This window comes from Canis aureus, chromosome 16, assembly GCF_053574225.1.
Source record: "Canis aureus isolate CA01 chromosome 16, VMU_Caureus_v.1.0, whole genome shotgun sequence".
In the NCBI taxonomy this organism is placed as follows: domain Eukaryota; kingdom Metazoa; phylum Chordata; class Mammalia; order Carnivora; family Canidae; genus Canis; species Canis aureus.
The window spans coordinates 40,093,030-40,151,946 of record NC_135626.1 but is presented as its reverse complement, the minus strand read 5'-3'; the positions used below and the strand labels follow the sequence as shown (position 1 = coordinate 40,151,946).

General features: G+C 49.7%; 2 protein-coding genes and 1 long non-coding RNA gene across 6 annotated transcripts; 1 reads left to right on the top strand and 2 right to left on the bottom strand.

Moving 5' to 3' along the window:
- Positions 1-3,437: 3,437 nt before the first annotated feature.
- On the bottom strand, positions 3,438-6,111 carry GAST (gastrin). The gene is made up of 3 exons (XM_077850477.1): positions 5,741-6,111; positions 3,743-3,958; positions 3,438-3,623 (listed from the first exon to the last, which is right to left on the bottom strand). Exons 2-3 carry the CDS (start codon positions 3,951-3,953, stop codon positions 3,520-3,522), a joined length of 315 nt encoding a protein of 104 aa, XP_077706603.1. The 5' UTR covers positions 3,954-3,958; positions 5,741-6,111; the 3' UTR covers positions 3,438-3,519.
- Positions 6,112-20,884: 14,773 nt separating this feature from the next.
- Positions 20,885-23,637, bottom strand: EIF1 (eukaryotic translation initiation factor 1). Its single transcript, XM_077853189.1, has 4 exons — positions 23,451-23,637; positions 22,565-22,728; positions 22,318-22,419; positions 20,885-21,749 (listed from the first exon to the last, which is right to left on the bottom strand). The coding sequence occupies exons 1-4, from the start codon at positions 23,479-23,481 to the stop codon at positions 21,705-21,707; spliced, it is 342 nt and encodes a 113-aa protein (XP_077709315.1). The 5' UTR covers positions 23,482-23,637; the 3' UTR covers positions 20,885-21,704.
- A 17,077-nt stretch (positions 23,638-40,714) lies between these two features.
- On the top strand, positions 40,715-48,701 carry LOC144286592 (uncharacterized). Of its 4 annotated transcripts, none has more exons than XR_013354603.1 (5): positions 40,715-40,933; positions 44,438-44,653; positions 44,818-46,418; positions 47,007-47,092; positions 47,212-48,701. It is a non-coding gene; the product is annotated as an uncharacterized LOC144286592 (long non-coding RNA). The 4 variants fall into 4 exon arrangements; XR_013354601.1 differs by having other exon boundaries at positions 47,193-48,701; XR_013354602.1 differs by having other exon boundaries at positions 44,818-47,092.
- The last annotated feature ends 10,216 nt before the right edge of the window (positions 48,702-58,917 follow it).

The window sequence follows — 58,917 nt, the reverse complement described above, 5'->3', positions numbered from 1 at the left end:
GTGCCTCCTTCTCCAGTGTACACGGGTAAATGGCAACTTCTGAGAATTGTTGCAGATTTGTAAACCAGGCAATGGATCTTGATTTTTCATTTTGGCAGTTGACATCAGCCTTAGGCTCATCTGCTCTTGATCCATGCTCCTTGTATAGGGCAGACCGTGCCCTTCTTGGCCACCCATATATCTCAAGTTTAGAAACACCATGGTCTGTCAGCTGCCGCTGCAAATCCTGTGGGTTAAGGCCTGCTACTGACTATGTCCACTTTACTTCTAATGGTTAAGTGCTGCCACCTGGTCCCCTCTGTCTTGCAATCCTGTCATCCCCACCGACACTAAGTAGCCCAGGTCCATAGTAGCATCTCCTACATCAACCCTGGCCTGCAGCGGATAGCCACTGCTGAGCTTCTCAACAGCTTTTGTGTCCTCACTAACACATTCTTTATGTCCTCTGGGAAAGGACTATTCTTTGGGCCCTTGCAGGGACTGTAATCATGTGGTGGACGCTCTTGTCTTAAATGACAATTCATTCTAACATGCCTACCCACCTTTTGACTCTTTCCTCAATACTCTGCTGGGGCAATTTGAGGGGTTCACTTCACTTGCTATAGGCCACTGCTTTGTCCAAGCTTCAGGGAGTCATTTCCAGCAAGGCATTAGGACTGGCTCTGGGTGTCCTTGCCAGGACCTGAAACTCTAAGTTAATGGGAGACTGTCCTCCTCTCCCGTATCCACAAACTCTCCCTATCCAGTCACTCTGCCATTCTCCAGCCAGCCTCCTTGGTCTGCCAGCCTCAAAAATCCCCTACTGTGTGTACTCTCCTGGTTCTTGCTGTGACACATTATCCAGCTTACTCAGATCTTGCAGTATTTTGGGTGAATAATACCTTTTCCCACATGTTTGGGACAGTGCTTCCGCACATCCTAAGACCTGACCCTAGCTTCTGGTGTGGAAGCCCTGAAGGGAGGCAGGGGTAGATCTTGAGAAGCATCAGTTTGCAAGGCATCTGCCTCAAGGAGGCCTTGGCATGATCTCCAAGGAAGGGGAGGCTGCTCCCCTCTGGCAAGGTGGAGGCACTTCTTCCAGCCCAGAAGGTTCCTGGAAACCTAGGAGTTCAAAATTCTTCAGGGCATCTCAAATGACCCATGCAACGTGTCATGGCCCCCTGTCTTTCTTTCTTTCTTTCTTTCTTTCTTTCTTTCTTTCTTTCTTTCTTTCTTTCTTTCTTTCGTTAGCAGTTTATTTTTATTTTTTTAAGTATTTATTTATTTATTTATTCATGAGAGACAGAGACACAGAGAGAGGCAGAGACATAGGCAGAGGGAGAAGCAGACTCCATGCAGGGATCCTGATGTGGGATTTGATTCTGGGCCTCCAGGATCAAGCCCTGGGCCGAAGGCAGGTGCTAAACCGCTGAACCATCCAGGGATCCCCGGTCCCCTGACTTTCATTCTAGGGCTTTGACAGGGAGACTTGCTAGGGTTCCAGCTTATCAGCTTTCTTTGTTATCTGACCTCCTACATTCAGATCTTGGGTTTGAGTTAATGGTTGGCTGACCTGAGGTTAACATTTTCTTCCTTCAGAGATTCTCTGATATTAGTGGTAGCCAACAGATGACACAACCATTATCATCATTGCTCTTCTGTCTCAAATGCTGAAGCAATTGGCTATGCCAGTGCACTTCTATGACTTGTACTCCATCCTGATGCACCAGCGATGAGAATCTTAGTAATAGTGTTGCCACAACATTCCAGGGGTTATCACACCCTGCTTAATACCAGCAAAGGAGTCTGGTTAGTGAAAGATCAAATTCCAGAATCCCAACATGAGAATGTTGCTTTCTACAACTCTTCTAGGACCAACTGTTCTCAGAAGAGTCCCCTGCCCAGACGCAGATTTGGAAATAAGGATTTGGTGCAAGTAGTTTATTTGGGTGGTGATCCTAAGAAACACCAGTGGGACCGTGAGCATGTGAGACAGGAAAGGGAGGCCAGTCAACAAAGGATGGCCTTGAGCAGGTTCCTGAAGTGGGTAAGTGGGGCTCAGTCCTGTGGGGGCATTCTGGGAGATAGAGCTGAATACACCTCAGAGTTATTCTACCCAAGGGGTGAGGGAGCTGGGGTATTGATCCTTCCACTCTCATCTGTCACTGACTTGGAGCTGCTTCTGGAGGCACTAACTCTGTGGCATTTCCAGCCTGCCTTGCACTCAGAAAGTCCTCAGAGGAACCGTGGAACATGCTTGCGGAAGGATGCTGCTGACAGGCAGAGAACAATGAGGGAATATGGGTGAAACATCAACAGTGCTGGGACGCCTGGATGGCTCAGTTGGTTAAGCATCTGCCTTTGGCTCAGATCATGATTCCAGGGTCCTGTGATCGAGTTCTGCCTCGGGCTCCCTGCTCAGTGGAGAGTCTGCTTCTCCCTCTCTCCCTCCTCTCTGCTTGTGATTGCTCTCTCTCTCTCTCTCTCTCTCAAATAAATAAAATCTAAAAGAACAAAACCAAACCAACCCAACCACCAAACAAACAAACAAACAAAAAACCCATGAACAGTGCTTGTGCCAGCCACTCACCCACTCGTCTGACAAATATTTATTTGTCCTGCTGTATTTGGAACTGAGGATACAGCAGGGGAGAGGGACACATGGTCCTCACCCCTATAGAGCTTCCCTTCTAACTGAGGAGGCGGCCAATAAACTAGCAAACGAGAGAATGACAATGTGAAATGTCCTCTAGAGACCAATGTCAGAGACTATGGGGCCATCAGAGAATACCGGGGGCTGTGTATGAAGTGGGAGGAGCAGAACAGGCGGGTCTCTCTGGAATAGACATTTCAGCCAGGCCCTCAGAGGGCTGGCCATGTTTGTGCCTGGGAAAAGCCTTCCGAGCCTAGGGAATAGCAAGGACAAATGCTCTGAGCAGGACTGAGCGCATTTGTGTAAGAGAAAGGGAGAGAGGAGGAACATGGCACCTGCCCTGAGGACAACAGGGCTGGGCTTAGGGCTCTGGCAAGTTTAGGTTTTATTCTAAATGCAACAGGAAGCATTGGAGGGTTAAAACCTGGGGTGGCACAATTTGATTTATCTTTTAGAAAGCTGACTCTGGGGCACCTGGGTGGCTCAGTCCATTAAGCATCTGCCTTTGGCTAAGGTCATGATCCCAGAGTCTTGGAATAGAGTCCGGCCTCGGTCTCCCTGCTCAGCGGGGAGTCTGCGTCTCTCTCTCCCTCTACCCCTCCCCACTGCTCCCCCCCCAAATAAATAAATAAGTAAAATATTAAAAAGTGAAAAGGAAAGCTGACTCTGGTTGCGACCCCATCACCATTTTTCACCTGTGTGACTAGATTTGTGGTCAGTGTTAGGCTGGCTAGGAGGAAAGTGCTCAGTCTCAACCCTGGCCCCACCAACTCCCCTCTCCTGCCCCACACTTGACACAAGGTGATCCATTGGAAGCTAGTTTATTTTGATTGGTTTTTCATGGGGCTGGGCGGGGCTGGGAGATAGCTGGACTTTGAAGCTCTGTCCTAGGGACGTTGGTCCCCTTCCTCAGCACTGCGGCGGCCGAAGTCCATCCATCCGTATGCTGCTTCTTCTTCTTCCATCCACGGTCCCTGCTTCTTGGACAGGTCTGAGGGTCAGAGGAGGAAGAGGATGTGAGGATACGGGAAGGATGGTTAGCTGCCAAACCAAGGCCAGGGCCAACCCTGGCTGGGTGAGGCAAACAGAGGCGGCTGTCCTGGTTCCTACCTGCCACCAGCTGTGGGGGACCCTGGAGCCCTAGCTGCCTTCGGTGGTGAGAGGCTGGGCCCAGTTGGTCCAGCCCATGTGGCTCCAGACCCCTATTTGCTCCTGGACCCGAGGGTGCATCTTGCAGCCGGGAGCGGGGCTTCCAAGAAGCTTCAGAGAAGGTGGCCAGAGCCAGTGCCAAGATCAGTACATACACACACAGTCGCTGCATCTTGTCTGCAAAGGAAAGAGGGGCAGAGCTGAAAGCCGGGCCGTACGGGGCACCCCTGTCCATCCAGGGGCCTGGACCAGATGGACTCTGCTGGCACGTATGCCGCTGTGTGGGGTTGTGGACTGTTCCTCATTTTGCTTCTCCAGTTCCTGCCAGGCACTCCTACTCCCAGGCCTGGCCCCTTCCCTCCTCACCTACCTTAATTACAGCAGCAGCTTCTCTCAGAGGAATTTACAACCTGGAGCAACTTCTGCAAAATTCAAGGCCATGTGAGTGGCTCTGTAGATATTTACGTTTGTAGTTTAAAGTGAGCTTTTATTTATTTTTGTTTTTTAAAAAAGATTTTATTTATTTGACAGAGAGAAAGAGCGAGAGCACACAAGCAGGGGGAACAGGAGAGGGAGAAGCAGGCTCCCTACTGAACAGAGAGCCCGATGTGGGACTTGATTCAGGACCCCTGGATCATGACCTAAGCTGAAGGCAGACACTTAACTGACTGAGCCACACAGGTGCCCCTGAAGTGAGCTTTTAAACAGTAACACCAGGGGATCCCTGGGTGGTGCAGCGGTTTGGCGCCTGCCTTTGGCCCAGGGCGCGATCCTGGAGACCCGGGATCGAATCCCACATCAGGCTCCCAGTGCATGGAACCTGCTTCTCCCTCTGTCTGTGTCTCTGCCTCTCTCTCTCTCTCTCTCTCTCTCTGTGACTATCATAAATAAATAAAAAAAAAAAAACAGTAACACCAAAGTGCACATTACAGACTGCAGGGTATCTCTTTGGAGGCCACCAGCATATTCACTATCTGGTCGGGTCACACCGTTTCTGTGCCGCCCGAGGAGGGAAACTTAGCTTGCCAATTTTGCTTAACTGAGGAATATCTTGCGATTATAATCAAGCAGTTAAAAATGAAGCTGTTGCCATTTGCACCTGTGTGTCAGGGTGACCTGAGTTTGGGGAAGCCATAATACAGAGATAAACTGGGTATTCAAATGACTCTAAAATTCCATTCTCTGCATTTGTGTTCTTTCATCCTCATTATATGGATGGGCTTTATCAGAAGCAAAATATAAAAATGTTACCTTCCAGGAACACACTTATATGAATAAAATACTATTTTTATCTGTTTTTCACAGTGAGGTTCTCTGTTAGATTTCCTTTGGGTTCTTGATGCTAAAGATACACGATTGAACGGTCAGTGATCTAGGCCACACAGGCCCATTCTAGCCACATGTATTGTCCAATGTGGTAGCTACTGGCCCCATGTGGCTCTTTACATGTAAATTAATTAATATTAAAATTTTCTCCCCCAGGAGAGCCACCTTTCCAGTGCACCTGTGGCTGGTGGCTACCATGGTGCAGATACAGATCCCCTCCTCATGGAAAGTTATTTCAGACAGTGCTGGTCTAAGAAAGAGCTTGAGATGGGATCCAGAAGCCCTGGGTTCTAGTTCCAATCCTGCCAAATAATTTGTGTGACTTTGGACAAGTCACATCTCCTTCAGGGCCTCAGATTTTTCACCCGAGAGATGAGAGAATAGCCTTTGTCCTTCTCACCTTGCAGACCTGGGGTGAGCGTGAAGTAGGAGGGTTGAAGCATCAGGTCAGCTCAAAGGAAAAGGGTTAGGAATGCCAGGGTGGGTTCTAGAGCTGAGACCTAGTATGGCCTCGAGCTAAGAGAAGGGTGGCAGCCCTGGAGACACGGAGGCGTGAGCCTGGTACCTTGATGCAGGGAGTCGTCCCATCAACCCTCTTCCCCGCCTTTATAATCCCCTCCTGGGTTCTCTCACCTGCAGAGCTGGGAGGTGGGCGATGCTGTAGCTGGCCTGGTGCCTTTCCGTTCTCTGCTCTGCTGGGTGCTCCAGCGCTGCCTTATAAAGCTCTCAGGGCCCCTCCCAGACCCCCATGAGGCCAGCCTCCGCTATAGCAAGACAAAAGGGGGTGGGCACAGGTACGTCACCCCTGCCCTACCCCATCATTCAGTCAGTCATCCACATGTGGGAAGGGAAGGGAGTTGACCTTCATGGCAGTGAGGAGTAGGTGCAGGGTTGGAGCAGTTCTTCAGCTGGACATGAGGGCAGGCAGGACCCCAGGGGCTCCCTGGGATCAGGAACAGTGCCCCCCACCCAGTCGTTGGGGTCAGAGTCCTGGGACACATCAGTCCTCTGACTCTGTCCCATTGGAGGGCAGGTGAGGCAGATGCACCGAGTGACCTTGGATTCAGAGGAAGCATATTTCATCATACATTGATGTTTGAAGAGCAGGGAGTGTGTGGTTGTGGAGTGCTGTATTGATCCCCTGTCCCTTCTGCTGGGCTCTGCAAACAGTGCGTGAGGTAGTTATCAGGGGCAATGGGGCATGGGCTGATGGCCCCATTTTCTCTGCCCGGGGCTGCAGCTGGTTGCCTCTTCACCACCCTTGCCTGGAAATCCCTGAACACTCCCCACTCCTTGTGCCTTAGTGCTGGCTGGGTTTGGCTTGCAGCTCCCCTCCATCACAGGTCTGCCCTTTACCCCCAGCCTCTTGCAACCCCCCTACTCAGGGCTGATTCCTTCAGGTGGCTGTACTTGGAGGCTCCCTCCTTTGGTTTTCAAGGGAGATAGCAATCTGAATAACTCACTCACCACTTTTCAATATAAAAATACATCTTAGGGGCACCTGGGTGGCTCAGTGGTTGAGCATCTGCCTTTGGCTCAGGTCGTGATCCTGTGGTCCTGGGATTGAGTCCTGAATTAGGCTCCCCAGAGGGATCCGGCTTCTCCCTCTGCCTATGTCTCTGCCTCTCTCTGTGTTTTCTCATGAATAGATAAATAAAATCCTTTAAAAAATGTGTCTTAAAGTGGTTAGCAAAGAGACTAAAGGGTTTGCCCAAGATGTGCCAGAGCACCAGACAGTAAGCTTGTTGACTTCTTTGATAAATTGCCACCTTGGCCTGGTTTGGACAGATGTAACTAGTTCTAGGCTGCTTTTGATTTTTCCATGGTTGGCATTAGAGATTTTGCTCTTGTTCATGTGTCATCAGGGCCCCTCCTTGTCTGGGGGAGTTCTGATGCCCCTTGGGTCTGGATAAAGGGCAGTGGTACCCATGCTCACAGCCAGCCTTGCTGAGAATTAACAGGTGATGAAGCAGGCTGTGAGGTGTCCATGGCAACCAGCAGCCGAAAGTTCTGGTGAATAACCACTCTAATCCAGAGCAGGGCTCCGTGACTCAGCAGATGGAATTAAGTGAAAACGACAAAACCAGTACAGGCATTGGTGATAATGAATTGAATCCAGAATCCTAGAGATGGAAAGGCCTTTGAGGGGGCTTGGGAGATGGTGGCGTGGGGAGCAGTTCTGTTCACATGCTGGAGGAATAGAGAGGTTCGTGTTACCATGGTGATGAGAAATTAGAAGCTTTCTGCAGAGCCTTAGATGCATCAGAACCCACGATTTCTGCTGTGGAGGGGCTTATGCACAACCCCCGCATTGCCCCAGCTATTCTCAGGCTGGTCACACCAGGGCTGGTGATGATAGCAGCAAACAGAAGTGGGTATTCACTCAACAGATGATGGTGGAGCACCCCCTGACTATGGGCACTGGTGGGCTCACAGGGAGGGCTCCCCTCAGAGTGGAGAGATGGCACTTGTCCCAGGTTGCTCAACATCACAAAACTACATATTCTGCTCACAGGGGAACCTTGTCCCATGGGAAAAGAAAGGATTTCCAGGCCCCTGCCCTTTTCCAGATGTTGTGCTGTGGGCAGATCTCTCCCCCTCTCCAAGCTATGTTCTTCTCCAAGAAATGAGGAAAAGAACTTGGGTAGGGGGAGTCTCGTGAAGGTGATGTACATAAAGCACTGTGCACAGTGCCCAGAACATCTTCAGGGCCTAATTTATTTGCACCTTTAGCTCTATCCTCTTCAGACCTCAGTTAGCCTCACCTATGAAATGGGAATCATTCATTCCTACCTCATAGGGCTACTGTGAAGGGAAAATGTGACAAGGTCTGGGCACACGCTTTGCACGTATCAGAGAGCTTCTCCTTTCCCCAGGCTTAAAGAGGGTGATTCCCTAAAAAAGCATCATCTGTGCATCTAAGATTTTCCCTCCTGCCTGGCTGTGACTCAGAGGGACACTTGTCTTGGGTTGCCACTGAAAGACTTGGCAGGTATGGAATCTATGGAGGCTGGGCCTCTCTGACGTCAGAGGATTTTGGAATTGGTGAGGCCAGGATAGACTCCCGGTTCCAACACCTAGACTACCTGGGTGACCAGAAAATCCAGTTGCTGAGTCTACCAAATTGAAGACCAGATCCCAGACGCTGGGGCCAGCCCCCTCCCTCTCTCTGAGGACCCTGCCCTTGTTCTCACAATAGTGACAATGCTGTGTGCCAGGCTCTTTGCATGAGAAATCCAGTTGCGCTTCGCCATGGTCCTTGGACATAAGTACTAGTGTGTCCCTATTGCACAGATGAAGAAACTGAGGCTGGCACAGGTGAACAATCCCTGTCCTGAATTTACAGGACCAAGGATAAGGAGACCTGGAGCTGAAATCCTGGTTCCGGAATCTTTCTTCTCTCAGGAGGGGCATGGTGGGCGTAATAATGGTTCCCCCTAAAGATGTCTATACCCCAGTTCCTGGGACCTGTGAATATATGAGGTTACATGGTAAAAGGGATTTTGCAGATCTAAGTGTAGACTTTAAAGTAAGGAGTTTATCCTGGATTATGTGAGTGGGCCCTAAAAATTTAGTCAGATGAGCCCTTAAAATATTCTTTGGCTGGAATGTTCTTTTGTTAAAGGTGGAAGTGATGTGGCTGAAGGATGAATCAGAGATTTGAAGAATGAGGAGGATTCCACCTGCCTTTGCTGGGATGAAGGTGGGAGAGACAGGGCACTAGGTTGAGGAGTGCAGGTGGTCTTCAGGAACAGAGAGAGGCCCCCAGTGGAGGCCCAGGACCACAAAGAACTGAATTCAGCCAACAATCTGGATGAGCGTGGAAGCGGGTTCATTCCCAGAGCCTTCAGAAAGGAGCACAGCCCTGGTGATACTGCATTTCGGCCCGGGGAGCCACGCTGTACCTGGGACTCCTGCCCTATAGAACTGGCAGAGAATGAATTGGTGTTGTCTTAAGCTTCTAAAGTTTGTGGGAGTTTATTATGGCTGGAACAGAACACAAATACGAGGGGTTCCAGCCTCATTAAGGTTTCTGTCGGTAAGAACTGGTTCTGCGCAAATTGGCACGTGATTTTTTTTTTTTTCCCCAAATACAAGTGAGGAAGATGTTCGTTAAAGTATTGGGCCAGTCATCGATTCCATTTTCCTTCCAGTTAGTGAGCACCTGCTGTAAGCCAGGGGCAGGATGAGGCCCCAGGGATAAGAGGTGAATATGATTGGCCCTTTCATGGGTTGGTGGCATTTAGAGTCCAGGGGAAGGGGGCATCGAAAAATAGACATAGTAACAACAGTGGAGAGGACTTTCCTTGGGGAGGGAGACTCCCAGGGGCATTCTGCACGCCTGATCACACTCCCACCTGCCAGCGCCGGCCCTGGCAAGCAGCAGTACTGGAGAGTTGCAACCACTGTCACCGGCAGCCGAGCCTCCTTATTGGTATTGATGGTGGACAAGGGAGAGGCTAGGATGCTGCCTGCGGAGGGTGGAGGTGCTGGGACAAACAGTGACACCTGGGAGGTGTTCCAGTCAGCATGGACATCGTGGTCCCTCCCGGGGCGAGGGCTGCGGAGGAGGAAGTGGGTTCACAACTTACGGCTGTACCGGCTCTCCCAGGGTGGTCAGGACCAAGAGGACAGTCTGCAGGCTGCTCTCAGGCTGAGAGGCTGCCTAGCAGAGAGCACCCCCATGTTCCAGCCTCAGCCTCCTCTCCCTGGCCTCCTCCTCTCCCTGGCCCCCCTCGCCCCTTCTCATCTCATCTCACAGGCCCACCTGTGCCTTTGGAGTGATGACTCTCAACCCGCATCTCACCTTAGGATCCCCTGCAGAGCTCTAAACCCACCTCTATGCCCTGGGCACTAATCAGAAGTCTTCTCAAGTCAGAAGCAGGGCAGGGTGAGACCCAGGGGGGAGCTGGAGTCTGTGTGTAGGACTGGAGTGTGTACGTGGAAGGCCAGGAAGGAGGCTTTGCACCTGTGCTGAATCCCAGATTTGGCACTTCCTAGCTGTGATCTAAGGCAAGTCATAGACTTAGGATTCACCCCGGGCTCCCCTGGGAGGGCCACGGGGAGGGATAAATGAGACACCTGCAACATTCCCTTGGTCTCTGATGCATGGTAAGTTCTCCGTAAGGGTCGTTAATAATACCAGTGATAATTGGTATTTTCAGCATCACAGCCTTCCTTACCTGCACCTCATCTGCTGCTGCATCCTGCTGACTTCCAGAATATTCTACCTCCCTTTCGATTATTTTCCTCTTCACTCTTCCCTGCAGTACTCCCTAGAGCCTTTCCTCACAGGTTAATGCTGCCTCCTCCATGCAGGCCTCGGGTCTACCTACCTTCTGCTTCCCACGGCTGGCCTGCCATGGCTCACAGCCTGGCTTCTCCCCAGGATTGTTTTGCCGCCCATATCTTAACAGTAACCCCTTCTGTGGTTGCATAAGTGCTGACAGGGCCTATTATCTCACTTAACAATCAAAATCAAGCCCAGAACCCTGTTTGCAGACTGTCAAAACTTGTTGAGGACACACTTAGGATTGCACATCCCATTATACATAAATTTTATTTAAAAAAACTGTAACAAAGTTGAATTCTAGTTAATGGAAAAATCTAGAGTTAAGTGTATTGTACATTTACTTTGAAATACACAAAAATTAAGTAAATAATCAAGTAAATAAAATAAAAAAAATAAGATGGATAGACTGATGATAATAAAATTATAGAATCTAGGTGGTGGGCATTTGAGTCTTCACTTTATGTATTTATGTATTTATTTGACACAGAGAGAGAGCACAAGTAGAGGGAGTGAGAGGCAGAGGGACAGGGAGAAGCAGGCTCCCCATTGAGCAGGGACAAATCCCCCCACACACACACTTGGGGCTCAGTCCCAGGACTGAGCCATCCAGGTGCCCTGAGTCTTCACTTTAAAATTCAACTTTTCTGTGTATTTGAACATTTGTATAATAAAATATTAGAAATTATTTTGTTTAGCACTACAGTGGCTTGAAGATGGGGAAAGGATCCTGAAAGCACCAATGTGAGAGTCTTTACTCAGGTGCATTTTAGAGTTGAGGGTTGGCCAGGTGAAGCTGCTTGCCCACGCCTGACAGGTGAGGGAATGGAGCTGTGCGCCTGGCAGGTCTCTGGACTCCATGTGCTGCTGCCTCTCTTGGGCCACAGCTTCTGTCCCACCCTCTCCAGAAGCCCAGTTCCTGCTGAACCTGCCTTAGCTGTGACTGTCAGTTGTTCCCCCTGCCTTGGTTCTCACAACCCACCTACCCCTCCTGGTCTCATTTTCCTCCCTCAGAAGCCTGGCCCCACAGGTTTTTTGTTTTGTTTTTAATATCATGTATGGGCCATGCACTTAGGTCACATCCCTGTCCTGTTTCAGAACCTGCCAGGCAGGCTTGTCCCCAGTCTCCATCCCTTCCTTAGCTCCTGCCTCCACATCACAGCAAACAGGAAAGTTCCTAAAAGTGGCCAGTTGATTCAATTGCAAATTAATATTCTGCAGCTGGATGGTTGCCTGGCAACCTTGAGAGTCAGGTTCCCATCACTCCCAAGGCCATCTGACTTCAGCCCCCTTCTCCCTGCCCTGACCACAGTTGTCTGAGGCTGCCTCCTGCTCTTTTCTCCTTTCCTGTATCACTGGAGAGTGTGCCCTGGCAAGCTCAGCCCCTCAACCATGGCTCTTCATCCTAGACCCTCCTGTCTGCTCTGAGACCTAATGCCTTCGCTTTACATTCATTCATTCATTCATTCATTCACTCATTTATATCTAAGTGCCCACTTTGTGTCAGGTACTGTGCTGACCCTGGGAACACAATGTTGATCAGGACAGTCTTTGTTCCTTTTCTCTTGGGGAGAGACAGTGCGATGATGAGCTTAGGGTACCATGGATGGTTGGGGGAGGGAGGCAGTACGTGGGGAAGGCTTCTCTTTCACCCCAGTTCTTGCAGTTCTCTTAAATGCAAGCTTTCCAGTGTCTATAACACATTTTCACCTCCCGCTTCCCCTAATAATGGTGATTAAAATTTAGAGAGTCCTTCTAGGGCCAGGCCTTAATGCTAAGCACTTTACAGGTGTATGTCTTTTTTTAGATTTTATTTATTTATTTGAGACAGAAAGAGAAAAAGTGCAGGGGGCAGGGAGAGGACTAGGGGGAGAGAGAGAAGCAAACTCTCTGATGAGCAGGGAGCCCAACTCAGGGCTCTATCTCAAGATCCTGAGGTCAAGACCAGAATTAAAGGCAGATGCTTAACCGACAGGGCCACCCAGGCCCCCGGGCATTATGTCTTGGAGTCCTCACCACAACCCCACAAGGAAGGTAATGCTATTGCCACTAGTTTAGTTGAGGAAATTGGTGAAGCAATGAAGCAGTTCACCATGAGCTTTGAGCATCCCTGAGTCTTCTTGCTGAGTATGCCAAAAGGGTAAGGTCACAGTCACTCTTTACTCGGACCGTTTCTCAGGGTTGTGTTTGCAGGGAGTGACCTTGAGGGATGAGGTCATGTCTCCCTCAGGGACACAGAGCAGCCTTGCTTACTACTTCCTACAGAAGCAGTAGAGTCCCAGGCTCCATGTTCTTGGCTGCCTCCCAACTATGGCCCGTGTAGACTCTGTGTGGGTCCCCAAGGAACTTGAGGGGATTGATGCAAAGTATACTGCTATCTGGGTTGCGAGTAATAAAGTTATTTATCTCTGATCCAGGGGTCTTGTGTCTTCTGCTCACATTGGTGAAAGAGTAATAGGATAGTTTATCCGCTTGTGAATAGGGTAAAGTCGGATCCCAGACTCAACTCAGTGACTAGCCCAGGACACAGAGTCCATCAGACAGATAGTTGAGGCTAGAACCTAGACAGTCGGATTCTGTAAGCATTAAATAAAAGCCTTTCCTTGCTGCTTTCCTGCTTCCTTTACAATGAGTCTTCTGTTCCCTGTGTTCTGTAACCTGTTGAGCCAGTGAGTGGGGTTAGTTGGAATAGCAGACTTGGGCCAGGGAAATGGGGGAGGTTCTGGTAGCTGATTTTACCTGTAACCTTACTTGGCTATTGTGAAGAGCTGTTTCAGGGAAGGGAGAAGGGGTGGTGCATTTCTTTAGGCCTTATTACTGAAGTTCTTTCTGCTTTTATAAACCCACCTAATTCCAAACTCTCCCTGGCAGAGGGCAAGGACATTTCTATTCACCAACCCAAAGTGATACTTCCATGTAGTAAGGGCAAAATCCCTGTTCATAATTTGCCCACCCAGCCAGCTTTGACATGACACAATTAAAAAAATATATAAGGGGCACCGGGGTGGCTCAGGTGGTTAAGCATCTGCCTTCAGTTCTGGTTGTGATGGGCCCCCCCACCCCACATTGGCAGGCTCCCTGCTCAGCAGGGGTCTGCTTGTCTCCCTGCCCGTTCCCCTGCTCATTCTCTGTCTCACTCTTAAATGAATAAATAAAATCTTAAAAAAATACACATATAAGATCTATTTGTTGAGATACAGTGTACATATCACACCATTCACTTTTTTTTCCCCACACCTTCACTCTTTTAAAGTACTCAAGCCAGTGGCTTTCAGCACATCCACAAAGGCACAACCACGACCTTTATCTAGTTTCAGAATATTTTCATCCCCCAAAAGGAAAAACCCCAAATCCATTTGCAGTCACTCCTCATTCCTCCTCTCCCCCATCCCTCCCACCCCTCACCCCAAGGAAGGACTAGGAAATGAGAAAGAGGTTTGCGAGTAAGAGTAACTGCCCGGAGAGCTGGTAACACAGAGATCACATTAAGAGAAACTCCTTCCTCATTGACTGTTTGAAATTTAAAGCTGCTCTCTCAAATAGCACGCAAAAAGGAAACCAAAAACCACAGAGTACAAGAACATCACAGCCGCGACAATTCTTTTTCTTTTTTTAAGATTTTATTTCTTTATTCATGACACGCACACACACACACACACACACACACAGAGAGAGAGAGAGAGAGAGAGAGAGAAGCAAAGACACAGGCAGTGGGAGAAGCAGGCTCCATGCAGGGAGCCTGATGTGGGACTCGATCCCGGGACTCCAGGACCACGCCCTGGGCCAAAGGAAGGCGCTAAACCACTGAGCCACCAAGGGATCCCCTCTTTTGTCTTTTTTTAAAAGATTTTATTTCTTTATTCATGAGAAACACACAGAGAGAGGCAGAGACACAGGCAGAGAGAGAAGCAGGCTCCATGCAGGGAGCCCGATGTGGGACTCTATCCTGGGTCTCCAGGGTCATGACCTGAGCTGAAAATGCTCAATCACTGAGCCACCCAGGCATCCCTACAGCCATGAGAATTCTGAGATGGGAGAATATGGTCAAAATCAAACAAAGATAGATTGTAGACTTGTCCAGGTCGTCTCTGTCACAGGCTGAGTGTGGCCCCTTGTGCAAGCACGGCTGAAGTAATTTAGGTGTTTGCACACTGGTTGGGTTGGCATCTGACTCCCCGGCTAGAGCAGAGACTCCTGGAGAAAGGTGTGCTTTGACTTGGTCGTTGCTGAACCCGCACACCTGTCAGTGCCTGTACCGAGTCCTCCATAAATGTGAATGAATGAGTGAACACAGCAAAGAGTTGGCAGTGGGCTCTGGGCTGGAAAGAGAAGTTGAGGCTGGAATCAGGGTGTTTGGATCATGCACATTAAGGCATAATCAGTCATGACCCAGGATGAGGCCACCAGGGGAGAGACACCGGAGGCCGAGACTGTCTTAATCCCTTTGGAACTCCTACATTTGGAGAGTGGAGGACTGGAAGGTCTGAGTAGGTGGAGAGGGTGCCTCGCAGGAGACCTTATCAGAGAAGCAAAGAGGGCTGGTGTACAGTGCCCAATGCTGCAGGAAACAATTGTAGGAGACGAGGAGATTCAAGGCCCTGTCCGTCTTCCCCTACTGGGCTGTCATGTCTATATGGGCAGGGATCCCTGTTTAGTGCTATATCCCCAGAGCCTCAAAGGGTGGCTGGCACATTTGAAATGCCAAATAAATGTTTACTGAATGAATGAATGGCTAACGCTATGAGAAGTTTAAAATTAGCAGGGTTATCTTCTGTAACATCATGATTTGCTCTCCTTGCCTTACATTTCTACTTGGTAGAGCAGGAGGGAAAGGATGAATTAAATCAGTGGTTCTCAAGAGGGGGATGTAGTTCTGCCTCCCAGGGGCATTTGATGATGTCTGGAGATAATTTTGGTTGTTGGCCGTGTGTGGGAAGGAGTGTCATCATCAAGTAGTGGGTGGAGGTCCGCCATGCTGCTAAACATCCTGTGATACACAGGTCAGCCCCTTCCTCCCCAAAATAATGATCTGGGCCCAAATATTAATAGCGCTGAGTTAAATGAAGCCCCAGGTTACACGAACCCCCTGGGAATTGTCATGAGCCTGTGGAGCTCTTTGTGAACCTGTCCACATGAACGTCTTCTGTTCTGCCTCTAGTAGCAAAGCAACTGACCTCTGCCTCAGCAAGTCTTGGCTTTTTTTGGACTCAAATTCTTTTCCCTGTCATATCAATAATCTAGAGGACCAAGCTGGGAACTTTAGATCTTTTTCATCATATGCCAGGTAGCTGCCCAGCATTTTAAGTAAAAAATAATTTGAGGTTGGTAAATTACAATAGGTTCCTTTAAAGTCCAATTTATAATCTATAATAATTGTACCATTCAAAGACAACTTTAGACTTTCCCCACTATAAAAGTGACAAAACACTATTTAGATTTAATTAGAAGAAAAAGCAGGGCAGCCCCCGTGGCGCAGTGGTTTAGCGCCGCCTGAAGTCCAGGGCGTGATCCTGGAGACCCGGGATCGAGTCCCATGTCGGGCTCCCTGCATGGAGCCTGCTTCTCCCTCTGCCTGTGTCTCTGCCTCACTCTCTGTGTGTCTCTATGAAAAAAAAAAAAAATCTTAGAAGAAAAAGCATGACTTCAAACAAATTAAAAAAGGATATTGCATTGTGTTTGGTTCTGAGAACAAATGTAAATTAAAATGCAGGTTTCAAGAAGGTAGTGAAGCAGACATCGGAGGGCCCCTTCAAGGGCATCCTGGGCTACACTGAGGACCAGCTTGTCTCCTGAGACTTCAACAGTGACACTCACTCTTTCACCTTTGACGTCGGGGCTGGCATTGCCCTCAATGACCGCTTCGTCAAGTTCATTTCCTGGTATGACAATGAATTCAGCTACAGCAACTGGGTAGTGGACCTCATGGTCCACATGGCCTCCAAGGAGTAAGAGCCTCCTGGACCACCAGCTCCAGCAAGAACAAGAGGAAGAGAGAGGCCCTTAGCTGCTGGGGAGTCCCTGCCCCAACTTAATCCCCCAACATACTGAGAATCTACTGACCTCCAATTTACATCCCAGACCCCGAGGAAGGGGAGGGGCTTGGGGACCCCTACCTTGTTATGTACCATCAATAAAGTATACTGTACCCGCCCACAAAATATAAAAAAAATAAAATGCAGATTTCATTATGTACTTTAAAAAATCTAATGTTCAGTGGGATCCTTATATTTGTTACAGCTTTTGTATTATTCTTCCTATCGGGCGATAGAAGAGTTTCAGGCCACTCACAGCCAAGCAAACTGCAAATGGCACTTGAGAGATGGAGGCTGTCTTCAGTTCCAGTGAAAGAGAAGTCAAATTAGATCTAGCCATCACTGTATTTTCTCCTTCAGGGTTGTTTTTAACATCCTGGAGACCTCTTAATCAGATGGATGGGCCCTGAATGTCTGGTGGGCTTCGATGGGGGTGAATGATCATTATCTCTCATGGGCCACCCCCAGTGGTTCTATCCTGAGGCCCTGGGGGCTAAGCTTGGTACTACTGAAGGGTTCCCCAGTTGATCCCCATGACAGCCAGGTTTCTGCACCTCTTAGTGTAATGAAATCAGGCCATATTCAGCTCAAAACTGTTGCTTTCCACACTTTGACTGTTATTGTGTATTTTAAATGCACATCTAAAATGATAATGGAGGGATGCCTGGGTGGCTCAGCAGCTTGGTGCCTGCCTTTGGCCCGAGGCGTAATCCTGGGGTCCCGGGATCGAGTCCGGGATCGGGCTCCCTTCGTGAAGCCTGCTTCTTTTTCCCTCTGTCTCTCTCTCTTTCTGTGTCTCTCATGAATAAATAAATAAAATCTTAAAAAAAAAAGACCATAATAGATAATGTACTTATAAAAATTAAAAAGCCATGGGATGCCTGGCTGGCTCAGTGGGTGGAGTATGTGACTCTTGATCTCGGGGTTGTGAGTTCAAGTCCCATGTTGGGTGTAGAGATTACTTAGAAATAATGTGTTAAAAAACAAAAGTCATAATGTTACTTTTTTTTTTTTAACCAGCTTGCAGACCACAGTAGGAAGTCTGCTAATCTTAAGGTTCAAACTGGTGCTTCTTAAGCTTTGTTAAATGCAGATTGTTAAAATGAGGATGGATGGGTTCAGGAGGTCTGAGGTAGGGCTTGAAATTCTGTCCATCTGATGAGCTCCCAGGGGATGCTGAGCAGCGTGAGTCTGTAGTTCTGTTTCCAGGGTGGACCAGGGAACCTAGGTGGTAGGTCACATCTCTCTGTATTGACTTTGTCCTTGGGCTTGTTTTCTACGGTTCCACAGAAATGGAGAATCAATGACTTGACACACACGGAATGACGGTCGTGTTTATGCTCCATGTTAACATTTTCAACCTCTGTGTTCCCTGGGCTTCCTGTTTTTGGCCAATTGTCCATTCTGGGTATAAATTGACCATAAAGGACTAAGATTAAAGACCATTTAAACTGTGCAACGGCCCAGGCTGCTGAGGCTGGGTGGTGGCTGTCGGAAGTGGCTGGGGAGTGAGTGAGTCATAGACGGGCATCTGAGGCTACGGAGTCCGCTTGCTGCGTGTGTGCCTTCTGCCCAACACACATTCGGTTTTGGAGCTGTTTAGAAATATCTTTAAATAGTTATTAATTTGCCAAGTGGCTATTGGAATAAGCACATTGCTGCTTGCAATGCTGTGCCTGGAAAAACTTTGTTAATCCTGGGTCTTTGTAAGCCTGGGGAGGAAACCACAGACCCGTGATTCTTAGCAGGTTTGGGTAGTGGGCTCTTTTAAGAATCTGATAAAAGCTGTGGACAGTCTTGCATGAAAATGCCCACGTGCACTTTATGCACAAAATCCCAGAGGTTGATTTCTCAGATGCTGGTAACCAAGTTCTGATCCTTGGGCCCCCTCTTTTCAAACCATCATATCATTTTTAAAGATTTTATTTATTAATAAGAGACACAGAGAAACAGGCAGAGACACAGGCAGAAAAAGAAGCAGGCTTCCTGCAGGGAGCCAGATACAGGACTTAATCCCAGGACCCCAGAATCACAACCTGAGCCAAACGCACATGCTCAACCACGGAGCCACCCAGGCATCCCTCAAACCATCTTAAATACTTCTGATTGCTTTCCCTGTAGCTCAGCTCTGGTAATGCTCTCCTCCTGCTGTTTCCTCAACAGCTCCCCATAAGCCACAGCAGTGTTTCCCTAGTGTGGTTTGTGGCCCCCCCATAAGAATTGGTTGATGCCAATTGGAAAGGCAGGTTCTTGAGCCCCACATCAGAACCTCTGGATCGTCTCTGGTTCTAGAGGCCAGACCATTTCCTGGAGCCTCATGGGCCAGGCATTCTACCTCAGAGGCTTTGTTGTACTTCTTATCAAGTGAATAAAATGCACCCACAGGCCAAACAGACATTTTCTGTAGTATTTTGGAAAGATATATACATTTTACATATCTGAGTTTTGTTAAAAACAATACTGGTCTTGGGGCGCCCAGGTGGCTCAGTTCATTAAGCATCTCTTTTTGTTTTTTTAATTTTCATTTATTTATGATAGGTACACAGTGAGAGAGAGAGGCAAAAACACAGGCAGAGGGAGAAGCAGGCTCCATGCACCGGGAGCCTGACGTGGGATTCGATCCCGGATCTCCAGGATCGCGCCCTGGGCCAAAGGCAGGCGCCAAACCACTGCGCCATCCAGGGATCCCAAGCATCTGACTCTTGATCTCAGGTCAGGACTTGAGCTCAGGGTTTTGAGTTCAAGTCTCCCATTGGGCTCCATGCTGGGCATGGAGCCTACTAAAGAATTATTATTCTAGGGGGAGCCTGGGTGGCTCAGCAGATTAAGGCTACCTTCAGCCCAGGTCCTGATCCTGGAGACCCAGGATTGAGTCCCACATCAGGCTCCCTGCATGGAGCCTGCTTCTCCCTCTGCCTCTCTCTCTCATGAATAAATAAAATCTTAAAAAAAATTATTCTTAGAACACCTGGGTGGCTCAGTGGTTGAGCGTCTGCCTTCAGCTCAGGGCATGATCTTGGGGTCTGGGGATCAAGTCCCACATTGGGCTTCTCGCAGGGAGCCTGCTTCTTCCTCTATGTCTTTGCCTGCCTGTCTCTCATGAACAAATCTTTTTTTTTTTTTTTTTTTTTTTTTTTTTTTTTAATTTTTATTTATTTATGAGATAGTCACAGAGAGAGAGAGAGAGAGAGAGAGAGGCGGAGACATAGGCAGAGGGAGAAGCAGGCTCCATGTACCGGGAGCCCGATGTGGGATTCGATCCCGGGTCTCCAGGATCGCGCCCTGGGCCAAAGGCAGGCGCCAAACCGCTGCGCCACCCGGGGATCCCTTTTTTTTTTTTTTTTTTTTTTTTTTTAAATGAACAAATCTTTAAAAAAATTTTCTCTAGAAATTTTTATTACACTCACATATAGAATTATACTGCAGTGATATCCAGTGTTACCTCTTGCAGTGTTAAACACTCATTTTGAGTTTTGTGGTCAAACTTCAGAGATGATCAGTTTCTTACATTATCTAGACATTTTTGTAGGCCCTTGAGAAGCACGTGGGATTGTTCAGCTACCACCCAGTGGAGCTATCTCTTGGGTGGGGCCCAGCATCTGAATTTATTTTTTTCAGAATCTGAATTTTTAATGAACTTCCCAAGAACAGTGCATTTTATGAATATGAATTAGGAGGATTTAAGATAGTCCAAGTGAAGAAATGGCCAAACTCCACACTATCTGCTAATTCTGATAGAATGGGTACATCCTGAAAAACTAGACTAGTCAGGGAGTTCTTGATTTCAAAGTCTCGTGTGAACAATAAACTGTGTTTTGACACTTATGCCACACGGGGGGGAAGCACCCAGGCTGGTAAACAAGGAAGTGGGTCAATTCCCTGACTAGTTGGTAGCATGTTCCCAAATATACCAAGTTTCTTGTCCTGTTCCTAGGTAAACTTGGAGTAGGCTTTAAAGCAGTGTTGGGGGATTCCCGTGCAGTTTTAGCTGACCAGTATTCATCTTGCTAACACAATTTTTTTTTGGAGATTTTATTTCAGAGATAGAGCATGATCTACATGCTAGGGAAATTTTGATTAATGGCGCCAGGAACAGACTTCCACATACTGTCTTTTGTCAAGGGATGGCCTCGACATTTAAGCTTTAAATGTCACTAAAGTTCGTTAGACTATTAACACTTTAGTCACTAAAGTTCGTTATACTAGATCTCCATACCTATTTCCTGGAAAAGGCCCTTTTGTATGCTTCCTGGGGATCTGAGGATTAGATCAAGTCCCACATCACATCTGTCCCTTTATTAGAGCCTTAAGGCAAGAGCCTGTCACTGAGGGGACTTGAGGGTTTCCAACCAAACTGCTCTTATCAGCTCACAAATATACTATCCACTGCCCATTTCTGTGGTTCCTTCATACATGCGAGACTGATTATACATAAAATACAATCTGCAAGTCAGGTGTTTCTGAAAACAAGTTTTATTTAAATAAGGGTTTAAATACATTACATAACATTAAAACTGAAGGAAGAAATAAACCAAAAACCAGTCTGTTACTTCACATGGCATTGGGCAGCTGTTGCTATTAAGTTGCAAGCTCTACAGCTAGCTACATGACGGATACATCAGTTTTAAGTTTGTTCCCTTGTCAAAAGTTTAACTCAGAAGATTGGCCTCACATTCTGGTGTTTGGACATCAATTAGCTAGGATATGTCTGGTCAAAAAGACCTTGGTGGCAAGTCAGATGTCCTATCACACCTCACTATAGGGAAGGTGGCCACTCTAAGCTCTGCCCACCGGGTCCGTTGGAGACACCAGGGATCTTTCTTTGACTACCAATGACTCCCTGTAGCAGCACAGCTGCTGGTGCTGTCTTACCCCATCCTGGCCTCTCAGCTTCACCGTGGGCTGTTCAGGTGACATTCTCTTAGGGTGGGGAACTCTGAAGAGGGAGAACCGAGGAGCTTCTGGCCAGACATAGCCGTCTGTGATCTTGGGGCTCTGGGCTGGACCGAAACATCACGTGACTGCTTGGTTTCAGGCGGGACACTGCCAGGCGCCTATTGCTTGACCTCTGTTTAAATGAGGGACTTCAAGACTAGACAGCATGGCTCTTTTCAGTTTATTGCATGAAGGAGTTACACTAGTCCAAGTTAAAAGCAGACCCCAAATGGTTACATTATACAAGCTGTGAGGTTTTTAAACTTGTGACAAGGGACAGAAGGGAAATTCTACTCATTGCAAGGAAATCCTCACTTAAGCTTCAGTGAGCCAAAAGCACTTAAAACCCATGAACCTTCAGCTGGTCGTCCTTAGCCAGTCCAATCTGCAAAGAGAAAAAGAACAAAGTTATAATAGGGATGTAAAGAGAGCTCAAGTCCCCATGTCTCATGGCAGCAACTTCGTTGGCTTGCTTCTACACCGAGCAAGGCAAGTCCAACAGCCAAGACACATTTCAATCACTATGAGCACAGTGGTTCTTAACTCAGGCTATGCACTTAGGGATCAATGACAGAATAGGATTTTAGCACTTGGGACAGCCAGCCACATGTCCTGTTTTATTTAGTATCTATGTGCAATTTTAAATCGCATCTTTAAAGCAGATGCATGCACAGGGCACTGGCTGGCTCAGTTGGTAGAGCATGCAAATCTTCATCTTGGGGTTGTTGAGTTTGAACCCCACACCTTGCAATTAAGTAGAGATCACTTAAAAAAAAAAATTAAAAGTCTCAGGAAAAAAGATCAATGTAAAGTTTTTTAAGGCAGACAGTTTGTTTTGCTTAGCCTTACAAAACAAGCCTCCATGTCTCCAGAAAAGCTTGAAAGGACTAGGCAGGATCTGACAGTAGCCAGGCCAGACACACACATAGATTATTAAAAGTGACTCAACTCACCTCTACCAGGAACTGGCATATGTTCTTGCGCTGGTCACCCTGTAGCTGAATTACTTCTCCATATTCTGGATGCTCAATTACAGTACCATTGCAGGCAAATTTCTGCAAGCACCAACAAAGCAAACAAATTAGGCCAAGCAACAGCCCCAGTGCACTAATAATCCCAAATGAGAAGCATTAGAAGTTAGCACCCCCGATTCCAGCAGGTTAAATGTAATTTTCTCCTACAATCTCATTTAAGGCCTACCTTCTTAAACGCCTTCACTAGTTTCTTTTTATCGTAATCATCAGCGATCCCTTGGACAGTAGTAAGGGTCTTCCTGCCGTTTCTCTGTTGAATTCTTATATGGATATAATCCTCAGTGCCAGCAGGAAGCAGATCATCACCCTTACTTGCATCAGCAAAGGGGTCTGGGAAGAAAGATCAAGCTCGGTTACGGGTACTGGGGCTCCGGCGCCACTGCCCGCCCCAACTCCTCCATGGATCTTCCAGCGTGCGCGGAAACAAATACTGAAACCGTCAGGGCTTAGCTCAACGTCAGATCTGTCCTTGCTGGCTGTCCACGAACGGGTCAGTCCGGGACGGCAAGCTTCCCCAGCGCCCGGGAAAGCCTGGGCCTCCTGCCCCAGGTCCGCCCTCGGAAAGCGATCACGTGCTGGGGGAGCCTGGGCTGGCAGGCAGCGCCCCACCCGGCTGATGCAACAGGCCGGAACCCGAGCTCCAAGGCGGGGCCAAGCTTCCCACCCCATTGGCAAGAGCGTTTGTCACTTAGGGCTGGCGCCGCCTCTCACTCCCGGCTCCGCGACAACGGCGGTGACGTAACGGACGTGACGCACGGCTGGCGGGAGGGGGCGGGTGTGGCCCAAGGCGGCCCGGGAGCCATTAGTAAATGCGCCACCCGAGACGCCAGGCCCGCCCAAGGGCTGCCTCCCTGGCCCGCTCCTTCCGGTCGCGCTTTAAGGGCCGATCCCGGGGCCCGCCCCGCTTCGTGCGAGTCCGGGTACCTGCCCCCTCCACCTAAGTTCACGGAAGCCGGGGACACCTGGCAGGTTCCCGGGCCCCGTCTCCGGGTCCAGGGCACTTCGCCGCCCCACCCAGGCCTTTCTCCCCGCGGGACCCTTCCGCAGCTCACCGAAAGAGTGGAGGTTCTGGATAGCGGACATACGATACGATTCCTTTTCCTCGGTGGAAACGGCCTGCGGAAGGCGGCGGCGGGAGAAGGCGGGCGGGGGGGACGGAGCGTCGGGAAGCGAGGGGGCTCGAGGGGGAGGCTGCTGAGTCCTCGGCGGCGGCTCAGTGACTGGGGCGGAGGGGCGGCGCCAGTATTCACTTATATAGCCGCCCCTGTGACGCCAGCGCGCTGCCCTCACGTCCCGGCCCCACCCCCGACGTCGTGGCCCACGCGCCCCGGCGCCGCCGTTTCCGATTGGTCCGGGGGCGGGGACGCGGGACGGCGCTTGCGCAGGAGCTCTGGGCTGCGGGAGGACGTCCTCTCGATTCTGGGAGAGGTGGAAGGGGGAGGGAAGGGCTGGTCGGCCTAGGCGCCTGCGCAGTGCGGGAGGAGGGTGTTAGGGTCGCGCAGGGAGCCGGCGGAGCTTCAGGGAGCTCCTCGCGTCGTGTGTTCTCCGGCGCGTTTCACCTCCGTAACCCTGTGGCAGCCCCACCTGCTTGGAAGAGAGCGTTTTCGTGGAATAGATCGGCACTTCTTCAATGGGATTTAGATGCTGAACCTCCTAAACGTGACAAATTCCCACTATCTCATACCCGGTTACCTGCTCCTCTTTATGGATTTAGGGCAGCGCTTTTATTTAATCGACACAATAATATGATCTAAACCTTAACATCATTATTTAATTTACTATTAGATGAATCTAATCTTTTTTTTTTTTAAAGACTTTATTTATTCACGAGAGAGGCAGAGAGGCAGAGACCTAGGCAGGGGGAGAAGGAGGCTCCTCGCAGGGAGCCCAATGCGGGACTGGATCTCGGGACCCCAGGACCACGCCCTGAGCCGAAGGCAGCCGCTCGACGGCTGAGCCGCCCAGGCACCCCTAGATAAATCTAATCTAAAAATAGATTCATCTACTTTAAATATATCATTTATATAATCTGAGAAATGCCCAGCTCCTTAGCATGGATTCAAGGGACAGCCAGGCTGGTTCTGGGGTCCAAGAAGAATTCAGGCACCTGAACAGTGTCTATGTGTCCTCCAAATCGTGTGGGGTAGAGCCTTCCCACAGTCAACCTTACTTGCTCTTTCAGTATGTAAATTGAAATGTTCTCAGTTGTGGGGGTGAATTGAGTGGATTTAGACTCCAAAGGCCTCCAGGGACCAGGCAGGTAAGATAAAGGAGTGCAGACAGCCAAGTGTGATGCAACGCGGTGTGGAGGGGGCCAGGGTGAGAACTAGAGGCGGTGGCAGCCACTCACCTCCAGCCCATTGTGCTAGATCTTTTTTCCAGACAACTTGGACATTCGGATTTTTATGTAAAAGCTCTTGATTTTTGAATATTGCCAGTAAATTGAAATTTTGGAAAACACCATGCAAGGCAAACAAAAGTGTGGATTGGCCCCATGGACTGCCTGATTATGTCCCTTGGCAGTCAGGGTCACTGGCCTCCTGGAATCTAGTGGGAGAGACAGATAATAAACAAATCTGGCAGATTGTGATAGGGGCCAAGAAGAATAAACAGGGCAATGTGAGACCCAGCTGCCCGAGAATGGGAAAGAGCCCATTGTGGGGCAGAGTTGAGAGCCTACCAGATGAGGAACTCTAATGGAAGGAAAAGCTAGGTGTACTTGATAGTTTGTTTTGATTGCATCTTTGATAACTAAACTTTTGATTAACAATTTGGTTTCCGGGATCCCTGGGTGGCGCAGCGGTTTGGCGCCTGCCTTTGGCCCAGGGCGCATGATCCTGGAGACCCGGTATCGAATCCCATGTCGGGCTCCCAGTGCATGGAGCCTGCTTCTCCCTCTGCCTCTCTCTCTCTGTGTGACTATCATAAAACAAACAAACAAACAAACAAACAAAAAACAATTTGGTTTCCGGGCCGCCTGGGTGGCTCAGTGGGTGAGCGTCTACCTTTGCCTCAGGGTGTGATCCTGGATTCCCGGGTTGGGGATCAAGTTCCTCATCCGGTTCCCTGCATGGAGCCTGCTTCTCCTCCCTCTGCCTGTGTCTCTGCCTCTCGTTTTGTGTCTCTCATGAATAAATCTTTACAAAACAAAAACAATTTGGTTTCCTTGATACCAGGAAGGAGGGACCCATAACTAGAAGTCATGGGCATCTCAATCCGACATCTATCCCAACCTGTACTCCACCTGGGAACCTCTACCCTCATAGAGGTGGCTGTGCTTGAGAACGGTTTGAGGAGAGAGAGTGTGAGTGCGTCAGAGCTAGCCTTTCCAGTATGCACACATATTTTGTTATGCAAAATTTTAAATTAGCGATGTGGTCTAGCTTATCAATCTTTCCTTTTAGGAAAAGATTCTTTCTGCGCAATTTTAAAGAAATGCTTTCTCTGCTTTGAGTTTATAAAGATACTCTTATTGTTGTTATTGTTTGTTTCAATAGCTTTAATTTTGGGATGCCTGGGTGGCTCAGTGGTTGAGCATCTGCCTTTGGCTCAGGGCGTGATCCTGGAGTCCTGGGATCAAGTCCCACATCAGGCTCGAGCAAGGAGTCTGCTTCTCCCTCTGCCTATGTCTCTGCCTTTTCTCTGTGTCTCTCATGAGTAAATAAATAAAATCTTTTTAAAAAAGCTTTATTTTTATTAGTTGTTATTATTTTTTAAGATTTTATTTATTTATTTGACAGCACAGGAAGGCAGAGTGGCAGGCAGAGAGAAAAGGAGAAGTAGTCTCCCTGCTGAGCAGAGAGCCCAATGTAGGGCTCGATCCCAGGACCCCAGGATCATGACCTGAGCTGAAGGCAGCTGCTTAACTGACTGAGCCACCTAAGCGCCCCATTATTATTATTTTTAAAATATTTTATTTTTTTATTTGAGACAGAGTGAGCATATGCAGAGAGAGGCAGAGGGGGATGGAGAAAGAATCTGAAGCAGATTCCACACTGAGTGTGGAGTTTGATGCAGGGTTCGATCCCATGACCCTGAGATCTTGACCTGAGCAAAAACCAAGAGGCAGTGGCTTAACTGATTAAGCCACCCAGATACCCCTATTTTATTATTTAGAGAGAGAGAGAGAGAACAAGTGGGGGAGGGTACAGAGGGAGAGAGAATCTTCAACAGGCTCTATCCCCAGTGTGGGGCTTGATCTCAAGACTCTGAGATCATGACCTGAACCAAAATCAAGAGTCAGACACTTAACCAGTCGAGCCACCAAGGCAAACACACTGTTGTTTGCTTTGAAAGCTTTAAAGCTTTACTGTTACCTTCTTTAAAAAAATTGTTTTTAAAGATTTATAATTTATTTACTTGAGAGAGAGGGAGAATGTGAGAGAGAGAGAGCATGAAGGTGCGGAGGCACACACAGAGAGGGAGGAGCAGACTCCCTGCTAAGTGGGAGCCCGACAATGTGGGGCTCAATCCAGGGATCATGACTTGAGCCAAAGGCAGACCCTTAATCAACAGAGCCACCCAGGGGCCCCTGCTTTTACCTTTTACATCTTTAAGCCACCTGGAATTTATTTGTGTGTATGCTGTGAAACAGGGATCTAATGGATAGCCACTTTATTGAAGTGTATGTGTACACCATGTATTTATTGAAGAATGTATAAGCCGTGGTTCTAGTTGTGTGTGGGTTTGTTTTGGAGTCTCTATTCCGTTGCACTGGTTTGTTTATCCCAAAGCCACACACCCTTAACCCAAAGTCTCATTGTCTAATAGGATGAACCCCTCCATTTTGTTCTTCTTCAAAATGATCTTGGCTCTTGGTCCTAGCTCCTCTGTGGGCCTTGTGGCCTATTACCACATTCCACACATCCCAGTTCTATGAAGCATCCTGAATTTTCCCATCTCAGGGTGTTTGTACCAAGGCTCTCCCTTTGCTTGGAATGTTCTTCTGTCTTTTGTGTGATGTCTCCCACTCATCTGTCAGGACTCAGCTGAGATTATCAGTTCTTTTGAGAAGGTTGTGTTTGGAGCCCATTCTGTGCCCCCAGCTCCTCTATTTTGGCATTTATCACATTTCATTTGTCTTGCCTGTTCCTTGAACTGGCTACATAATTTGCTGCACCCGGTACAAAATCAAAACATGTGTCCCTTTGTTCAAAAATGGTTAAGAATTTCCAGACAGGGACAGCGGACTATTAAACCAAACACATGGTGCTTCCAAGCATGAGGCCCCACGTGACTGTGCAGGTTGCATGCCCTTGAATCTGGCTCTGCCCCTTCCCTTATTTGTCTCCTGCTGGGCTGTGAGCTCAAAGAGCAGGGTGCACGCCTATCCTCTATAGTGTACGTGCGATTCCTGGCACACAGTGGGTGCCCAATACTTGTTGAATGAGCACATGGACATACACTGCAGGTGCTCAGTTACATGGAATGTCTGATCCCTGACTTCAGGCTGTCACCTCTGCTACTGTATTAGAGAGTCCTGGGGTGGAGGATTGAGGAAAATAATTATTTTGAGAGGTCCGACTCTGGGCTCCAAGGGAAGCTTCTAGATCTGGCCTCCTGGCTCAGGGCAGGGAGGATAGCCCTAGGTAAGCCACATCCCCCAGCTTCTCTTGCAGGGACCCAGCACCCACTGCCAGACCTGACCTCAGTGCCCTGTAAACAGTTATCACCACAAACACACATAGGCTTTGCCGTGGGCAGGATGCAGTTCAGAGGGCAGGCCTGGAGCCAGCAGTCAGGGTGGCAGGAGACCTAGTTCTTTTTTTTTTTTTTTTTTTTTTGAGAACTCAGGGTGTGTTTTTTTGAGAAGGCTGTGTTTGGAGCCCATTCTGTGCCCCCACCTCCTCTATGTGTGTGTGTGTGTGTGTGTGTGTGTGTGTGTGTGTGTCTGCAAGAGTCCACAGTCCAGGTTGGAGGTTGTCCCAGCCCCAGGAGCTTGTGGAATGATGATGGGGGCAGGGCAAATTTGTCTGAAAGTGACATCTGTGTCTACTGTTAACATTGGCTTATTTGTGATTGTGCCCCCACTTCTGAGGTCCTGGCCTGGCAGCCAGGGGCTGGCTGCAGCACGTAGGCTCTGGAGTACCTGAACCTAAGTATCACGGCCACCTCTTCCTGCCAGGAGGACTCAGTCTTCATCCTTTTATCTGTACAAAGGGAGCATGATGTCTTTTTCTTGCCCTCTCTCTCTCTTTTTAAAAGATATATTTATTTATTTGAGAGAGAGAATAGAGACAGAGAGAGGGAGAAAGAAGGAGTGGGACTAGTGACAGAAGGAGAAGCAGGGGGCCCTCAGGACCCTGGGATCATGACCTGAGCTGAAGGCAGATGCCTAACCAACTGAGCCACCCAAGTGCCCCTCTTACCCTCTCGTTTGAGAGGATTTTATTTTTATTTATTATTATTATTTTTAATAATAAATTTATTTTTTATTGGTGTTCAATTTGCCAACATACAGAATAACACCCAGTGCTCATCCCATCAAGTGCCCCCCTCAGTGCCCGCCACCCAGTCACCCCCACCCCCTTTTGAGAGGATTTTAAGAGGAGAATAGAATATCTGTGATGGAATAAAAATGTAGGGTTATTAAGTCACTGCAAAGTTTATGCCAGGTTCCCGGAGGTGAAAGGGGAGAGAGAGAGAGAGCCCCTGAGAGCATCAGGAGACAGGAACAAATCTCTCAGAATGGGGATGGGATAGAGGTGGGTGCTTCTACATGGTGATCTCCATAGGCCGTGTGGCAAGGGCATGGCTGTGTGGGACCCCACCCCCCAAGACCCTCAGCCTCAAGAATTCCCCATGGCCCCAAACTTGGCATGGAAACAGCAGAATCTCCTGTCAGGAATGAGTCATATCCTCTGGGGAAATAGGTGTCTTCTTGATAACTAGGGCAGATGGATGATCTGGACCAAGGGGACTTCCTGTAGCTCTGGCACTACAGGAAACACTGTGACCTAGAGAGAATCCTGGGGCATGTAGAGCCCTTGCCACATCCAAGATCGGTTTTCTGGGCAGCTGGTGGGATGTTAACTGGCATGAGATTTAACTTGATTTAAAGAAAGTCAAATAAATGCAGTATTTCTTGCATTCCTTATTTGGGAGCCACCACCTACTCATGAAAATGGCTGGAATGGTGTCCCCCCCACTCCTCCCCAGTAAATGAAGTCTGCTATTGTTACCACTTGGGAAAGGAGGGAGAGCTGGGCTTGCTGCGGCTCTGGCCCAGATTGCATGTGATTGCTGTAAGATGTGCATGCTAGGAGTAGGCTGGGGTTCTGTGGACAATGTAGCTCCCCCCGCCCCTCCCCCCTTGCCCTCAAGGGTGCTGACTGGGAAGAGACACGAGGGATACTAATGGGGTGCTGGAAATGATCTCCCTTTTGATCCAGGTGGTAAACATGCATGGAGCTGGACCCTTAGAGCTAACATGCTTTTGTATGTCAGGTCTGCTTTACTCCTCTCCAACCCGCTCCCCCAACCCAGCCCCTGGCAGGGCCACCTGGGTGACCAAACTGCAGATGCGGTTGCTGCTGGTGGGAAGGATAAAGAGCAGCCTGGGCTTGTGGAGGGAGCGAAGGACCTGGCACCTGTCCTCAAAGAGCTGACAGCTCAGAATGGGAGAAGTGCCAGGTGCAGGTGCACAGAGGCGCCCTGCATTCTGATGGGGCACTGGAGTAGGAGTCCCCTACTGGGGTGGGGGTGAGCCAGGGTGGACAATCCAGACCAAGGGAAGAGCAGTAGATGTGCTGTAATGGAAATCAGCTCAAACCTGGCTTCCACCAAGACCACAGCTCCTCCAACCTCCTCCTATTTTATTTTTATTATTTTAAAGCTAATATGATACACAAAGGCCGTTTCCAGAAAGGCCTCTGTGTTTACCGAGCAGCAAGTCTGCAGCAAGTCTCCTCAAGTCGTTCCCATGGGCTTGGAGAGCTCTCTGGTCAACTGGGAGAGAGCCGGTGGTTTGTACTGAGGATCCAGGGGGAAACAGAGAGACGGCTGACAGAGCACAGCTGGGTGTCCCCACCCCTTCATGCCACTTGCCCCTTTTTCAGCCACACCCAGCTCTGTACCCTGCCCCCAGCACCCAGCTCTTCTCAGTGTGTCACCTGGAGGTGCCTGGGCCACTTTGGGTGGCCTCTGCTCTCCCCTGCACCCACCCACCTTCCCCAAATTAAATCCAACTCACAAAGGGCCACAGCAGCCATGGGCCACATGTGGCTCAGGAGCCCTGGAAATGGGGCTAGTCTGAACACAGATGTGCTAGAAGTATAAAACACATGGGGAATTAAATTTTTTTTAAAAAATTTAAATGTAATTAATTAACATATAGTATATTATTAGTTTCAGAGGTAGAATTTAGTGATTCATCAATTGCATACAACACCCAGTGCTTATCATCTCACGTGCCCTTCTTTTTTTTTTAATATTTATTTATTTATTCATGCGAGACAAAGAGAGAGAGGCAGAGGCACAGGCAGAGGGAGAAGCAGACTCCTCGCAGGGAGCCCGATGTGGGACTCGATCCAGGATCCTGGGATCACACCCTGAGCTGAAGACAGACGCTCAACCACTGAGCCACCCAGGCATCCCTCATGTGCCCTTCTTAATGCCCATCACCCAGTTACCCTGTCCCCCCCCGCCACTTCCCCTCCAACAACTCTCTGTTTCCTATAGTTAAGAGTCTATTATGGTTTGTCTCCCTCTCCATTTTCGTCTTATTTTATTTTTCCTTCCCCTTCCCCTATGATCCTCTCTTGTAACCTAAATTCCACATATGGGAGAAATCATATGATATTTGTCTTTCTTTGACTTATTTCACATAGCATAATACCCTCTAGTTCCATCCACGTCTTTGCGAATGGCAAGATTTCTCTTTTTTTGATGGCTATATATAACCATTGTATGTATATACCACATCTTCTTTATCCATCCATTCATCTGTAGTTGGACATCTGGGCTTTTTCAATATTTTGGCTATTGTGGACATTGCTGCTGTGAACGTTGGGGTGCATATGTCCCTTCAGATCACTATGTTTGTGTCCTTTGGATAAATACCTAGTAGTGCAATCGCTGGGTCATAGGGTAGCTCTATTTTTAACTTTTTGAGGAAGCTCCATACAGTTTTCCAGAGTGACTACACCAGTTTGCATTCCCGCCAAGTTTGTATTCCCAGCTTACATCCTGCACACACAGAGTTTTGAAGGCTTAGCATGAAAAAACAATTGTAAAATAGCTCAGTGATTTTTTATCTCAACTCTTTATTGAAATAAAAATATTCTGGATGTATTGGATTATATAAAATATATTATTAAAATTAATTTCGCCTCTCTTTTTAGTTTTTAGAAAATGTGGCTTCTAGGACATTTACAGTTATATAGATGGCATGCACTATAATTCCACTGGGCGGTGCTGCTCTAGATAATTCCAGGCGGAAGAAAGGGTCCACGACCCAGCACACGCAAACCCATCCTCATACACATGACTCACCACAGCCTTCTCCTCACCAACATCAACTTTATTTCTGTCTCCTACTCCCTCCTCCAGCCTCTCTGGTTCCTTTTGCCATGACCTTGCAAACTGCTCTCTGCTCGGTGGTGGTCATGTACTACTGAGGCTAACCAGGGGTGTCCAGAGATCTTTCCTCTCCCTGAGGGGCTTATGAGCCTTCACCACCCAAGCTAAGTCTCTTCCTGGGTGGAGGGAGAGTTCTACCATCAAGAAGGTGATGTCCTTCCCTTTCTCACTCGCCTAGCCCAAGCAGACCCTCCAATTGGCTAGTGTCCAAATGCTGCCACCTGGGAATGTCCCAGGGTGGTAGGGTCGCTGACCTCAACTTTTGCCCCCCAAACTCAGCAATTGTGCTCTGTACCTATAGAGCGGACTCTTCCAGAGAGGAATTAAAACAATTTTTTCAATTGAGTACCCACTACATTCTGAGCGCTGTGTTGAGTATCTCCCACTCACGTCCCATGGAATCCTGACAAAGTAGATGTTTTTGTCTTCTGCAGGTAAGGTGCCTGGGTTTGGGCAAGGACACAGGCTGGGGTGGCCACAGTCTTCCTGCTGGGCTGCATGGCTACCCAGAGGGGTTCGGGTCCCAGGAGGAACCTCTGGCTCGCTTCTGACCTTGTAAGGGTGGTAGCTGTTCCCTTGATGGAGCCGGCACCTGGGAGTGCACCCCAGTTCTCTGCCAGAGCTGGTGGGTGTGACTACACGTTTGAGGAGTAAGTCTGGGTGACCAGTGATACTGAGGACAGGCAGCCATTGCAGCACACAGACTAAGATTTTTTAAAAAAATGGCTAATTTTGTTCTCTAAACAATGGCTGAGCTCCCACTCTGACCAGCACTGAGGTGGTGAATTCCTGAAGTGTCAGGGAGATTGACAGAGATCACTTGTGGTTCAGAGAGGAGTGGGTGTTGTGGAAACAGAGATGTGTGTGTGAGTATACGGATGTGGGGGTGGTGTGAATACATGGGGGTGAACACCCATATGCATGCCGCATGTGTGTGAGCGCCCATGTGCACACGTTTGCATATCTGAGCCAGCGGGAGCATGTATATGTGTGTGTGGTCCTTTCTTCCTTCCCAGATGCTCCGGGGGATCTGAGAGCTTCCTGGGGACAGGCAGGCCCAGGGGACGGACCTCAGTCCCTACAGGGAGGCTTTGCTGGCATGATCGGGGTTTTGAGTCAAGGGACTATTTGAGATGCTGTCCTGCTACCTGACTGCTCTGTGTCCTCAGGCAACTTACATAATCTCTCTGAGCCTGTCTTTTCCTGTATGTGTATCAGGAAAAACCCCACTGGACTTATTAACTATAACTCCCAGCTCACCTTCTAAGGTGAGTGGCTTATCTAAGGACAGTGGCTCCAGATAGAAGGTGTCCTGAGGGCCTTCCTCGTCAGATGGGGGAGGCTGTATGCCGCTAAGGTGCTGGGCAGAGGATGGAGACCCCAGGGAAGACTTGAGTGGATGAGGAAGTGCAGCCAGAGATGCTGGGGGCAATGGAGTGCACTTCTGGAGGAGAGGCTGGCAGAGACGACAGCTCTCTGGGGACCTTGTCTGGGAGGCCTGGTGCACTGTGTTCTACTTGCCCCATCCACATTACTCCTGCAGAATCTTTAATAAACTATCCATTACTCTCTGGTGCTTTTGCAGACAGGATTTTCTCTTGGGGACAGAGTGTGGTTTTGGGTTCCGCTTGAACACTGGCCTAGGCTGTGTGTGGGGGAAAGCGTGACACCTTGGTTAGATTACAGGGAGTTCATGCCTCATTGCAGAGCCTCTGTTTATTACCTACTTCCAAGTGCCTGACATTAAGCACTTTATATTTATTGTCTCCTTGAATCCTCCTGACACCCAGCAACCAGAAGGAGCTATTCCCTTTTACAGATGAGGGAGGATACTGAAGTTTAGAATGGTGGCATTGTTTTTGCAAGATCACAGCTAGTAAGTTGCAGGGCTGGCTTCAGGCCCAGCCTGTAACTTTGACTGCGAAGGTGCTCCCACCCTGGAGGGCTATCTGTGCTGGCTCGCTCCCCTCTGCCCGCCCCCAAGGCTGGCTTCCCCTTCTAGATCTGGGAGGAGGCACCCCTGCCCAGGGTGGGGTGGCCTGGCCCAGCCTTGAGTGAACTCACTTCCTTCTTTCAGTACCTCTATGTTTTATTTTATTAAAAAATAATGATTATATTTCCCTTGTTGTAAAATACTATAGTATTGATTCTTCACTTCTTAAAATTTTTATGCAATGAGAATATATTATTTTAAAAATATGGTATATTCTTACTGTGTAAAAATTTTAAAAGTAGAAAAATGACCCCAAAAAATCACCTGTTAAAACAGTTACCACCTAAGAATGACCAAGATCCATTTTGGCATGTTTCCATCTCTTCATGTGGATATTAATAAAGCTGTCAACTGCTCTGAGTGTCCTGCTGCTTTGTGCTGTGCTAGCTCTTGGCATCTCTCAAATTCTCCCCCAAAGAATCCATTCTCATTTTTTTTTTTTTTAATTTTTATTCATGATAGGCACACAGTGAGAGAGAGAGAGGCAGAGACACAGGCAGAGGGAGAAGCAGGCTCCATGCACCGGGAGCCCGATGTGGGATTCGATCCCGGATCTCCAGGATCGCGCCCTGGGCCAAAGGCAGGCGCCAAACCGCTGCGCCACCCAGGGATCCCTCCATTCTCATTTTGATTGATTGGTTGATTGATTGATTGATTGATGTATGACAGCCATCATTTATTTTTCATAGATTCAGTGAATCCGGAATTTGGAAAGGGCACAATGGGGATAGCTTGTTTCTTCTTTATGATGCCTGGGGTCTCGAAGGCTAGAGGCTGGAATCACCTGAAGGTTTATTCACTCACAGGTCTGGTTTCAGATTTGGGATGATGGGAAGAGTATGACTGCCTCTCCATGTGCCTTGGCTTCCTTAGGGCATGGTGGCTCTAGGTAGTCACAGTTTTTATGTGTTGGCTCAGAGTGTTGAGTATGAGTATTCCAGGGAACAAAACAAAGACCAACCACATCACATGTTTTGACATATTGGAAGTGTCACAGTCACTTCCTCTGTGCCCAGGTTGATCAAAGCAGTCACAAAGACATCTCATCCATTCTCATTTGAAACACCAGTGAACAATGTGAGCCTTACTCAGTAACTGCTGGTGGGAGAGGAGGGTATTTACATCTCCCCAACATAGTTCAAAAGTCTTAGCTTGCTAGGACCCCTCCTGATCACTCTAATTGATGAAGGATAGTTGGAAGAAAGGCAGGCAGGGACAAAACCCCCCCAATCCCCCAAGAGGAAACCACCCTTAAAAGGATTTTACACCACCCTGGAAGGAGCCTTCCATCCTTTTTCACGTGATAGGTAGATGACAAAAACCTGAGTGCAGGATGTCAGGTGCAGGGAGGGTTAATCAGATTAAAACAGCTCGCCAATGAGCCCATCAAACCGCCATAGACTTAGAAACTCTGGAGGGAACACTCTCGGGTCCCCTCCCTCTTTGGGAACTTTGTATTCTCATTTTAATATCGCTTGATAAACCTTGCTTTGCAGCCCACCATTCTCCGTCCGGTCTACCTCTTCATGCTTCCAAGCAGCCTGAGAACTGCAGTCACCAAGGAAAAGAAACCTTGTAACATAATGGTGTCCTTTCCTCCCTCTAGGATCTGTTTTTGCTAGCTTCTTCATCTCTGCCTTTGATTCTGTTCCTGTCCTAGACCTTTTAACCTCCTCCCCGCTCAGTTTCGCAATTCAGCTCTGCCTCAGGCTTCCCCGCAAATGTGTGCAGCCAAGACCAGTCTCCATTTGGCCAAAGGGTGTGCTGGCTTGTAGGACTCCCTAGAGCAGAAATGCAGTTAGAGACCTCAAAAGGTTGTGTGTGTGTGGGTGGGTGGGTGAGGTGGGAGGGTCAGGGGGCGAGGGGGAGAGAGAATCCTAAGCAGGCTCCATACCCAGGACAGAACCTGATGGAGAAGTGTGTGTGTGTGTGTTCCATCGCAGAACCCTGAGATCATAACCTGAACCAAAATCAAGAGTCTGACGTTCAACCAACTGAGCTGCCCAACTGAGCAGGTGTCTCTGCTTCTGCTTTTATACATGAAGCAAAATGTTTTTTTATTTAGGATCCAACTCTACAAGTTGTTTTGTGACTTGCCTTTTGTAATGTAATATAAGGAGGTATGTTATTGGGATCCCTGGGTGGCGCAGCGGTTTGGCCTCTGCCTTTGGCCCAGGGCACGATCCTCGAGACCTGGGATCGAATCCCACGTCAGGCTCCCGGTGCATGGAGCCTGCTTCTCCCTCTGCCTGTGTCTCTGCCTCTCTCTCTCTCTCTGTGTGACTATCATAAATAAATAAAAAAATTAAAAAAAAAAGGAGGTATGTTATTGTTTATGTAAGAAAAAGGATATATGTGTATTGTTGTTGTTTTGACCGAAAAAAGGAGAAAAAAAAGGTTATCTGTGAGGAAAAGGAGGGGTGGAGGGAACAGGGATAGAAGCTGGATTTCCTTGACTATCTTATTTTGGAAATTTGATTTTGGAACCATGAGACTATTTTACATAATTATCAGGATAGCAACTGCGATAGATTTAAACATATCCAGTATGCTTACTTCAAATATATTTCAATCACAAGTTTATAACAATGAAAGAAATCCTTATTTGGTCACCGTTGGAGGATGCTACAGAATCATCTCATTACTTTGCAAACTGGAAACTAAAAGAAAATTATTGGGGTGCCTGGCTGGCTCAGTTGGAAGAGTATACAACTCTTGATCTCGGGATCATGAGTACAAGACCCACACTAGGTGTAGAGATTACTTAAGTAAATAAATAAACTTAAAAAAAGAAAAGGAAATTATTTACCTTGCCTTTCCTGTAATATCTATGATTTTCCTGCAAAGTGGAATCAAACTACAGATGAGGGGGGAAGGGCATGATTCCCTTTTATAGAAGCAGCAGTCCAGGTAATAAATGAAGAGGGAGTGCTATAGTTAGAATACTATCATTTTGCAAACCCTAATCCATGAATGGGTCTGGGCATTGATCATTAACCTCTAAAGCCACCAAAGGAGAAACAACACATCTCTTCAGCACCACCTATAATTGCCCCTGGTGGGAGGAGGAACCCTTGAATCTGACTAAGATATTTATTTATTTATTTATTTATTTATTTATTTATTTATTTATTTATTTATGAGAGACACACAGAGAGGCAGAGACATAGGCAGAAGGAGAAGCAGGCTTCTCACAGGAAGCCTGATGTGGGACTCAATCCCAGAACCCTGGGATCATGCCCTGAGCCAAAGACAGACGCTCAACCAGTGAGCTGCCCAGGCATCCCTGATAGACTTTAGATATAAATAGCAAGTTTCAGGCAATGCAGAAGACAGAGGAACATGTCAAACTACATCATGGTAATGCAATGCTAAAGTCCAGATGGGAAACTCTATAAGATAAATGATATTTTCTACAATGGATAAATGGGAGGAGGGAAGAAAAGAGAAGGAGGAGGTACTTACAGTTTGAAAGACTTAAGATACATACAACCATGGGTTGTGGTTTTATGTGAGTTCCCTGCCCACCCCCCCACCCATTTTCAAAGATTTACTTATTTATTTTAGTGGGGAAGGGGCAGAGGGAGAGAATGTTTAGTAGACTCCTTGCTAAGGTGAGTCCGATAGAGGGCTTGATCCTACGGCCCATGAGAGATCCCAGTTAAAAAAAAAAAATTGCCATTTATCAAAGCAGGAAAGAATATCCAATTGAAAAAAGGCAATCTCTTCAACAAATGGTGTTGGGAAAATGGGACAGCCACACCATTCACAAAAATAGACTCAAAATGGATGAAAGACCTAAATGTGAGACAGGATCCATCAACGTCCTAGAGGAGAACATGGGCAGCAACTTCTGTGACCTCAGCCACAACAACATCTTGCTAGACATGTTTCCAAAGTCTAGGGAAACAAAGGCAAAAGTGAACTATTGGGACTTCATCAAGATAAGCTTTTGTACAGCAAAAGAAACAGTCAACAAAACCAAAAGAGAACCAACAGAATAGAAGATATTTACAAATGTCTTATCGGATAAAGGGCTAGTGTCTAAAATATATAAAGAACTTATCGAACTCAATATCCAAAGAAAAAAATAATCCAGTCAAGAAATGGGCAGATGACAGGAGCAAACATTTCTCCAAAGAAGACATACGATGGCCAACAGACACAGGAGAAAATGCTCAACATCACTCGGCATTAGGGAAATACATATCAAAACCATAAGATACCACCTTACACCAGTCAGAATGGCTACAATAAACAAGTCAGGAAGTGTTGTTGGACAGATGTTGGGGATTCTGAGAAAGGAGAACCCTCTTACACTGTTGGTGGGAGTGCAAGCTGTTGCAGCCACTCTGGAAAACGGTTTGGAGCTTCCCCAAAAAGTTAAAAATAGAGCTACGGCATGACCAAGTAATTGCCCTGCTAGGTATTGACCCCAAAGATACAAATGTAGTGATCCAAAGGGACACCTATACCCCAATGTTTATAGAAGCAATGTCCATAATAGCCAAACTATGGAAAGAGCCCAGATGTCCACTGACAGATGAATGGATAAAGATGTGGTATATATATATATATATATATATATATATATATATATATATACACAATGAAATACTACTCAACCATAAAAAAAAAAAGAAATCTTGCCATTTGCAGTAACGTGAACAGAACTAGAGGGTATTATGCTAAGTGAAATAACTCAATCAGAGAAAGACAATTATAGTATGATCTCACTCATATGTGGAATTTAAGAAACAAAACAGGATCACAGGGGAAGGGAGGGAAAAATAAGGAAATCAGAGAGGGAGACAAACTATAAGAGACTCTTAATCATAGGAAACAAACTGAGGGTGGCTGAAGGGAAGGGGCAGGGGGATGGGGTAACTGGGTGATGAGCATTAAGGAAGGCAGGTGACGTAATGAGCACTGGGTATTACATAAGAGTGATGCGTCACTGACCTCTACCTCTGAAACTAGTAATACAGTATATATTAATTAAATTTAAATGAAAAAAGAAAATGCAAGAAAAAAAGAATTTAAAACTTATTAAGCTATAAGCAGATAGAAAAAAAAAATAAAACCAAAGAAATGAAGAAGACATGCTGTCATGTTGGAATAAAATTGGAAATACCAGCATTCGCTCATGATTTTAACATAATATAAATCTTTCCAGATCTGTACAATAAAATTACCTACTAAAGATGTCATCCTGGGGCACCTGGGTGGCTCAGTTGGTTGAGGGTCCGCCTTTAGCTCAGGTCATGATCCCAGGGTCCTTGGATTGAGTCCCATGTTGGGCTCTCTGCTTAGTGGGGAGCCTGCTCCTCCTTCCTGCTTGTGCTCTCTCTTTCTCTCACAATCTCTCTCTCTCAAATAAATAAATAAATAAATAAAGTCTTTAAAAAAAGATGTTATCCTACTAGCATTAAAAAAATAGTCATTTATGTGACTTACAAATAAATAACTAAATAAATTTATTTATTTATTTATTTATTTATTTATTTATTTATTTATAGACTTAGAAATTTAAATGCTGACCAGGTATTTGATTATATTAAGTGTGATAGTGTGATGTAAGAGAAATTATATATTTGATCTCTGCCCCCTGGTTCCTGGCAAAGAGATCCTAAAATCCCTGTAATTTCCTGAATGATAAAGGTGCCGGGGCAGAGAGGCTGGAGGTTGAGTTACCGTAAGTGGCCAATGAGGTAATGCATCACACTTACAAATGGAACTTCCATAAAAACTTTTTAAGCAATGGGGTTTGGGGGAGCTTCCAGGTTGATGAACCCATCCATGTGCTGGGAGGGAGGTATACCTCAACTCCATGAGGTCAGAAACTCCTGAGTGTGGGGGCACTTCCAGATTTTGCACCATGTACTTCTTTATCTAGTTGCTTATCTATGTCCTTTATAATAAACTGGTAATAGTTAAGTGTTTCCTCCCTGAGTTCTGTGAGCCGTTATGGCAGATTATCGAACCCTAGAAGGGGCTTGTGAGAACACTTGATTTGTATGTAGGCAGATGGGACAACTGTGGGTAATTGTGGGGCACTCTAATAAGATGCAAGAGGGCGGGTGCCAAATGTGGGGTTTTCTAATTGGGTGGGGCTGATGCGCTGGTGGCGAAAGGATTCATGCAAGACAGAACAAAAGAGAGGTTTATAAGGAGGGCTCATGTGATATGATGAGCACTAGGTGTTATATGCAACTGATAAATCACTGGACACTACATCTGAAACGAAGTATGTACTTTATGTTGGCTAACTGAATTTAAATAAAAAGAAAATAGGGGCACTTGGGTGGCTCAGTCCGTTAAGCATCTGCCTTTGGCTCAGGTCATGATCCTGGGGTCAGGGATTTGGGATCAGTCTTGTGGAGTTCCCTGCTCAGGATCAGTCTTGTGGAGTTCCCTGCTCAGTGGGGAGTCTGCTTCTCCCTCTCCCTCTGCTTGTGTCTCTGGCTCTCTCTCTCTGTCAAGTAAATAAATAAAATCTTTAAGTAAATACATACATAAATCTGGCTCTCTCTCTCTGTCAAGTAAATAAATAAAATCTTTAAGTAAATACATACATAAATAAAATAGTTACAAACAAACAAACCAAAAGAAGTTTATTGAATGCACTGCAAGGGAGCAGCAAGCAGGACAGGAGAGGAGAGACTGTCTTTGAGGAGGAGGAGGAGGAGGAGGAGGAGAGGCTGTGGTACAGGGTGGAGTGAGGGAGACTGGCCAGTAGGGACCTTTCCCATTTTTGGTAATCTTAGGAACTGTGCCTGCTTGCAGTTGGTCAATTAGGGCCTGAGGTTATTCCGAGGTAGGTCCCTTCAGGAACCTGTTCACACTGCGAGGCTGGGGTCTTTTCACTTTATGCAGGTTTCCAGCACTCAAGTTTGTTGCCTAAAAGCAGCCTTTACAGTGATCTTACGACTTGCTGCTTGGGATTCACATCTGAAATGGGAGGTCAGTGGGACTTGTGGGACTTGATCCCTTAGCCTGCGAGGTCTGTGCTAACGCTGGGTGGTCAGTATCCAAATTGCTTGGCGTGGAACATCCACACATTTGGTGTCGGGTACTGTGAGCAGAGACCTAATTTTCCTTCATTAAGGAAGTATTATTGATTATTTTAGGTATGATGATTGTATGTGTTTTTTTAAATTTTTAAAAAAAAATTTATTTATTTATTCATGAGAGACACACACAGAGAGAGAGGCAGAGGGAGAAGCAGGCTCCATGCAGGGAGCCCGACAGGGGACTTGATGTATGCTGTTATGTTAAAGAAAAGGGGCTCTTGTCTGCTAGCTGCATACTGAAATAATATTTACTTATTAAGACTTATATATTTATTTATGAGGGACAGAGAGAGAGAGGCAGAGACACAGGCAGAGGAGAAGTAGGCTCCCTATGGGGAGCCTGATGCTACTCGATTCTAGGACCCCGGGATTATGACCTGAGCCAAACAAAGGCAGACACTCAGCCACTGAGCCACCCAAGTGTCCCTACATACTTAAATATTTACAAGTGAAATGCTATCATGTTTGGAGTTTGTTTGAAAATGATGTGGGAGGGGTGCCTGTGTGGCTCAGTGGGTTAAGAATCTTCCTTCTGCTTAGGTCCTGATCCAAGGTCCTGGGATCCAGCCTGGAGTCAGAGTCGGGCTCACTGATCAGCGGAGTGTCTGCTTCTCCTTCTGACCCTCCTCCGTCTCGTGCTCTTTATCTCTCTCAATATATAACATCCTTTTTTTTAAAAAAAAAACAAAGAACATTATGTGGGAGAAGGGAGGAGATGAAGGGGGTGTAGATGAAGACTGTGAGTTGATAATTGTTGACTTGGTGAATGAGTGCATGGGGGCACGTTATATCATTTTTTCTACCTTGGCGCATGTTTTAAACTTTCCATAATAGGGACACCTGGGTGGCTCAGTGGTTGAGCATCTGCCTTTGGCTCAGGTCGTGATCTCAGGGTCCTGGGATTGAGTTGTACGTGAGGCTCCCTGCATGGAGCCTGCTTCTCCCTCTGCCTGTGTCTCTGCCTCTCTCTGTGTCTCTCATGAATAAATAAAACTTTTTTAAAAATAAAATTTCCATAATAAAATACATGTTGAGTCTCTTTCCATGCTAATAAATAGAATTCTACTACAACATCTTTAACGGCTGTGTAACTTTGCTATGGATGTAGCATAAATAATGTAACTCGTCCACTTTTGTTGAGCATCTAAATCATCTCCAACCCTCTGTTCTTGTCAGTACTGGATGAACATCCTTGTGGATAATTTGACGTGCACATCTCTCAGCATTTCTTAGGATAAATTCCTCTAAGTGGATTTTCTGGGTCAATAGAAAAGCATATCTTAAATGTGTTTGCAAAATTACCGTCCAGGGACAAATTGTTCACATTCCCTCCAGCAGCCTGCAAGAGGGGGGTCCTTACCACTCTCTCTCTCTCAGCAATTTCTCAAACTTTTCTCAAACTTCTGTGACCCAGTCTCAATCTTTGTTACTTCTCTCAGCTCATCTCAATACACTATCCTGCTCTCCCCATTCTAGCCATATCGGCTCCCTTGCTGGGCCTAGAACACGCCAGAAGTGTTCCCACCTTGGGTTCCGGAAGCTCCTCCCTAGATATTCACATGACTTTCTTTCCCAAAATCTTATAGGGAAGGAAATAATAATTTTTCCTCTATTCTCCTAAGTTCTTGACTGAGACCCCTGTAGTAAATAAAATACAGGTTAACAAGAGAAAAACAGATGGAAATTTATTATCATGTTTACTTCATGGATACCCAGGAAAAATAAATATTCCCCAAGGTGGCTTAGCATGCAAGCTTGTATACTTTCTTAATAGAGAAAGAGAGGGGGAGGATAGCTTCCCAGGGGAGAGCATAGGATTTTTTGGAAATCTGAGTGGGCCCTTAGAAGAACAGCTGTAATGATGGTCATGAGAAGTCTGTCTGGATGTGATGTCAACTTCTAGACTCTTCTGCTGGCTTCCCTGGTTGATGACTCTCCCTGCTGGGGAGGGGACTGATGATACTTGAGTCCCTTTTGAAGACTCTGTCTTTAGACAGATAAGGGGAGTTTAGAAAAAGCTTGCCCTTGCATTTACTGCTTTTCAAGTGTCAACAACTCAAAATAATCACTACAGCAAAGCTGCCCATTCTGGGTAGGTACATCCTGCTATCCGTCAGTCTCCAGGATTTTTTAAAAAAGATTTTATTTATTTATTCATGAGAGATACAGGGAGAGAGAGGCAGGGACAGAGGCAGAGGGAGAAGCAGGCTCCCTGCGGGGAACCCAATTTGGGACTCAATCCTAGGACCCTGGGATCACGACCTGAGCCGAAGGCAGACGCTCAACCACTGAGCCACCCAGGAAGTCCCCAGTCTCTAGGATTTGAGACTTGAATGTATGCTTTGTCCTGGGGTCCTTTTGGACCATCCTGCTTTAAACTGAACCCCCCTACCCTAGCCCCCTACTCTCTTTTACCTACACTCTTCCTCCCTTTTCTCCCTAGCACCTTCTAATACACTGCATACTATACTTACTCATTAGGCCTACTAGCTAATGTGTCTCCCGCACCGCTCCCCACCCTGGAATCTAACCCTGTTTACTGATGAATAGCAAACCATGTAGCATAGGGCCTGGAACATAGTAGGGGCTCAGTAAATACTAGTCAAAACATGAACAAGCCGAAGTGCTTTCTTTCTTTCTTTTTTTTTTTAAGATTTTATTTATTTATTCATGAGAGATACACAGAGAGAGGCAGAGGCACAGACAGAGGGAGAAGCAGGCTCCCTGTGGGGAGCCCGATGTGGGACTCGATCCTGGGACTCCAGGATCATGCCCTGAGCCAAAGGCAGACGCCCAACCACTGAGCCACCCAGGCGTCCCTGAAGTGCTTTTTTTACTATGAAGTCTGTGCACATGGGAGCAATTGCTTCCCCTTTTACTCATATATTATTTCTAGTTGCCTAAAGGCATCTTCACTGGGACTCCATTTTTTTTTAAAGATTTTATTTTTAAGTGATCTCTACACCCAATGTGGAGCTTGAACTCACAACCCTGAGTCAACCATTGAATGCTTTACTGACTGAACCAGGCAGGTGTAGCTTCACTGGAATTCCTGACAGCAACTCCAAGCCAATTCCTCACCTCTCCTGCTTGGCCCTGGCTTGTCTAGCTGTCAGTAGTACCCTCTTTAGCCCTGAAGTCCTCCCTACTCCTCTCCCAGCACTCTCTCCATTGCCCTGAAACTTCTTCCATTTGCCCTGTTCACTCCTGTCCCCTGCAGCTAGTATTTTTTTTTTTTTCTTAAAGAGACCCCTGCTCAAGCTTCATCCTTGCCCTAGGACCTTTGTTGGTTCCCCAGCCTAAAATTCTTAGTACAAACTCCCTAGACCACCAGCCAAAGACTGGCCCATTTGGCTCCCAAATGATCATTTCCTCCTTTCCATATCCGACCTAGGCTTGGGACAAACTGGAATCCTTAGAACTGCTGTTTCCCTGTCTCCGTGACTTTGCTCAGGCCGGTGCCTCTCCCTGGAGTGCCTCCTGCACACTTCCTCCCGTCAAATCCTACCTGCTGCCCGCTGCCTCTCCAGATGCCTCCTCTAAAGCATGGGAGAGACCATCTTTTGGACCATCGGTCCATCTTTTGGAAACTTTTCCATGACCTGTTCTGGTGGGTATCCGGCGCTGAGTTCAGTTTTGGACATGCCATTTGGAGGCTCCTCTGCCAGACTGTGGGCTTCTTCAGGGCACCGGCTGGGCTATGTTCCCTTCTACATCCCATGAGTTCCCAGAATAATGTTCAGTTTTGCTCAATCCGTGTTATTTCCAATTTAGAGCCGGACAGGCGCACTTCCCGAAGTGGCCACAAGATGACAGCATAGACCGGGCTTCGGGACCGACCTGAGGCTCCAAGTTCCAACTTCCCAGGGTCAGAGCCCTGGCAGGTCAGGCCCGGTCCCCCTGAGGTGCTGCAGGAGGCTCCTCTCTCGAGGGCTGGGGGTAGTAGGCCTAAGGTGGGGTGCCTGGCAGTGACTGTGTGCCTGTTTCCTGTGCTGGCCCCTCCCAAGGTTTATTCTGTGGTTCCTTTTCCCAGAGAAAGAACACTGGGTGGGGGGTCGGCAGGTTTTGGTCCTGGTCCTGCATTGCAGCCTTGGGCAAGCGTCATCTGTGGACCAGGAAAAGGCCAATCGCAGAGTCCAAATACACATAAAACTTCCTTTTTCTTTTCTCTCCCCAATGGTTGCAGTAATGCTGGGAGGCTCACCACATTGTCTCCCTTCCTGGGATTCAGTGGGGTCCAGAGGAGGGGCAAGGTGAGGCTCATGGGGCACCAGAGGGCCCTGCCCCCATCTCAAGGCCCACTTAATCCCCCTTACTGAAGCAGGATGAGCCCCATCCAGCCTGATGAAAAACACCAGGTTTCTGAAAACTCTTGTGCTGTGACCTTGAGTCAGCCACGTCACCTGTCACCCGCTGGCTGCGGCTGCCCATCTCTGGAGGGACCGGCTGCATTTCCTGGATGGCCTGGCAAACGACAAGTGCCTCGCAATGGTAGCTGTCGTTAATAACCGTAATATAATAGTAATAAAGGTCCCTCCCTGCGCTAACATTTGACTACGCTGAGGCCACCTGAGGGATGGTGGGGATTTAGGGATGCTTGAAGTGTTCGCTGAAGAGCAGGAGAGAGGAGACAGGAAGGACAAAGGTGTCCGTGGAGCCTCAGGGATGATTTGGGGCTTCCCTGTGCGAGAGGGTGTGTGGGGAAGGCCCCCCCCCAGGTCGAGCCTCTCTCCCTGGCCGGCCTGTCCCTGAGGCCCCGGGGGAAGAGAGGGAGAGGCGGCGCCGGGCCCGCCCAGCAGAGGGCACCGCGAGCGCGCAGGGCTCAGTCCTGGGTTTACCTCCAGCTCCTCCTGCCAGTGGATTCGTCTTCCTGAGCTGTGGGCCTCTGCACGATCGCCAGGGACGCGATGGGGGTGAGGGTACCGCTGGGGTGAGGGTGCTGTGGTATTGTCACCCCCTGTGATTGTTGGCCTGTGTCCTGAGTGGTAACTGTGGGTTTGCCTGTAATCACCCCATGAATCACTCATACATTCCGCTAATGCTGCTGGGCACCCACCAGCACTGGGTGTCGGGTAAAGTGGCAAAGAAAGAGCACGCCCTGGTCACCACCTCCCATGATCCAGGTGACAGAGGTGGGCCTAGGGCGCTGGGGGAGTGCTCCCCACCATCAGCCTTCTCAATGGCCTCATCTCTCAGGTGAGCTGTTCTGCTGCTTTTACAAAGGAGAGAATCCAGGTTCAGACAGGTTAAGGAACCACCCCAAGGCCACACAGCCAGTAAAGGGATGAGTGGAATTGCACCCAGAGCCAGTTCCAGTCCTTCCACCTGCCCTGGGGCTGCCTCTGCCCAGGAACGGCCAGTGAGGCTGTGACCAGGTGAGTAGCTGGCCTGGAGGCAGGGAGGCTACTCCATCTGTGCATGCCCCCAGCAGGACAGGACCTTGTGGGCAGGGGAGGTTTTAGGGTGGCTGATTTCATCCCAGAATGAGGGAGAACCTTCCAGCAGCCAGAGCTGCCCAGTCACAGAATGGGTGAGCCCAGGGAACAGAAGTGCCCTGCCTCTTCCCAGATGTTGCAGTGCCCCCCTGTTGAACCTGGCATTCACTCAGCGTTGAAGGTCCGCCGGCACAGTCTCTTTCCCCCTCCAGCCTCCTCTTGCTCCCCTGTCCTCATTACCTTCTATGTTCTTGCCTCTCAGACTTCTTTCAGCAACTTGCTGGGTATACTCCTCACCTCTGGGCCTTTGCACATGCCGATCCCCTCTCTGTCTGGCAAGCTCACCCATTCTGCAGGCACCGGAAGCCTTTCCTGATGCCCCATAAGGTCGGGGCACCTTATGTGCTGCTCATTTAGGCTTCTCTGCTACCCCCAAATGTGCTTCATCACGCTGTACTGAAATTACTGGTCTTTTCCATAACACTGTCAGCTCCGTGGCAGGGACTACACGGTCTTGTTCTCTGGTAGTTTTTCCAGTGTGCAGAGTCCAGAGAAATGTCTCCTTTGGTGTTCAAGAAAAGCTTGTTGAAAGGATGAATGAATAATGAGTGAGGGTAAGAAAGAATGAAGGGTGCATGTAAAGACAAATGCATGGGAAGGGGGACCTGGGTCAGCAGGACGTTCCAGTCCTCTCCTACCACCCTGTGCCTGCAGCTCCTGTTCTTTGCTCAAGTCCCCAGGAACTGGACATTCGGAGCCACAGTTCGCAAGCATTTGGTAAGCATCCAGGTACCCCGCTGGGCGCTGTCACCTGTATTCTCACCCACCAAATAAGCAGGGACAGATGAAACGTTTTCAGCGGACACCGGCTGGTAGGCTTCAATCCCTGCCTGGAATAGTTGGCACCTTGGTCCCCGGAACTGGCCATGTGGGTCCCCGCCCTGCGCTCTCGCAGTCCCTGCGCCGGCTGCGCTCCCGGGATGCGCTTCCCGAGAAGGCCAGCAGATGGCGGCAGACGCTAAGAGGCGAGGCTCAGCCCGCGCCGGCCTGCCCCTGACCGCCGGCAGGGGGCACTGCTGCTCGCCCGGCGCGAGGCCGGGTCTCAGGTTGACCAACCCGCGGGGAGGGGGCGCGCGCAGCCGGGAGTGGGTCCGAACCGCAGCCCGGGAGCCAGGCTGTGTGGCACCCTCGTTCTTCCTCCCTCGGACAGTGCGTTCTTAACCTCTGCTTTATAGGCTTTGCAGGCAAGCTTGATTTGGGAAGGGCCAGATGGCAAGTATTTCAGGGTTTCGCTGGCCCTATAGTCTCTGCGCAAGTCCTCAACTCTGTCCTTGGCCTGTGACACAGCTCGTGGACAAATGGGCGTGCTCATGTTCCCATCAATCTCCATGGACATCGAAATGTGAATTTCATGCAGTTTTCATGTGTCATGAAATATTGTGCTTTTTAAATCTTCTATAAAGCTACCTAAAAATGTCAAAACCTTTCTTTGCTCTTAGATGGGGCCACCCCTGGTCTCAGTAAAGTCCCAGACTGGTGTGTGGCATATAGTAGGTGCTCAGTTAGTGCTAACTGGTGCCAACCATTCAGGGGCACTCAGTAGGAGCTCCGCCGACCCTCCCCGCACCCAGCAGCCCTTGGAATGGGGCAGGATACTTTCCTTCCAGGTTCGGTCCCTAAATCTCCAACACGCCTCACAGAAGCACTAAGTGAAGGGGGCACCAACCACCTTCCTTTGGCAATAATGGGTGGCGCTTTCACTGCCTCTGCTGTGACCTTTCTGTGCCAATGAAATCCCAACCCTTTTCATCTATCGATACCTGATCTCCTCGGTCACTTGGTAAAAGTCCAATTTTATTGAGCTATTGTGTTCAGCTATTTTAAGTGTGGAGTTTATGAGTTTGACAAATGTGTGTCCCCAAGGAACCACCGCTACAGTCAAGATAGAGAACATTTCCTTCATCTCCAAAACCTCCTTTGTGCCCTTTCCTAATCGGTGTTGGCTTTTATTTTATTTTTTTACTTTTTAAAGATTTTATTTATTTATTCATGAGACACACACACAGAGAGGCAGAGACATAGGCAGAGGGGGAAGCAGGCTCCTTGCGAGGAGCATGATGCAGGACTAAAGCCCAGGACCCTGGGATCACGACCTGAGCCAAAGGCAGACACACTCAGCCACTGCGCCACCCAGGTGCCCCTCAATGTTGGCTTAAAAAAAAAAAGTCTCGGGGATCCCTGGGTGGCGCAGCGGTTTGGCACCTGCCTTTGGCCCAGGGCGCAATCCTGGGGACCCGGGATCGAATCCCACATCAGGCTCCCGGTGCATGGAGCCTGCTTCTCCCTCTGCCTGTGTCTCTGCCTCTCTCTCTCTCTCTGTGTGTGACTATCATAAATAAATAAAAAATTAAAAAAAAAAAAGTCTCCCAATGATCAATGTGCTCCCTTAGGAGCTGGCCAGAAATGGAGGCTCAAACCACGCTCAGAAATTCTGGGCCGCCTAGCTGGGGTCCCAACTGTTTCTTACTGGGGAGTGGTGGCTGCATTTGTGTGCACTTCTCTGCCAGACTGTGAGCTCCCAGAGCCTAACTCATGACCTCTACCCTGCAGCCCTCACAGAGTTTAATTAGTAAGAGCAGGAGGCCAGCTCACAGGGTGAGGGTTTGGGAGTGGGGACTGAGTATCTCAGGAGCTAGTGGGAGGAGTAAGGTCGGCGAGCAGGAGGGCCATCTCTCTATCCAGAGTTAGGAGGTCTGGCTCTCTACTCACTCTGGCCACTGTCCAAGCTGACTCAGGGAGTCTGGGTCTATTTGCATACATTGTGCATATCATTAGTATATCTTTCCCCGGTGCCTTTCATCCTCTCTTTATGGGGAAGGAGCAGGCTGGATTTGGGGAGTGGGTGGACAAGACAGAGAACTCAGGGTTTTGGGGGAGGCCTGGGTCTGCAGAGCCAGGCCCCAGCTCCTTGCTGATGCCCATTCTGGGAGTTTAAGGGAAGTCAAGTCCTGACCCTTTTTTTAGATGAGGAGGAGGGGCTGCTAGCTTCTGCAAATCTGGATACTTCCTATGGGAGCAAGTCAGGGCTGGGCTCCCCTAGTTTCCCTATCTGGAATGTGCTAGTCATTCAGCAGAATTTTCTACAGCAATGAGAGAATCTTGTAAGATTGAGCAAGAAGACAGCAAAGAAGCCATATTATATGAGCCAGTTATATAAAGCACAAAGTGTGCCAAATGAATCTATGCTGCCAGAAATAGTAGCCAGCCCTGGCAGGGGGCATCCCAGGGGAGGCCGCTGCAATTGTTTTGTGATCTGGGTTCTGGTTACACGGGTGCATTCACTCTGTGAAGGCTCACTGAGCTGTGTATTCGTGAGTTCTTTGTGCATTTTTCTGTCTGCAAATAAAACACTGAAAACACACAAGATCGAAATTCTGCGAAGAATCCTACACGTATTCCCCTGCTAGGAGCCCCTCCCAGGGATGTTTGCCCACCTTTTGCAGCTGTTGAGGGCCTGGCTGCTCTTGACTCACCTTCCTCTCCTGCTGGGCTGTGACCGACCTGAAGGCAGGCCGAGGTCCTGTCATCCTCTGTCCCCTGGCATGGGATTGGCACAGAGCTGAAAACATGGGTGACTGACTCCTTAACACCTCTGGGTGGCCCAAGAGGTCTGGGGCACCAACCAACTTAGGAGGGGGTGTTTCTCCTTACTACTTGCACAGCCCCCTGGGGGTCAAGGGGCTGCCATTAACACGCTTAGCTGTGGCCTAGGGCTAGAAGTGAGCTAAGGAATAGGTTGATAGAACATGCCAGAGGAGAGAGAGGTGGGACTCAGGGGTCCCTGGGTGGGCCTAGGAGTGGGGGCTCTTTACTTAGGTTGGAAAAACTGAAGATATAGCGGAAATAAGGAACAATTACTAAATGAATATATTAGTAACAGGGAAAATGCAAGTTCAAATTGCAACGAAATACTATTTCACATCAACCAGGTAAGCAAAATTAAAAAATTCTGGTATCATTCTGGCTCCCCAGCGCCCTGGCCTCTCGCTGATACTCCTTTCACACAGTCCTGTGTACTCCTGACCCTGAGGCCCCCTGGGCCCCCGCTGAGCCCCCTCTTCAGACTCAGGGATACAGAGGCTGAGGCTTGGCTTCTCTGGCCTTGGCCCTGTGCTGAGGCTGCCCTGAACCGGCCTCACTCAACCCTGCCCTCCCTGCCTTGCAAGCTGGGTTCTTCCTGCTGCTGTCCGAATTACAGGGACCTGCAAGCAGGCAGGCACAGAGACCTCTCCCCACCTTCTAGAAATTGTCACAGAAGGACTTTGGGCAATGGCCTGGCCTTTCTGGCCTTGGTTTCCCTTTCCTGTAGAGTGGGAGAACAATTCCTGGCTGCCATGAGGTGAGACGGGTTGGAGGGTATGGAGAGGACTTGGGAACCCATAGGTGCGGGGAGCAGAGGCCTGTCGGTGTAGAGAGGGGGATGATCCATGAGGGGCCATGCAGCCCAACCCCTTCGGCTGTGCCCCAGTCCACAGGGTGGTGGCAGGTGAGGGGGTGGGAACCATCCATGCTGCTGCTCTGGGGGTTTCCTGGGAGGTGGTGTGGTGTTGGGAGCATAGGAGAGCCAGGGGCCTAGGTTCTGGTCTGACTTGACTCAGTCTACAGGCCTATTTCCCCTCTGGACCTCAGTTTACCCTTTTGTCAAGGGGACCGTTGTGTTCAGCCCCCCCCCCCCCCCATGAGTTCTGAGGCTCTCTTACTTCTATGTTCTGCTAGGCCTGCATTGGTGTTATTTTGGAATCAGTTTCTAAATCTTAAAGATTGAGAGGCTTTCCAATCTCATCCAGAGTTCCTGCTTCCTGCGTACAACTGGGATCTGGCTGTTTGGGAATCCCACATTTGCAGGCACAACCTGGGGCAGCTCCTTGGGAAGGAGCCTCGTTCCCTGCCGAGAGCACAGCTCTTCTCACTGTGCACACACTGGAGGCCACTCTTGCCCACGAGCCTTAGCTCCCAGACCTGTGGGTCCCCTCACGCCCCCCTCCCCAGGCCCAGCGGCCCAGCCCATCACTTGCACGGGCAGGTCCCTTTTCTCTTTTGTTTTGCCAACTTAAGGCTTTGGAGGGCAGGTCTGGATTGGATTGGCATTCTTAGCTCATGTACTTATCCAAAGCGGAGACCTAGGTCTTGGGATTTCCGGGTGGTGTCTAGAGCCTCAGTCAGGGCCGAGGGATGGTGTCTGCTTGTGGGGAGATGGCTGTCTCCCACCTGGGACTATGTCCTTTTCCTCCCCATATTTCCAGTGGCTCATCCTGGCCACAAGGCCCTTAAAGTTAAGCTCCTCGTCCATCTAGGCCTAACTTCCAGGCTCCCCACCCCCAAATGCCCACACACATTGTGTTTTTTATGGCATGGCCTGTCCCCACACTCAAGCCCTTTCCTCTTTGGTCCCTGAAAACCCCCAGACCCTAAGTCTGACCTTTTCCACCCCACTGGAAAGCTTCCCTGCTCTGTGTTATTGAGGCTGGTCTTGGTGCTGTCTGTGGCCTCCTGCACGGGCTGTGTCCCTGATCCTGGGATGGGGCCCAGTCTTACCTCCCCAGTTTCCAGCACAGAGCCAGGGACACAGGAAGGGACTGATGCTGTGACAAGTTGCTGATGAGAAGTTACCAGGGGGCAGGCCCAGATTCTTTTGGCTGTTGCTTGGCCATTGCTGGGAGAGGGAGAAAGGTAGCCCCCACCCTCAGGGCCACCAGGAAAGGAGACCCCCCTCTTCTCTAATGCTATTCCTGGCCACGGCTCTGGGTTCCTGGGGTTCCTGTGTTCAGACCCCTCTTGGCACTCATGGGTGCCAGCCCTGGGCTGGGCAGTGGGCCTGCAAAGTGGCAGGAGCCCTCAGGGCCAGGGGCTCTCAGTTGGCCATGCTTCCCCAGCCCATGGCCTGACTCCCCAATCTCTCAGTTAGTGCAGGGAGAGTAGAAGCAGGGGAACCCCCCTGGGACTACCCAGGCTAGCTCCCGACACTTTACAGATGGGGAAACTGAAGTACAAGGGACTCGATCTGGTCCTGGGACCCTCTCCTGGGTTGTCTGGTCTGTCCTGGGGGTCGGGACATGGCAGTGCCTGCCTAGTTGGGGCTCCAGCTCCCCCCAGCCCCAAATCTGAGCAGGGGAGGAGCCTGCCCTACCCCCAGCATGCTTTACCTGGCCTGGCGTGTCCCAGAGCCAGCAGAAAGGTAGGGCGGCAGCAAGTCTGAGTCTGCCCAGCGAGCTGCGAGTCCTGGCGGGCCTTCCCTGCCCGCAGGCCCTGGGAGCCGAGAGTGAGGGCCCCACACCCCAAATCCTCTGCCTTCCCTCCCCACCCACACATTCAGCCTGGGGCCCAAACACGGCAGAGAGCCAGCTTCCCTCCTTGGTAACCAAGGCACAACACCCAACACTAGAGACTGTTTGTCCTGCCAACACCGCACCCCAACCTGGGTCTACACACCCGGCTGAAGCCTGGCTTGGGGCGGGGGGTGAGGGGGAAGGGAGGGAGCAGGGGCCTTGTGGGTCTGGGGAGACTCACCCCTTCCCTTCCCAAGGCCAGGACAGCCAGGGCTTGTTGCTCTAGCAGCCTTTGATGGATGGTATGGCCCCCAACCCCTGAACTTAGGCTCAGCAGGATGAGGGTCTGGGACTGGGCCTGAAGCACAGGAGAGAAGTGTAGTTCTGAGGACAAAAGCCCTCCTGCGCCAGCTGGGTGATGGAAGGGTTCAGGGGAGGGAAGGTCTGACAGGGTCCATCTGTCCTGGCATGGGAAGGACTGCAGTTTGGCTGGCTCCCTGGCTGAAGCCAAGGGGGGACACTCCAAGGCAGGGGGGCTGGCTGGGTGGCTGAGTGGAGGAAGGTCAGGGCCTAGGGAAGTGTGGGTGGCGCTGGGAAGGGAAGAACGGGTTTTCTGGTCTTCACTGGCTTTGGTCTTCGTGGTCTAGGTCAGGGAACACGGGGAGATCATGAAAAGCAGACAGGGTCTCAGCCCCGGGGGACTGCTTGTCTGAAGAAGAAGTGTGGCTGCAGCCACAGGGGATCTCCCAGCCGAGGGAAGGACGCAGCCCCCATCCTGGGGAGTTTGGAACATCCACCTGGGATGACAGGGCCAGAGGACTGGGCAGGATCACTCAGCTCTGCTGGGAGCAGCGGCCTAATCAGGATCCCCTGGGACTTGGCAAGTGCTTCTGTGATTTGGGGACAGGTGAAACCCCGGGGTCTTTCTGCTTTTCCTCCCCAAGCGGGAGCACCCTCCCAGAGCCTGGTTAAAGCTGCGGTGACTTGACCCCTGCTTGTCAAATGCTTCCAGGTTCAGCAGTAGCTCCCCCCCACCTTAGCCCTGCACTGTGGGGAAAAGCCAGCTCCTTTAACAGAGGAGGAAACCGAGGTTCAGAAGAATGGCAGGTCTCTCGCAGGAGTCGCAAGGGGGCAGAGCATCATGTTTCGAGCACCTGACACTTGGGGATCTGAAGTGGGCAGACCCCCGGGCAGTGCAGGAGAGGGGCAAGCCTGACACATTCCTAATGGCCCTCTACGTCCTGAGGCCTGATGGGAGCCCCTCTCTTGGGCAGTGTCCCCTGCTTCAGTCCCCAGTAGGGAGGGTGGGGTGGGTGAGGCTCAGGGCCTGCTGAGGCTGCAGCTTCCCGGCCCACCCAGGCTGAGTCAGGGCTGGGCAGGAGCCAGGCGGTGGCCACTTTCCCAGGGCCAGCCCAGGCGGCGTCCACATTCCTCACCAGTCGGGTGCGTCAGGGCTGGGCCCAGCCAGGTGTTCCAGGCCCCGCCTGGGGCCCCCGCCCGCCCGAGCCAGCTCAGCTTCACAGCCTTGTAAGGAACATGTCTGGCCTCCACTTGGAATGGGTGTGGGAACTGCTGGCCTTGCAGGTCCTTGCTGGGTGGGGTGCCGGCTGGCAGGGGCGGGCCTGCGAGAGCCCAGCACCCCCAGGGGCCCAGGCTACTGGGTGCCCCTGCTCGTGCCCTCCTGTAGCCTCTATACTTGGGGAGTTGGGGGCCGAGGCTTAAGACAGTTTGTGGTTTGGGCCTTGGTCTTGCTTGTCGTTCAGCAAATGTTGGTGGAAGAGTGAAGGGTGTCTGAGAGCTTGGGGGTGGCCAGGGCCCCACAAAACCCAGGAAGCAATAGGGTCACATTGTGTTTGTTGTCCTCAGTTTCTCAGGGAGGCTTTGTCCTCACCAGCTTGGAGCTGGGGTGGGGGCCTGGGGCTGGGAGGGGGACATGGGGGGGTCAACCGAGGTCAGTCCCCACCACTCACCTGTGGTGAAATTCTGCCCACAATCCTCTTCCTCTCTCTGGGCCTGAGTCCCCTCTCCTGTGATAATGGAACAAGGCCCTTGAGCTCTTGGTGGATGGAAAGTGACCTTGGGACCTAAGATGGGCTCTGCTGGGCAACCCCCTGCTCAGCTCGGCCCAGCCCAGCTCTGCAACGATCCCCATTAGACTCTGCAGTGAGGCCAGGCGGGCTCCTGATGGGTGGTAAGGGGGGATAACTTTAAGTCTGGGATTTGTGGACTCTTTCCACTGTTCCCCCTCTTCCTCTGAAGTTGGCTGGCCAAGATAGCATTTCATTCACTCCAGGGAGTGGCTGAGGGCCCCCCCTTGCCTGCCTGCCACCCTGTTCTGCAGTCCTCAGCAGGTCTGAGCTCAGCCTGGGGGACCGGGGCTGGTCTCCTCCATCATGCCCCTGCAGGAGGCAGGGCCTGGCTATTCCTCTGGCGGGCCTAGGGCCGCTTGGGCTGCAAAAATCACTTCCCAGGCTTTGGTGGGAACAATTGGGTCCTGGCCCTGGGCCCGAGTAGGGGGGCGTGGGAATTCTGTCTGCATCTAGAGTCAGGAAGGGTGACACCAGGGTTGTGGGAGGAGAGGCGGGGGGTGGGGGTGGGGGATGAGCTGAGATGTCATGCCTGCACCTGTGCAGGGTGGCAGGCTGAGCTCCAGGCAGCAAGGGGACCTGGGTTGGGGAGAGGGGGAGTCTAGTAGGTGTGGCCCTGCCTCCAGTTAGCCCAGCACTGAGCAGTGGTGGGAAGGGCTGGCCTGGGATGTATCAGGCTGGGGCAGGGACCCCTTGCCCGCCCCCCACCCAGCCCTCCTTTGGCTGAGCCCTTGGGCTGGCGTTGTGGGGTGACTTCATTCTCAGGGACCTTCTAGAGACTTTGGCTGCCATCTGTCCTCTTCTGTTCAGGGCCTTATAGCAAGAAGGTAGCACTTTGTCCCTGAGGGTGGTGCTGTTTGCAGAGGAAAAGGATAGCGCAGCTCCCTGAGAGCTCCATCTGTATCCTGAGGCTGAGGATGGTTCGGTGTGTGTGTGTGTGTGTGTGCACGTGCATGTGTGCATGTGTACATGAGTGTGTATATGTTGGGGGGAGGCAGTTGTCCCAGTGGAAGAGGGATTCTGGACATTTGCACCAGAGTCTCTGTAGTTGTATCCTGAACCCTGAAGGATTCTGGGAGTTGGCACTGAATACTGGGGCCCAGGGCAGCCTGGGAAATCATGGGAACAGGTGAGAACAGGCTGGAGGGGTGTGGCAGCCACTGGAATGTGTGGACTGGAGTTGCCCCACCCTCCCTCCTCCAGGCACGGGTCCTGGCTGGAGGGTCAGTACAGCGCCCTCCCTGAGCTGTCCCCAGCCCTGCTCTGCCAGCCTCCCCGCCCCTGCTCCCTGCTGCGGGGTGCCCCCACGCCCCCTCACTTCAGGCTGGGCTAGAGCAGGTGGCCTGGCTGAGTCAGGCTGTTTGGGAGAAGCTGAGGACTTTTCCTGAAGATTGCCAGGTTCTCGGTGCTCTGTGTTTGTTTCTGACCCCTTGTATGGACAGGTCCTTTGCCACTCACAGGGACTCGTTCTGACAAGTTAGGGAAGCATCTGTGGGGGTTTCACGGACCAGTGGATGTGGTTTCGGGGTCAGCTCTGTTCTGGGATGGGGGCTGAGGGCACCTGCCCATCCTGGAGCTTCTGGACACACACCATCGGCCTCAGCACTTTGTTCTCTCCCGTAGTGCACAGTTGATCAGGGCTTCCTTAAGAGGAAGGACACACTCCTTCGCATGGCACATGGGGCCTTCCACAGGCGAACCCCTACCAGCCTCTCCAGCCCAGGTTCCTGTCTCTGTCTCCCTGGCTAATTTCCCTTGTCTGAAATGTCTCACTCTTTCCTGAGGGTGCCAGGCCCCCGCCTGGGAGGCCAGTGTGTGTACAGGTCCTGCTCAGACCCCTTCTCCAGCTGTCCTGCCCCTTGAGCTGTGACAGGGGCCCCTTCTAGGTGCTTCCACAGCTCCACTTGCTTGTCTCTGTGATGCCCTGCTCAGTCAGCTCATGAGGTCTGGGTGTCTCCCCTGGAGACAGAGCTCCCCAAGATCGGAGCCCACTGCATGTCCCCTGTCATGCCCCCAAGCCCTCCCTGACCTAGGGAGTGAGAGAATGAACTAATGAACAGATGCAGGGAGTTTGGGGACTCCCTCTGAGGCATGGGGACTTGCAAAGAGCTGTCACATGAACTGTTTCCTTCATTCTGAGGAGAAACACCTATCTGCCTTGGGATTGGGTCTCCTGGGAAGATCCCAGAAATCTCTCTTGAGAGCAAAGAGAGCACAAGCTTCTTCTCTCTGCCTGCGATGACTCAAGGTTCATGGGCCAGAGCATGAGCAGCAACTGGCTGCTTTGTGTAAGTGTGTGAGAGAGTGTGTAAAGCAAAGCAGTGGGAGGCTGTGTGAGTGTGTACAAGTGTGAAAGCACACAGGCCTGTCCATGAGCGTGGGAAAATGTGAGTGTGGGAGTCTGAATGTGTATGAGTGTGTCAGGCCATGAAAGTCTGCCTGAATGTGTGTGGATATGAGTGAGTGTGCGTGTGTATGTGCGTCTGTGAGTGGGAATGCATGCGAGTCTGTGGGAATGTGCGTGTGAGCTGACTGGAAGTGAGTGTGGGAATCTGTAGGTGTGTATATAAGGTGTGTGACTGTGTATGAATCTACGCGTGTGAGTATGTATATGTCTGTGATTATGAACGTGAATCCATGAGCCTATGTGAGTGTGATTATGTTAAGCTGTGGATAAGTGTGAATATGGGAGTTCTGGGTGCACATATGTGAATGCATAAGTATGCAAGTGTGACATTGTGAGTGCAATTTGTGTGAGAAGGAAAGTGTGAATATGTGTGAGCTGTGTATAAATGTGAGTGTGAATGTGCACGTGCAAGAGTCTGAAGTTGAGTGGATATGCCAGTCTGTGAGCATGTGACCGTATGTGTGTCAGCTGTGAGTGTGTGTCTGATGAGTGTGTGAATGTGCATGTGAGCTCTGTGTAAATGCTTGTCCTGGAGGGAGGTTGGAGGGAGGCCCAGGGCCGCAGAAGCTTGGTTCTCCCCTCCCCCAAGGCCAGGGTCAATCCCAGGGAATCAGCCTCGCAGGAGATCTGGGGAGTCCCAGGGAGCTGGGAAGCATGACTTACTCAGAGGAATGAGGGGTCTTTCCCGTCCTAGAGAATTCTTCTTCAAAAAAGTACTTCTGAATGGATTCAAAATAACATCTACAAAATGCGAGTAGGGTTTAAGAATTAAGATACCGCAAAGGCCTGCGATCCCAACACTCAAGTCTGGAGGCTGTGCGAGCGCCCCTTCCCCCGCCCGGCCCTCGCCCAGCGTGCTTTGCGGACCTGGCCCGGCCCTCGGGGCCCCGAGGCCTGCGAGGCCGGCGGGGCCGGAGCGGCTCAGTGCTGCCCCCTGGGGGCGCGGGCGCCAGCTTCTTCCCCCTCGGAGCCGGCCGGCAGCCCCGGGAGCAGCCCCACCCGGTCCCTGCAGAGACCCCACGGCGGGGGCGGGGCCACTCACTGAGCCCCACGCATAGGGCGCGCCTGGACACGGATGCACACGCTGGGCACCCACAAAGGTTTGCACAGAGAGACGCACCCCATCTATTGTGAACAGCGTGGGGGGCGCGCTCTGAGCGGGGAATCCCGACGAGAGCGAGCCAATGGCAGCCGCTGTCCCTACCGAGCTGGCTGCAGGAGGGGAGTGGTCTCCACCGACCGGAGCACGGAGCACGGCCTGGAGAACCTCACTCGGGGCTGGGGAAGTCAACCACTGGGGACTTTGGTTTGATAGAAGTGGTTGAATAACCTAGGGGTGGGGGGGTTGCTTAGGGCCAGACGCAGGGCAGTGTTTTGAGATGGAGAAGGGGGGGGGCAGGACGAGACGTACAGGCCGGCTTTAGACAGGACTGGGTGGCGGGCACTGAGGGGGGCACTTGACGGGATGAGCGCTGGGTGTTATTCTATATGTTGGCAAACTGAACACCAATAAAAAATAAATTTATATAAAAAAAAAAAAGGAACTTCGTCTCCCTCGGCCTAGAGGCGGGGAGTGCACGCAGAGGCGCAGCCTGCGTCCGCGGTGCTGAGCGTCCGGG

Coding starts and splice junctions, on each gene's coding strand:
- GAST (XM_077850477.1), bottom strand. CDS start 3,953: ATGCAGCGACTGTGTGTGTATGTACTGATCTTGGCACTGGCTCTGGCC. Junction 3,624..3,742: donor TCCCCCACAGCTGGTGGCAG/GTAGGAACCAGG, acceptor TCTGACCCTCAG/ACCTGTCCAAGAAGCAGGGA.
- EIF1 (XM_077853189.1), bottom strand. CDS start 23,481: ATGTCCGCTATCCAGAACCTCCACTCTTTCG. Junction 22,729..23,450: donor CCAGAACCTCCACTCTTTCG/GTGAGCTGCGGA, acceptor CTTTCTTCCCAG/ACCCCTTTGCTGATGCAAGT. Junction 21,750..22,317: donor TATGCCAGTTCCTGGTAGAG/GTGAGTTGAGTC, acceptor TTCTCTTTGCAG/ATTGGACTGGCTAAGGACGA.